This window comes from Chiloscyllium plagiosum, unplaced genomic scaffold (assembly GCF_037043375.1).
Source record: "Chiloscyllium plagiosum isolate Xiang-an unplaced genomic scaffold, Cpla_swu_hap1 HiC_scaffold_12, whole genome shotgun sequence".
Lineage (NCBI taxonomy): Eukaryota > Metazoa > Chordata > Chondrichthyes > Orectolobiformes > Hemiscylliidae > Chiloscyllium > Chiloscyllium plagiosum.
This window is the reverse complement of record NW_028270150.1, coordinates 101304597-101376685: the sequence shown is the minus strand read 5'-3', so window position 1 is coordinate 101376685 and position 72089 is coordinate 101304597. Positions and strand designations below refer to the sequence as shown.

General features: G+C 51.4%; 2 protein-coding genes across 4 annotated transcripts in view; one reads left to right on the top strand and one right to left on the bottom strand.

The window, feature by feature from the left end:
• Positions 1 to 21538: 21538 nt before the first annotated feature.
• Positions 21539 to 57672, bottom strand: plcxd2 (phosphatidylinositol-specific phospholipase C, X domain containing 2). Its single transcript, XM_043700267.2, has 4 exons — positions 57340 to 57672; positions 33094 to 33557; positions 26495 to 26736; positions 21539 to 23860 (listed from the first exon to the last, which is right to left on the bottom strand). The coding sequence occupies exons 1-4, from the start codon at positions 57527 to 57529 to the stop codon at positions 23698 to 23700; spliced, it is 1059 nt and encodes a 352-aa protein (XP_043556202.2). The 5' UTR covers positions 57530 to 57672; the 3' UTR covers positions 21539 to 23697.
• Positions 57673 to 65993: 8321 nt separating this feature from the next.
• The window catches only part of apooa (apolipoprotein O, a), a 92923-nt gene continuing 86827 nt past the window's right edge, over positions 65994 to 72089 (top strand). For 2 of the 3 annotated variants that reach the window (XM_087993094.1, XM_087993093.1), the window contains exon 1: positions 69946 to 69986. In XM_087993094.1, coding sequence (XP_087849220.1) covers positions 69972 to 69986 — 15 coding nt within the window. In that variant the 5' untranslated portion in view covers positions 69946 to 69971. Of the gene's footprint in view, positions 66015 to 69945; positions 69987 to 72089 lie in introns of those variants that run through there. The other variant, XM_087993095.1, reaches the window with a different exon arrangement.

Sequence of the window (72089 nt, the reverse complement as noted above, 5' to 3'; positions counted from 1 at the left end):
CTGAACACTGACCTCCCTGAACACTGACCTCGTGAACACTGACCTCCTGGACACTGACCTCCCTGAACACTGACCTCCTGGACACTGATCTCCTGGACACTGACCTCCGTGAGCATTGACCTCCTGGACACTGACCTCCCTGGACACTGACCTCCCAGAACACTGACCACCTAAACTGTGACCTCCCTGATCACTGACCTCCCTGAACACTGACCTCCTGAACACTGACCTCCGTGAACACTGACCTCCTGGACACTGACCTCCTGAACACTGATCTGCCTGAACAATGACCTCCCTGGACACTGACGTCCTGAACACTGCCCTCTCTGAACACTGACATCCTGGACACTGACCTCCTAGACACTGACCTCCCTGAACACTGAACTCCTGAACACTGACCGCCCTGAGCACTGACCACCCTGAACACTGACCTCCTGGACACTGACCTCCAGGACACTGACCTCTGTGAACACTGACCTCCTGGACACTGACCTCCCTGAACACTGACCTCCCCGAACACTGACCTCCCTGAACACTGACCTCCCTGAACACTGACCTCCTTAACACTGACCTCCCTGAACACTGACCTCCTGGACACTGACCTTTGTGAGCACTGACCTCCTGAACACTGACCTCCCTGGACACTGACCTCCTGGACACTGACCTTCTGGAACACTGACCTCCTGGACACTGACCTCCTGAACACCGACCTCCTGAACACTGACCTCCTGAACACTGACCTCCCTGAACACTGACCTCCCTGAAAACTGAACTCCCTGGACACTGAACTCCTGGACACTGACCTCCCTGAACAGTGACCTCCCTGAACACTGACCTCCCTAAACACTGACCTCCCAAAACACTGACCTCCCTGAGCACTGACCTCCTGAACACTGACCTCCCTAAACAATGACCTCCCTGAACACTGACCTCCTGGACACAGACCTTCTGAACACTGACCTCCCTGAACACTAACCTCCCTGGACACTGACCTCCCTGGACACTTCCCTCCCTGAACACTGACCACCCTGAGCACTGACATCCTGAACACTGACCTCCCTGAACACTGACCTCCCTGAGCACTGACCTCCCTGAACACTGACCTCCTGAACACTGACATCCCTGAACACTGACCCCTGGACACTGACCTCTGTGAGCACTGACCTCCTGAACACTGACCTCCCTGAACACTGACCTCCTGGACATTGACCTCCCTGAACACTGACCTCCCTGAACACTGACCTCCCTGAAAACTGACCTCCCTGGACACTGACCTCTGGACACTGACCTCCCTGAACAGTGACCTCCCTGAACACTGACCTCCCTGAACACTGACCTCCCTAAACACTGACCTCCCAAAACACTGACCTCCCTGGACACTGATCTCCTGGACACTGACCTCATGGACACTGACCTCCTGAACACTGACCTCCTGAACACTGACCTCCCTGAACACTGACCTCCCTGAACACTGACCTCCTGGACACTCACCTCCTGGACACTGACCTCCCTGAACACTGACCTCCTGAACACTGACCTCCCTGAACACTGACCTCCCTGGACACTGATCTCCTGGACACTGACCTCATGGACACTGACCTCCTGAACACTGACCTCCTGAACACTGACCTCCCTGAACACTGACCTCCCTGAACACTGACCTCCTGGACACTCACCTCCTGGACACTGACCTCCCTGAACACTGACCTCCTTAACACTGACCTCCCTGAACATTGACCTCCTGGATACTGACCTCCTGAACACTGACCTGCTGGAACACTGATCTCCCTGAAAACTGACCTCCCTGGACACTGACCTCCTGCACACTGACCTCCCTGAACAGTGACCTCCCTGAGCACTGACCTCCTGAACACTGACCTCCCTGAACACTGACCTCCCTGAACAATGACCTCCCTGAACACTGACCTCCTGGACACTGACCTCCTGAACACTGACCTCCCTGAAAACTGACCTCCCTGGACACTGACCTCCTGGACACTGACCTCCCTGAACAGTGACCTCCCTGAACACTGACCTCCCTGAGCACTGACCTCCCTAAACACTGACCTCCTGGACACTGACCACCCTGAACATTGACCTCCTGGATACTGACCTCCTGAACACTGACCTGCTGGAACACTGATCTCCCTGAAAACTGACCTCCCTGGACACTGACCTCCCTGGACACTGACCTCCTGGACACTGACCTCATGGACACTGACCTTCTGGAACACTGACCTCCTGGACACTGACCTCCTGAACACCGACCTTCTGAACACTGACCTCCTGGACACTGACCTCCTGAACACTGACCTCCCTGAAAACTGACCTCCCTGGACACTGACCTCCTGGACACTGACCTCCCTGAACAGTGACCTCCCTGAACACTGACCTCCCTGAACACTGACCTCCCTGAACACTGACCTCCTGGACACTCACCTCCTGGACACTGACCTCCCTGAACACTGACCTCCCTGAACACTGACCTCCTGGACACTCACCTCCTGGACACTGACCTCCCTGAACACTGACCTCCTTAACACTGACCTCCCTGAACATTGACCTCCTGGATACTGACCTCCTGAACACTGACCTGCTGGAACACTGACCTCTCTGAACACTGACCTCCCTGAAAACTGAACTCCCTGGACACTGACCTCCTGGACACTGACCTCCCTGAACAGTGACCTCCCTGAACACTGACCTCCTGAACACTGACCTCCCTAAACACTGACCTCCCTAAACACTGACCTCCCTGAGCACTGACCTCCTGAACACTGACCTCCCTAAACAATGACCTCCCTGAACACTGACCTCCTGGACACTGACCTTCTGAACACTGACCTCCCTGAACACTAACCTCCCTGGACACTGACCTCCCTGGACACTTCCATCCCTGAACACTGACCTCCTGGATACTGACCTCCTGAACACTGACCTGCTGTAACACTGACCTCCCTGAACACTGACCTCCCTGAAAACTGAACTCCCTGGACACTGACCTCCTGGACACTGACCTCCTGGACACTGACCTCCCTGAACAGTGACCTCCCTGAACACTGACCTCCTGAACACTGACCTCCCTAAACACTGACCTCCCTAAACACTGACCTCCCTGAGCACTGACCTCCTGAACACTGACCTCCCTAAACAATGACCTCCCTGAACACTGACCTCCTGGACACTGACCTTCTGAACACTGACCTCCCTGAACACTAACCTCCCTGGACACTGACCTCCCTGGACACTTCCCTCCCTGGACACTGACCTCTGTGAGCACTGACCTCCTGAACACTGACCTCCTGGACACTGATCTCCTGAACACTGACCTCCTGAACACTGACCTTCTGAACACTGACATCCCTGAACACTGACCCCTGGACACTGACCTCTGTGAGCACTGACCACCTGAACAGTGACCTCCCCGAACACTGACCTCCCTGAACACTGACCTCCCTGAACACTGACCTCCTGGACACTGATCTCCTGAACACTGACCTCCTGAACACTGACCGCCTGGACACTGACATCCCTGAACACTGACCTCCCTGGACACTGACCTCCCTGAACACTGACCTCCCTGAACACAGACCTCCTGGACACTGATCTCCTGGACACTGACCTCCCTGAACACTGACCTCCTGGCCACTGACCTCCATGAACAGTGACCTCCCTGGACACTGACCTCCTGGACACTGACCTCCCTGAACAGTGACCTCCCTGAGCACTGACCTCCTGAACACTGACCTCCCTGAACACTGACCTCCCTGAACAATGACCTCCCTGAACACTGACCTCCTGGACACTGACCTCCTGAACACTGACCTCCCTGAACACTAACCTCCCTGGACACTGACCTCCTGGACACTGACCTCATGGACACTGACCTTCTGGAACACTGACCTCCTGGACACTGACCTCCTGAACACCGACCTTCTGAACACTGACCTCCTGAACAATGACCTCCCTGAACACTGACCTCCCTGAAAACTGACCTCCCTGGACACTGACCTCCTGGACACTGACCTCCCTGAACAGTGACCTCCCTGAACACTGACCTCCTGAACACTGACCTCCCTAAACACTGACCTCCCTGAGCACTGACCTCCTGAACACTGACCTCCCTGAACAATGACCTCCCTGAACACTGACCTCCTGGACACTGACCTCCTGAACACTGACCTCCCTGAACACTGACCTCCCTGGACACTGACCTCCCTGGACACTTCCCTCCCTGAGCACTGACATCCTGAACACTGACCTCCCTGAACACTGACCTCCCTGAGCACTGACCTCCCTGAGCACTGACCTCCTGAACACTGACATCCCTGAACACTGACCCCTGGACACTGACCTCTGTGAGCACTGACCTCCTGAACACTGACCTCCCTGAACACTGACCTCCCTGAACACTGATCTCCTGGACACTGACCTCCTGAACACTGACCTCCCTGAACACTGACCTCCCTGAACACTGACCTCCCTGAACACTGACCTCCCTAAACACTGACCTCCCTGAGCACTGACCTCCTGAATACTGAACTCCCTGAACAATGACCTCCCTGAACACTGACCTCCTGGACACTGACCTCCTGGACACTGACCTCCTGAACACTGACCTCCCTGAACACTAACCTCCCTGGACACTGACCTCCCTGGACACTGACCTGCCTGGACACTGCCCTCCCTGAACACTGACCTCCCTGAGCACTGACCTCCTGAACACTGACCTCCCTGAGCACTGACCTCCCTGAGCACGGACCTCCCTGAGCACTGACCTCCCTGAACACTGACCTCCTAAACAGTGACATCCCTGGACACTGACCTCCCTGAACACTGACCTCCCTGAACACTGACCCCCCTGTATACTGACCTCCCTGAACACTGACCTCCCTGAACACTGACCTCCCTGAAAACTGACCTCCCTGGACACTGACCTCCTGGACACTGACCTCCCTGAACAGTGACCTCCCTGAACACTGACCTCCCTGAACACTGACCTCCCTAAACACTGATCTCCCTGAGCACTGACCTCCTGAACACTGACCTCCCTAAACACTGACCTCCCTGGACACTCACCTCCTGGACACTCACCTCATGGACACTGACCTCCTGAACACTGACCTCCTGAACACTGACATCCCTGAACACTGACCCCTGGACACTGACCTCTGTGAGCACTGACCTCCTGAACACTGACCTCCCTGAACACTGACCTCCCTGAACACTGATCTCCTGGACACTGACCTCCTGAACACTGACCTCCCTGAACACTGACCTCCCTGAACACTGACCTCCCTGAACACTGACCTCCCTAAACACTGACCTCCCTGAGCACTGACCTCCTGAATACTGAACTCCCTGAACAATGACCTCCCTGAACACTGACCTCCTGGACACTGACCTCCTGGACACTGACCTCCTGAACACTGACCTCCCTGAACACTAACCTCCCTGGACACTGACCTCCCTGGACACTGACCTCCCTGGACACTGCCCTCCCTGAACACTGACCTCCCTGAGCACTGACCTCCTGAACACTGACCTCCCTGAGCACTGACCTCCCTGAGCACTGACCTCCCTGAGCACTGACCTCCCTGAACACTGACCTCCTAAACAGTGACATCCCTGGACACTGACCTCCCTGAACACTGACCTCCCTGAACACTGACCCCCCTGTATACTGACCTCCCTGAACACTGACCTCCCTGAACACTGACCTCCCTGAAAACTGACCTCCCTGGACACTGACCTCCTGGACACTGACCTCCCTGAACAGTGACCTCCCTGAACACTGACCTCCCTGAACACTGACCTCCCTAAACACTGATCTCCCTGAGCACTGACCTCCTGAACACTGACCTCCCTAAACACTGACCTCCCTGGACACTCACCTCCTGGACACTCACCTCATGGACACTGACCTCCTGAACACTGACCTCCTGAACACTGACCTCCCTGAAAACTGACCTCCCTGGACACTGACCTCCTGATCACTGACCTCCCTGAACAGTGACCTCCCTGAACAGTGACCTCCCTGAACACTGACCTCCCTGAACACTGACGTCCCTGAGCACTGACCTCCTGAACACTGACCTCCCTGAACAATGACCTCCCTGAACACTGACCTCCTGGACACTGACCTCCTGGACACTGACCTCCTGAACACTGACCTCCCTGAACAATGACCTCCCTGGACACTGACCTCCCTGGACACTGACCTCCTAAACTGTGACCTCCCTGATCACTGACCTCCCTGAACACTGACCTCCCTGGACACTGACCTCCTGGACACTGATCGCCTGAACACTGACCTCCCTGAACACTGACCTCGTGAACACTGACCTCCTGGACACTGACCTCCCTGAACACTGACCTCCTGGACACTGATCTCCTGGACACTGACCTCCGTGAGCATTGACCTCCTGGACACTGACCTCCCTGGACACTGACCTCCCAGAACACTGACCACCTAAACTGTGACCTCCCTGATCACTGACCTCCCTGAACACTGACCTCCTGAACACTGACCTCCGTGAACACTGACCTCCTGGACACTGACCTCCTGAACACTGATCTGCCTGAACAATGACCTCCCTGGACACTGACCTCCTGAACACTGTCCTCTCTGAACACTGACATCCTGGACACTGACCTCCTAGACACTGACCTCCCTGAACACTGAACTCCTGAACACTGACCGCCCTGAGCACTGACCACCCTGAACACTGACCTCCTGGACACTGACCTCCAGGACACTGACCTCTGTGAACACTGACCTCCTGGACACTGACCTCCCTGAACACTGACCTCCCCGAACACTGACCTCCCTGAACACTGACCTCCCTGAACACTGACCTCCTTAACACTGACCTCCCTGAACACTGACCTCCTGGACACTGACCTTTGTGAGCACTGACCTCCTGAACACTGACCTCCCTGGACACTGACCTCCTGGACACTGACCTTCTGGAACACTGACCTCCTGGACACTGACCTCCTGAACACCGACCTCCTGAACACTGACCTCCTGAACACTGACCTCCCTGAACACTGACCTCCCTGAAAACTGAACTCCCTGGACACTGACCTCCTGGACACTGACCTCCCTGAACAGTGACCTCCCTGAACACTGACCTCCCTAAACACTGACCTCCCAAAACACTGACCTCCCTGAGCACTGACCTCCTGAACACTGACCTTCCTAAACAATGACCTCCCTGAACACTGACCTCCTGGACACAGACCTTCTGAACACTGACCTCCCTGAACACTAACCTCCCTGGACACTGACCTCCCTGGACACTTCCCTCCCTGAACACTGACCACCCTGAGCACTGACATCCTGAACACTGACCTCCCTGAACACTGACCTCCCTGAGCACTGACCTCCCTGAACACTGACCTCCTGAACACTGACATCCCTGAACACTGACCCCTGGACACTGACCTCTGTGAGCACTGACCTCCTGAACACTGACCTCCCTGAACACTGACCTCCTGGACATTGACCTCCCTGAACACTGACCTCCCTGAACACTGACCTCCCTGAAAACTGACCTCCCTGGACACTGACCTCTGGACACTGACCTCCCTGAACAGTGACCTCCCTGAACACTGACCTCCCTGAACACTGACCTCCCTAAACACTGACCTCCCAAAACACTGACCTCCCTGGACACTGATCTCCTGGACACTGACCTCATGGACACTGACCTCCTGAACACTGACCTCCCTGAACACTGACCTCCCTGAACACTGACCTCCTGGACACTCACCTCCTGGACACTGACCTCCCTGAACACTGACCTCCTTAACACTGACCACCCTGAACATTGACCTCCTGGATACTGACCTCCTGAACACTGACCTGCTGGAACACTGATCTCCCTGAAAACTGACCTCCCTGGACACTGACCTCCTGCACACTGACCTCCCTGAACAGTGACCTCCCTGAGCACTGACCTCCTGAACACTGACCTCCCTGAACACTGACCTCCCTGAACAATGACCTCCCTGAACACTGACCTCCTGGACACTGACCTCCTGAACACTGACCTCCCTGAAAACTGACCTCCCTGGACACTGACCTCCTGGACACTGACCTCCCTGAACAGTGACCTCCCTGAACACTGACCTCCCTGAGCACTGACCTCCCTAAACACTGACCTCCTGGACACTGACCACCCTGAACATTGACCTCCTGGATACTGACCTCCTGAACACTGACCTGCTGGAACACTGATCTCCCTGAAAACTGACCTCCCTGGACACTGACCTCCTGCACACTGACCTCCCTGAACAGTGACCTCCCTGAGCACTGACCTCCTGAACACTGACCTCCCTGAACACTGACCTCCCTGAACAATGACCTCCCTGAACACTGACCTCCTGGACACTGACCTCCTGAACACTGACCTCCCTGAAAACTGACCTCCCTGGACACTGACCTCCTGGACACTGACCTCCCTGAACAGTGACCTCCCTGAACACTGACCTCCCTGAACACTGACCTCCCTGAACACTGACCTCCTGGACACTCACCTCCTGGACACTGACCTCCCTGAACACTGACCTCCCTGAACACTGACCTCCTGGACACTCACCTCCTGGACACTGACCTCCCTGAACACTGACCTCCTTAACACTGACCTCCCTGAACATTGACCTCCTGGATACTGACCTCCTGAACACTGACCTGCTGGAACACTGACCTCCCTGAACACTGACCTCCCTGAAAACTGAACTCCCTGGACACTGACCTCCTGGACACTGACCTCCCTGAACAGTGACCTCCCTGAACACTGACCTCCTGAACACTGACCTCCCTAAACACTGACCTCCCTAAACACTGACCTCCCTGAGCACTGACCTCCTGAACACTGACCTCCCTAAACAATGACCTCCCTGAACACTGACCTCCTGGACACTGACCTTCTGAACACTGACCTCCCTGAACACTAACCTCCCTGGACACTGACCTCCCTGGACACTTCCATCCCTGAACACTGACCTCCTGGATACTGACCTCCTGAACACTGACCTGCTGGAACACTGACCTCCCTGAACACTGACCTCCCTGAAAACTGAACTCCCTGGACACTGACCTCCTGGACACTGACCTCCCTGAACAGTGACCTCCCTGAACACTGACCTCCTGAACACTGACCTCCCTAAACACTGACCTCCCTAAACACTGACCTCCCTGAGCACTGACCTCCTGAACACTGACCTCCCTAAACAATGACCTCCCTGAACACTGACCTCCTGGACACTGACCTTCTGAACACTGACCTCCCTGAACACTAACCTCCCTGGACACTGACCTCCCTGGACACTTCCCTCCCTGGACACTGACCTCTGTGAGCACTGACCTCCTGAACACTGACCTCCTGGACACTGATCTCCTGAACACTGACCTCCTGAACACTGACCTTCTGAACACTGACATCCCTGAACACTGACCCCTGGACACTGACCTCTGTGAGCACTGACCACCTGAACAGTGACCTCCCCGAACACTGACCTCCCTGAACACTGACCTCCCTGAACACTGACCTCCTGGACACTGATCTCCTGAACACTGACCTCCTGAACACTGACCGCCTGGACACTGACATCCCTGAACACTGACCTCCCTGGACACTGACCTCCCTGAACACTGACCTCCCTGAACACAGACCTCCTGGACACTGATCTCCTGGACACTGACCTCCCTGAACACTGACCTCCTGGCCACTGACCTCCATGAACAGTGACCTCCCTGGACACTGACCTCCTGGACACTGACCTCCCTGAACAGTGACCTCCCTGAGCACTGACCTCCTGAACACTGACCTCCCTGAACACTGACCTCCCTGAACAATGACCTCCCTGAACACTGACCTCCTGGACACTGACCTCCTGAACACTGACCTCCCTGAACACTAACCTCCCTGGACACTGACCTCCTGGACACTGACCTCATGGACACTGACCTTCTGGAACACTGACCTCCTGGACACTGACCTCCTGAACACCGACCTTCTGAACACTGACCTCCTGAACAATGACCTCCCTGAACACTGACCTCCCTGAAAACTGACCTCCCTGGACACTGACATCCTGAACACTGACCTCCCTGAACACTGACCTCCCTGAGCACTGACCTCCCTGAGCACTGACCTCCTGAACACTGACATCCCTGAACACTGACCCCTGGACACTGACCTCTGTGAGCACTGACCTCCTGAACACTGACCTCCCTGAACACTGACCTCCCTGAACACTGATCTCCTGGACACTGACCTCCTGAACACTGACCTCCCTGAACACTGACCTCCCTGAACACTGACCTCCCTGAACACTGACCTCCCTAAACACTGACCTCCCTGAGCACTGACCTCCTGAATACTGAACTCCCTGAACAATGACCTCCCTGAACACTGACCTCCTGGACACTGACCTCCTGGACACTGACCTCCTGAACACTGACCTCCCTGAACACTAACCTCCCTGGACACTGACCTCCCTGGACACTGACCTCCCTGGACACTGCCCTCCCTGAACACTGACCTCCCTGAGCATTGACCTCCTGAACACTGACCTCCCTGAGCACTGACCTCCCTGAGCACTGACCTCCCTGAGCACTGACCTCCCTGAACACTGACCTCCTAAACAGTGACATCCCTGGACACTGACCTCCCTGAACACTGACCTCCCTGAATACTGACCCCCCTGTATACTGACCTCCCTGAACACTGACCTCCCTGAACACTGACCTCCCTGAAAACTGACCTCCCTGGACACTGACCTCCTGGACACTGACCTCCCTGAACAGTGACCTCCCTGAACACTGACCTCCCTGAACACTGACCTCCCTAAACACTGATCTCCCTGAGCACTGACCTCCTGAACACTGACCTCCCTAAACACTGACCTCCCTGGACACTCACCTCCTGGACACTCACCTCATGGACACTGACCTCCTGAACACTGACCTCCTGAACACTGACCTCCCTGAAAACTGACCTCCCTGGACACTGACCTCTGTGAGCACTGACCTCCTGAACACTGACCTCCTGGACACTGATCTCCTGAACACTGACCTCCTGAACACTGACCTTCTGAACACTGACATCCCTGAACACTGACCCCTGGACACTGACCTCTGTGAGCACTGACCACCTGAACAGTGACCTCCCCGAACACTGACCTCCCTGAACACTGACCTCCCTGAACACTGACCTCCTGGACACTGATCTCCTGAACACTGACCTCCTGAACACTGACCGCCTGGACACTGACATCCCTGAACATTGACCTCCCTGGACACTGACCTCCCTGAACACTGACCTCCCTGAACACAGACCTCCTGGACACTGATCTCCTGGACACTGACCTCCCTGAACACTGACCTCCTGGCCACTGACCTCCCTGAACAGTGACCTCCCTGGACACTGACCTCCTGGACACTGACCTCCCTGAACAGTGACCTCCCTGAGCACTGACCTCCTGAACACTGACCTCCCTGAACACTGACCTCCCTGAACAATGACCTCCCTGAACACTGACCTCCTGGACACTGACCTCCTGAACACTGACCTCCCTGAACACTAACCTCCCTGGACACTGACCTCCTGGACACTGACCTCATGGACACTGACCTTCTGGAACACTGACCTCCTGGACACTGACCTCCTGAACACCGACCTTCTGAACACTGACCTCCTGAACAATGACCTCCCTGAACACTGACCTCCCTGAAAACTGACCTCCCTGGACACTGACCTCCTGGACACTGACCTCCCTGAACAGTGACCTCCCTGAACACTGACCTCCTGAACACTGACCTCCCTAAACACTGACCTCCCTGAGCACTGACCTCCTGAACACTGACCTCCCTGAACAATGACCTCCCTGAACACTGACCTCCTGGACACTGACCTCCTGAACACTGACCTCCCTGAACACTGACCTCCCTGGACACTGACCTCCCTGGACACTTCCCTCCCTGAGCACTGACATCCTGAACACTGACCTCCCTGAACACTGACCTCCCTGAGCACTGACCTCCCTGAGCACTGACCTCCTGAACACTGACATCCCTGAACACTGACCCCTGGACACTGACCTCTGTGAGCACTGACCTCCTGAACACTGACCTCCCTGAACACTGACCTCCCTGAACACTGATCTCCTGGACACTGACCTCCTGAACACTGACCTCCCTGAACACTGACCTCCTTAACACTGACCTCCCTGAACACTGACCTCCTGGACACTGACATCCTGGACACTGACCTCACTGAACACTGACCTCCCTGAACACTGACCTCCCTGAACACTGACCTCCCTAAACACTGACCTCCCTGAGCACTGACCTCCTGAATACTGAACTCCCTGAACAATGACCTCCCTGAACACTGACCTCCTGGACACTGACCTCCTGGACACTGACCTCCTGAACACTGACCTCCCTGAACACTAACCTCCCTGGACACTGACCTCCCTGGACACTGACCTCCCTGGACACTGCCCTCCCTGAACACTGACCTCCCTGAGCACTGACCTCCTGAACACTGACCTCCCTGAGCACTGACCTCCCTGAGCACTGACCTCCCTGAGCACTGACCTCCCTGAACACTGACCTCCTAAACAGTGACATCCCTGGACACTGACCTCCCTGAACACTGACCTCCCTGAACACTGACGCCCCTGTATACTGACCTCCCTGAACACTGACCTCCCTGAACACTGACCTCCCTGAAAACTGACCTCCCTGGACACTGACCTCCTGGACACTGACCTCCCTGAACAGTGACCTCCCTGAACACTGACCTCCCTGAACACTGACCTCCCTAAACACTGATCTCCCTGAGCACTGACCTCCTGAACACTGACCTCCCTAAACACTGACCTCCCTGGACACTCACCTCCTGGACACTCACCTCATGTACACTGACCTCCTGAACACTGACCTCCTGAACACTGACCTCCCTGAAAACTGACCTCCCTGGACACTGACCTCCTGGACACTGACCTCCCTGAAAAGTGACCTCCCTGAACACTGACCTCCCTGAACACTGACCTCCCTGAATACTGACGTCCCTGAGCACTGACCTCCTGAACACTGACCTCCCTGAACAATGACCTCCCTGAACACTGACCTCCTGGACACTGACCTCCTGAACACTGACCTCCCTGAACACTGACCTCCCTGGACACTGACCTCCCTGGACACTTCCCTCCCTGAGCACTGACATCCTGAACACTGACCTCCCTGAACACTGACCTCCCTGAGCACTGACCTCCCTGAGCACTGACCTCCTGAACACTGACATCCCTGAACACTGACCCCTGGACACTGACCTCTGTGAGCACTGACCTCCTGAACACTGACCTCCCTGAACACTGACCTCCCTGAACACTGATCTCCTGGACACTGACCTCCTGAACACTGACCTCCCTGAACACTGACCTCCTTAACACTGACCTCCCTGAACACTGACCTCCTGGACACTGACCTCCTGGACACTGACCTCCCTGAACACTGACCTCCCTGAACACTGACCTCCCTGAACACTGACCTCCCTAAACACTGACCTCCCTGAGCACTGACCTCCTGAATACTGAACTCCCTGAACAATGACCTCCCTGAACACTGACCTCCTGGACACTGACCTCCTGGACACTGACCTCCTGAACACTGACCTCCCTGAACACTAACCTCCCTGGACACTGACCTCCCTGGACACTGACCTCCCTGGACACTGCCCTCCCTGAACACTGACCTCCCTGAGCACTGACCTCCTGAACACTGACCTCCCTGAGCACTGACCTCCCTGAGCACTGACCTCCCTGAGCACTGACCTCCCTGAACACTGACCTCCTAAACAGTGACATCCCTGGACACTGACCTCCCTGAACACTGACCTCCCTGTATACTGACCTCCCTGAACACTGACCTCCCTGAACACTGACCTCCCTGAAAACTGACCTCCCTGGACACTGACCTCCTGGACACTGACCTCCCTGAACAGTGACCTCCCTGAACACTGACCTCCCTGAACACTGACCTCCCTAAACACTGATCTCCCTGAGCACTGACCTCCTGAACACTGACCTCCCTAAACACTGACCTCCCTGGACACTCACCTCCTGGACACTCACCTCACGGACACTGACCTCCTGAACACTGACCTCCTGAACACTGACCTCCCTGAAAACTGACCTCCCTGGACACTGACCTCCTGGACACTGACCTCCCTGAACACTGACCTCCCTGAACAGTGACCTCCCTGAACACTGACCTCCCTGAACACTGACGTCCCTGAGCACTGACCTCCTGAACACTGACCTCCCTGAACAATGACCTCCCTGAACACTGACCTCCTGGACACTGACCTCCTGGACACTGACCTCCTGAACACTGACCTCCCTGAACAATGACCTCCCTGGACACTGACCTCCCTGGACACTGACCTCCTAAACTGTGACCTCCCTGATCACTGACCTCCCTGAACACTGACCTCCCTGGACACTGACCTCCTGGACACTGATCGCCTGAACACTGACCTCCCTGAACACTGACCTCGTGAACACTGACCTCCTGGACACTGACCTCCCTGAACACTGACCTCCTGGACACTGATCTCCTGGACACTGACCTCCGTGAGCATTGACCTCCTGGACACTGACCTCCCTGGACACTGACCTCCCAGAACACTGACCACCTAAACTGTGACCTCCCTGATCACTGACCTCCCTGAACACTGACCTCCTGAACACTGACCTCCGTGAACACTGACCTCCTGGACACTGACCTCCTGAACACTGATCTGCCTGAACAATGACCTCCCTGAACACTGACCTCCCTGAGCACTGACCTCCCTAAACACTGACCTCCTGGACACTGACCTCCTGCACACTGACCTCCCTGAACAGTGACCTCCCTGAGCACTGACCTCCTGAACACTGACCTCCCTGAACACTGACCTCCCTGAACACTGACCTCCCTGAACACTGACCTCCTGGACACTGACCTCCTGAACACTGACCTCCCTGAAAACTGACCTCCCTGGACACTGACCTCCTGGACACTGACCTCCCTGAACAGTGACCTCCCTGAACACTGACCTCCCTGAGCACTGACCTCCCTAAACACTGACCTCCTGGACACTGACCACCCTGAACATTGACCTCCTGGATACTGACCTCCTGAACACTGACCTGCTGGAACACTGATCTCCCTGAAAACTGACCTCCCTGGACACTGACCTCCTGCACACTGACCTCCCTGAACAGTGACCTCCCTGAGCACTGACCTCCTGAACACTGACCTCCCTGAACACTGACCTCCCTGAACAATGACCTCCCTGAACACTGACCTCCTGGACACTGACCTCCTGAACACTGACCTCCCTGAAAACTGACCTCCCTGGACACTGACCTCCTGGACACTGACCTCCCTGAACAGTGACCTCCCTGAACACTGACCTCCCTGAACACTGACCTCCCTGAACGCTGACCTCCTGGACACTCACCTCCTGGACACTGACCTCCCTGAACACTGACCTCCCTGAACACTGACCTCCTGGACACTCACCTCCTGGACACTGACCTCCCTGAACACTGACCTCCTTAACACTGACCTCCCTGAACATTGACCTCCTGGATACTGACCTCCTGAACACTGACCTGCTGGAACACTGACCTCCCTGAACACTGACCTCCCTGAAAACTGAACTCCCTGGACACTGACCTCCTGGACACTGACCTCCCTGAACAGTGACCTCCCTGAACACTGACCTCCTGAACACTGACCTCCCTAAACACTGACCTCCCTAAACACTGACCTCCCTGAGCACTGACCTCCTGAACACTGACCTCCCTAAACAATGACCTCCCTGAACACTGACCTCCTGGACACTGACCTTCTGAACACTGACCTCCCTGAACACTAACCTCCCTGGACACTGACCTCCCTGGACACTTCCCTCCCTGAACACTGACCTCCTGGATACTGACCTCCTGAACACTGACCTGCTGGAACACTGACCTCCCTGAACACTGACCTCCCTGAAAACTGAACTCCCTGGACAGTGACCTCCTGGACACTGACCTCCCTGAACAGTGACCTCCCTGAACACTGACCTCCTGAACACTGACCTCCCTAAACACTGACCTCCCTAAACACTGACCTCCCTGAGCACTGACCTCCTGAACACTGACCTCCCTAAACAATGACCTCCCTGAACACTGACCTCCTGGACACTGACCTTCTGAACACTGACCTCCCTGAACACTAACCTCCCTGGACACTGACCTCCCTGGACACTTCCCTCCCTGGACACTGACCTCTGTGAGCACTGACCTCCTGAACACTGACCTCCTGGACACTGATCTCCTGAACACTGACCTCCTGAACACTGACCTTCTGAACACTGACATCCCTGAACACTGACCCCTGGACACTGACCTCTGTGAGCACTGACCACCTGAACAGTGACCTCCCCGAACACTGACCTCCCTGAACACTGACCTCCCTGAACACTGACCTCCTGGACACTGATCTCCTGAACACTGACCTCCTGAACACTGACCGCCTGGACACTGACATCCCTGAACACTGACCTCCCTGGACACTGACCTCCCTGAACACTGACCTCCCTGAACACAGACCTCCTGGACACTGATCTCCTGGACACTGACCTCCCTGAACACTGACCTCCTGGCCACTGACCTCCCTGAACAGTGACCTCCCTGGACACTGACCTCCTGGACACTGACCTCCCTGAACAGTGACCTCCCTGAGCACTGACCTCCTGAACACTGACCTCCCTGAACACTGACCTCCCTGAACAATGACCTCCCTGAACACTGACCTCCTGGACACTGACCTCCTGAACACTGACCTCCCTGAACACTAACCTCCCTGGACACTGACCTCCTGGACACTGACCTCATGGACACTGACCTTCTGGAACACTGACCTCCTGGACACTGACCTCCTGAACACCGACCTTCTGAACACTGACCTCCTGAACAATGACCTCCCTGAACACTGACCTCCCTGAAAACTGACCTCCCTGGACACTGACCTCCTGGACACTGACCTCCCTGAACAGTGACCTCCCTGCACACTGACCTCCTGAACACTGACCTCCCTAAACACTGACCTCCCTGAGCACTGACCTCCTGAACACTGACCTCCCTGAACAATGACCTCCCTGAACACTGACCTCCTGGACACTGACCTCCTGAACACTGACCTCCCTGAACACTGACCTCCCTGAACACTGACCTCCCTGAACACTGACCTCCCTGAGCACTGACCTCCTGAACACTGACATCCCTGAACACTGACCCCTGGACACTGACCTCTGTGAGCACTGACCTCCTGAACACTGACCTCCCTGAACACTGACCTCCCTGAACACTGATCTCCTGGACACTGACCTCCTGAACACTGACCTCCCTGAACACTGACCTCCTTAACACTGACCTCCCTGAACACTGACCTCCTGGACACTGACCTCCTGGACACTGACCTCCCTGAACACTGACCTCCCTGAACACTGACCTCCCTGAACACTGACCTCCCTAAACACTGACCTCCCTGAGCACTGACCTCCTGAATACTGAACTCCCTGAACAATGACCTCCCTGAACACTGACCTCCTGGACACTGACCTCCTGGACACTGACCTCCTGAACACTGACCTCCCTGAACACTAACCTCCCTGGACACTGACCTCCCTGGACACTGACCTCCCTGGACACTGCCCTCCCTGAACACTGACCTCCCTGAGCACTGACCTCCTGAACACTGACCTCCCTGAGCACTGACCTCCCTGAGCACTGACCTCCTAAACAGTGACATCCCTGGACACTGACCTCCCTGAACACTGACCCCCCTGTATACTGACCTCCCTGAACAATGACCTCCCTGAGCACTGACCTCCTTGAGCACTGACCTCCTTGAGCACTGACCTCCTGAGCACTGACCTCCCTGAAAACTGACCTCCCTGAACACTGGCCTCCTTGAACACTGACCTCCTGAAACACTGACCTCCTGGACACTGACCTCCCTGAACACTGACCTCCCTGAGCACTGACCACCCTGAACACTGATGTCCCTGAACACTGACCTCCTGAACACTGACATCCATGAACACTGACCTCCTGAACGCTGACCTCCTGGACACTGACCTCCCTGAGCACTGACCACCCTGAACACTGACCACCCTGAACACTGACCTCCCTGAACACTGACCTTCTGAACACTGACATCCCTGAACACTGACCCCTGGACACTGACCTCTGTGAGCACTGACCACCTGAACACTGACCTCCCCGAACACTGACCTCCCTGAACACTGACCTCCTGGACACTCACCTCCTGGACACTGACCTCCCTGAACACTGACCTCCTTAACACTGACCTCCCTGAACATTGACCTCCTGGACACTGACCTCCTGGACACTGACCTGCTGGAACACTGACCTCCCTGAAAACTGACCTCCCTGGACACTGACCTCCTGGACACTGACCTCCCTGAACACTGACCTCCCTGAGCACTGACCTCCTGAACACTGACCTCCCTGAACACTGACCTCCCTGAACAATGACCTCCCTGAACACTGACCTCCTGAACACTGACCTCCCTGAACACTAACCTCCCTGGACACTGACCTCCTGGACACTGACCTCATGGACACTGACCTTCTGGAACACTGACCTCCTGGACACTGACCTCCTGAACACCGACCTCCTGAACACTGATCTCCTGAACAATGACCTCCCTGAACACTGACCTCCCTGAAAACTGACCTCCCTGGACACTGACCTCCTGGACACTGACGTCCCTGAACAGTGACCTCCCTGAACACTGATCTCCTGAACACTGACCTCCCTAAACACTGACCTCCCTGAGCACTGACCTCCTGAACACTGACCTCCCTGAACAATGACCTCCCTGAACACTGACCTCCTGGACACTGACCTCCTGAACACTGACCTCCCTGAACACTGACCTCCCTGGACACTGACCTCCCTGGACACTTCCCTCCCTGAACACTGACCTCCCCGAGCACTGACATCCTGAACACTGACCTCCCTGAACACTGACCTCCCTGAGCACTGACCTCCCTGAACACTGACCTCCTGAACACTGACATCCCTGAACACTGACCCCTGGACACTGACCTCTGTGAGCACTGACCTCCTGAACACTGACCTCCCCGAACACTGACCTCCTGGACACTGACCTCCTGGACACTGACCTCCCTGAACACTGACCTCCTTTACACTGACCTCCCTGAACACAGACCTCCTGAACACTGACCTCCCTGAACACTGACCTCCCAGGACACTGATCTCCTGGACACTGACCTCATGGACACTGACCTTCTGGAACACTGACCTCCTGAACACTGACCTCCTGAACACTGACCTCCCTGAACACTGACCTCCCTGAAAACTGACCTCCCTGGACACTGACCTCCTGGACACTGACCTCCCTGAACAGTGACCTCCCTGAACATTGGCCTCCTGAACACTGACCTCCCTAAACACTGACCTCCCTGAGCACTGACCTCCTGAACACTGACCTCCCTGAACAATGACCTCCCTGAACACTGACCTCCTGGACACTGACCTCCTGAACACTGACCTCCCTGAACACTAACCTCCCTGGACACTGACCTCCCTGGACACTGACCTCCCTGGACACTGCCCTCCCTGAACACTGACCTCCCTGAACACTGACCTCCCTGAGCACTGAGCTCCCTGAGCACTGACCTCCCTGAACACTGACCTCCTGAACAGTGACATCCCTGAACACTGACCTCCTGGACACTGACCTCCCTGAACACTGACCTCGCTGAACAGTGACCACGCTGAACAGTGACCTCCCTGGACACTGACCTCCCTGAACACTGACCTCCCTGAACACTGACCCCTCTGTATACTGACCTCCCTGTATACTGACCTCCCTGAACACTGACCTCCTGAACACTGACCTCCTGAACACTGACCTCCTGAACACTGACCTCCCTGAGCACTGACTTCACTGAACACTGACCTCCTGAACAGTGACATCCCTGAACACTGACCTCCTGGACACTGACCTCCCTGAACACTGACCTCGCTGAACAGTGACCTCCTGGACACTGACCTCCCTGAACACTGACCTCCCTGAACACTGACCTCCCTGAACACTGACCCCCCTGGACACTGACCTCCTGGACTCTGACCTCCCTGAACACTGACCTCCCTGAACACTGACCCCCCTGGATACTGCCCTCCCTGAACACTGACCTCCCTGAGCACTGACCTCCTTCAGCACTGACCTCCTGAGCACTGACCTCCCTGAACACTGGCCTCCCTGAACACTGGCCTCCCTGAACACTGACCTCCTGAACACTGACCTCCCTGAACACTGACCACCCTGAACACTGACCTCCCTGAACACTGACCTCCCTGAACACTGACTTCCCTGAGCACTGACCTCCTGAACACTGACCTCCCTCAACACAGACCTCCTGATAAGTGACCTCCTGATCACTGACCTCCCTGAACACTGACCTCCCTGAGCACTGACCTCCCTGAACACTGACCTCCCTGAGCACTTAGCTCCTGGACACTGACCCCCCCGAACACTGACCTCCTGGACACTGACCTCCCTGAACACTGACCTCCCTGAAAACTGACCTCCTGGACACTGACCTCCCTGAACACTGACCTCCCTGAACACTGACCTGCCTGAACACTGACCTCCCTGAGCTCTGACCTCCCTGAGCACTGACCTCCCTGAACACTGACCTCCTGGACACTGACCTCCCTGAACACTGACCTCCCTGAACACTGACCTCCCTGGACACTGACCTCCCTGAACACTGACCTCCCTGAACACTGACCTCCCTAAACACTGACCCCCCTGGACACTGACCTCCTGAACACTGACCTCCTGAACACTGACCTCCCTGAGCACTGACCTCCCTGAGCACTGACCTCCTGAACACTGACCTCCCTGGACACTGACCTTCCTGAGCACTGACCTCCCTGAGCACTGACCTCCTGGACACTGTCCTCCCTGTACACTGACCTCCTGGACACTGACCTCCCTGGACACTGACCTCCCTGAACACTGACCTCCTGGACACTGTCCTCCCTGAGCACTGACCTCCCTGGAGACTGACCGCCCTGAACACTGACCTCCTGGACACTGACCTCCCTGGACACTACCCTGATTATTAATTGCTCCACCATCAGTGTGTCCGTTTAGCTGGCTGGGCGCTTCAGGTTACTCCATAATGCTCCCATCAAGCATCTGTGGGGCTTTTTAATCAAATAAAGGTGCTTTACAAATACACATCGTTCTTGTTGTTGCTTTAGGGTATCACAGTCTTCCAGAATAAAGCGTTTAAAAATAAGTCCATGTGGGAAACACTTGTGTGATAAAACGCTGATTGGAAAGCTGGCTGCATTCCAACAGCTGAGTTGTAACAGTGAACGATGGACTAAAAGACAAATGAATTTGACAACTTCTTCCGCTGCCCTTTAAAACATTTATTGGACTGACACAGAAAGCAACTTGCTGCACGTGGAAGTCTAAAAGTTTGTTTCACATTCACAGAAGTCACAATCAACAAAACTCTTGAAAAATACTTACTCTTGGCAACTATCACACTGATCGGAAGGTCCCCACAGTGATGAGTTTGTGGAGGACTGACCTCCGCTTCCAGAGCTCACTGCCACTCACAGAGCTGGGCAGGTTCACATTGCGCCAAGAATAAAATAGGGGGAATTTAAGAGGGGCGCCCATCTTTCTCACACTCAGAGGTACATCCAATCATTTCTCTCGCTGCTGGAATGTGATTCCCCAGAGAAGAAGCATTAAAACATCATTTCAGACAGACCTGTATAACCGACATCTTATGGGTTAAAGGTTAGGACTGAATATTCCAAGCACAACCGGATAAAATAGAGAGTAAAAGTAACTAAGTGGACTGACTTGCCTCTCATCACCTCCTATGCAACCCTGAGTAACATTCAAGAAAGCTGCTCCTCAGGGGCGGCACAGTGACTCACTGGTTAACCGCACGGTGGCTCAGTGGTTAGCACTGCTGCCTCACAGCACCAAGGTCCCAGGTTCAATTCCAGCCTTGGCTGACTCTCTGTGTGGAGTTTGCACATTCTCCCCGTGTCTGCGTGGGTTTCCTCCGGGTGCTCCGGTTTCCTCCCACAGTCCAAAGATGTGCGGGTCAGGTGAACTGGCCAGGCTAAGTTGCCCAGAGTGTTAGATGCATAAGTCAGAGGGAAATGGGTCTGGGTGGGTTGCTCTTCGGAGGGTCGGTGTGGACTGGTTGGGCCGACGGGCCTGTTTCCACACTGTAGGGAATCTCATCACTGTTGCCTCACAGCACCAGGGCCCCGGGTTTGAATCCAGATGACTGTCTGTGTGGAGTTTCCACGTTCTCCCCTGTGTCTGTGTGGGTTTACTCTGGCGACTCCGGTTTCCTCCCACCATCCATAAACGTGCAAGTTCGGTGAATTGGCCAATGTGGCCAGGGATGTGTAGGTTAGGTGCATTAGTCAGGGGTAAATGTAAATAGGGTAGGGGAATGAGTCTGGGCAGGTTTACTCTTCGGAGGGTCGGTGTGGACTTGTTGGGCCGAAGGGCCTGTTTCCACACTGTAGGGATTCTATGAAATTCCTTCCTGGAACGTGGGCACCATTAACAAGTCCAGCTTTTGTTGCTTGTTCCTAATATTTAATTTTGGATTTCAAAGTTCACCACCTGCTGTGTAGCTCTGGATTATAAGGTCAGTGCTAACTGTACTGCAGCACAGGCTCCCTCAATCTGCACCACAGTATAGACTTTGGCTCGCAGTGCACTGAGAATATAGACAAACAACAGAAACATTCTGATCTTCCGGCACTGGCCAATCTCCGTCCTGCTGAAGCTAATTTTACTGCTCTGCGCCACACCAAGCTGACAATCCCTTTTGCCTGTACGTCTCCAAATTAAATTTCCTGTGTAACAGTAGCTGAGGTGAGGCGTTCAGCCATATCATTATTCCCTGTTCGGTTCATTAGCCTTTAACTCTTGACTGTTAAAATCAAAATTTTTTAGCAACATGTTTGGACCTGTCATAACACACCTCAGTGGCAGGCAGGATTTAAATAGAATTTGAACGAGGTAGGGATTTTATCACTACCCTGCCAGAAACTCATAACGTGGCTGCAATTGTTAGAAATTATAGTTAATTAGAGACAATTTTAGATTAGTTTTCACTGTGATCACAAAATACAATTTCTTTATAATGCTCATTTTCCAAAGCACCTTTTAAAAGCACCCTATGGCTTTAATAGTTAATAATTGTAACTATAAACATATATTAAAATCATTACATCTGCAGCCTTTTCTATAATACATTTCTACTGCAGGCAGTGGGCCTTGTCTGTATAAAGTTGACACATTGTAAGTGCCTCCCCCTTCTGTTGGAATGTAATTATGACATGACTTGTCATTCTCGTAGAAAGTCGAGATTTTGGATTTGTTTCTACCTATACTGTATTATAAAAATAAAGACAGGCGCCAAGTGGACTTTGGAGTGGACCGAATGAGTCTAATTTTGATGCACATGGCAACTACACTCCGTCTTGAGCAATTACACAAAATAATACCCTGCCCAGGATAGGAAAGTGCACTAAATTTGTTCGTGTTTGCTCCTATCATGCAGCAGCAAGTTGTTTAACTTGATCACAGTCGTAGCAAAGTCCACAAGCTCCACAAAGTCTGAGGTAATGATGTTGACACCGTTCACACCGGGCTTCTGAGACTTCACCCAGTTCATTATCGTTGGGAGGTTTCTAGCGGAGAAATTAAATAGGACAGATGGAAGTTTATCATTATTGACAAACAATGAATACACACATCTACATGTCTGAATCATATTGTCCTTGCCAACTAGGGGTGTTTCGCATCTGATTTTTCTTCGCTCCCTGCTCAGAATATTTCCTGAACTTGCCTCTGTGTTCAGCTACATCCTGAAAATAACCATCCCAAGAAACAGAGGAGGACATTCGGATCTGAGACAGTAACGTTGATTTTAATTGGAAATAGCTGTCATGGAGAATTGAGATTTGAGTTCGTTTTTGGGATTCAAGAAGGGAGTGGTTTCGAAACTTGAGACGGCCGCTTTATTTCGGGATTTCAGACAATCGGGATTTTTGGGGGGGATTTGAGATGGTCATTTTCTGGGCTCTGTTGCTTGGATTGTGATATTTGTTTTCCTTCTCTTATTCGTACTTTGTTTTATTAACAAACAGCAGCCCCATGTGGACAGGCTCACAACTGACAGGCTGGGATTAAAAGGTTCGATGCTGAAGTGCACTAAAGATACCATCCTCTCTCTCAAGGAGTATACAGTATCACCATATGGCTCCTGCTCATTGTATTCCTTCACTCGAGCACTGTCTGAATCAAGGGTACACTATTATTTTGTTTTCATGATGTAAAGTGGGAACTTCATTGTGGTGCTCAGTCTGGTGTTGACTCTGTATCAGATCCAGCTGTTATGGATTCCCCCAAGTATAGAAAGGAGATAGCCTAGACCCTAATTTTTATATTTATTTAAAGCTAAATGTGAAATGCTGTGTTCCAGATGTAATTCATCTGTTAGTCCACCACTAGGCTTTAAGCAAAGCACATTTTATTTTTACCTCACGGTTAAAATACAAACAGAAAGAGAAACAAGCATAACTTTAACTCTATTGAAATACTTACAAGATAATATATGATTGAACCACTAGTTCTCAACCTTTCCAATATAGGCAACACCCCATAACCACATCCTTGGCAAAGGCAAGTTAGCAAAACTGTTTAATTCTCATGTGCTGTCTTTCTCTACTCCAGCTGAAAGAAATACTGGAAAAATGTCTGCTTCTTTTGTGGGCGGCATGGTGGTACAGTGGTTAGTACTGCTGCCTTGCAATGCCAGAGACCCAGGTTCAATTCCCGCCGCAGGCGACTGTCTGTGTGGAGTTTGCACGTTCTCCCCCTGTCTGCGTGGGTTTCCTCCGGGTGCTCCGGTTTCCTCCCACAGTCCAAAGATGTGCAGGCCAGGTGAATTGGCCATGCTAAATTGCCCGTAGTGTTAGGTAAGGGGTAAATGTAGGGGCATGGGTGGGTTACGCTTCGGTGGGGCGGTGTGGACTTGTTGGGCCAAAGGGCCTGTTTCCACACTGTAAGCAATCTAATCTTCTTTTATTTCTAATAGGAAAGACATTCTAAGTCTTCACCAGCAGCAGTAGAGAGAGAGCTCAGCCTGTTAACTCCAGTAGCCAGCATATTCAAAATCAATATGAAAGCAAAATCCAAAGCCCCTTGGTTCAGTGAGAGCCTGGTCCCACCCATCATGCTTCTTTTGTCTACTTTTTAAAAAAAACAAAGCTATTTGCACAGCTTGCCTGGAGCTGAGACTTAGCACCAGGGTCCCAACACCCCTCTGCAAGAGAAACAGGGCAGCACACATTCTCTTAAAGGGGCAGTCTTGTTGAGTTTATCCATGTTGAGTTTATCCTGCAGTCCTGGCTGATGTTACACACTGAACCTTCAGAAATTTGAGGTCAGCCGTACTGGCAACCATGAGTGCCTCCTCTGGTCTTTTGTTCTGAGCAGTCTCACTGCCCATTCCACTTGCGCTCCCCCCCCCCTTGGTCAACAGCATTATTTCCCATCCCCCTTCAGTTCTGGAGAAGAGGCAGATTGGACTCGAAACGTTAATTCTTGTTTCTCTTTCCACCGATGCTGCCAGACTGGCTGAGTTTCTCCGACATACTCTGTTTTTGATTTTGTTCCTGGTTGTCTTCAGCTGTCAACTCCTGGGCTGCAAGTAAGGCCACTCCTCAAATTCACCGCTCTCACCTCTCCCAACCTCTGTCATCTCCTCCAGTCCCTCGACCCTCTCAGCTCACTCTTACTCAACCTGAGCATCCCTCCGATTCCCATCGCTCATAGTGGGCCCTGTCGTCAGCTACCTGGCAGTGTGTTAAATACAGAATTCCCTCCCTACACCTCTCCTTCTTGCTTTAAAATCAACTAGTTGAACCAATCTTTGGAGTCGTCTGACTTCATGTACCTCATGAGGCACAGTGTTGAAATTTAGTTAATGGGACTTTTCTCATGTCAAAAGGCGCTAGATGAAAGTAAGTTGTTGCTGTGGTCAGAGATCTAATCCTATGTTTGTCCAGCAGTCACCCACCTTCATCGTTCTGAGTAAAATGCCACCCCGTAGCGAAGTTTAATAACTAAATAACAAATGGACACCAGATTCTAACTCCTTTAAGTATTTTTTGGCAAATCACAGGGAGCATGTATTCTGATCTCCATCTGTGTATGATGCCCATCTTTGGAAAATAAAACAAAAGCTTGCTTTCCGAACTAAGACAGTTCGGAGCAGGATGAGGGCAAGCACTCAGAATGGAAGCAGATTGCAAGCTAACCTGGCAACGAGAGAATCACGTAGTCCGACGATGAGTCCTCGAATGACCGTCTTGGTCTGAGGGGTGAGGATGGCCTGGGACACGTGAAAAGTCCCCCTCTTTGCCCGCTCGTTCAGGGTGGTCTCCAGGAATTGTACCAACTTGCGCGCGTCGGTGGTGTTTGCCCAGGGCGCTGGCATCTGATTCCCTGGCCGCAGAAAGGGAAAGTCATGGGCCATAGGGTGGTGATAGAACACAAGCACCTGGTTTTGTTGCAAACAAAGTGAACAAAGAGAGTTAGCAAAACAGAGTCCCTGGCGACCACGAGCATCAAACTGGCCAGGGCATAATTCAGCTGGACTAACCATACCACAGCAGTAAAACACCACTCTCAGTCTGAATCTGGAAGACCAGTTGATAAAGGTTGAGGTGTGGGCCAATTTTAAGTCTTCTTACATTTTTGCACATAATTCAACATAATGGGCATTCAGCCAAGCCTGTTTTTCACTGATTGTGGAGCAAGCTGATAAAGATCTCTTGTGGGCCGTTGTGTACAGGCACCCTAACAGTAAGTCCAGGGTAGGACAGTTTACCAAGGAAAAAAGAATGGGAGTTTGTCAAAAGCAACTTCTCATTAAACCTATATCGAGTCATAGAGTCGTACAGCAAGGAAACAGACTCTTCGGTCCAACCCGTCCACGTCGAGAATGTTCTTAATTAAACTAGTCCCACTTGCTTGTATTTGGCCCATATCCCTCCAAATGTTTCCTATTCATGCACTTATCCAAATGCCTTTTAAATGTTGTAACTTCATTCACCACTTGCTCTGGAAGTTCTTTTCACACATGAATGATTCGCTGTGTAAAACAATTGCCCTCATGTCCTTTTTAAATATTTCTCCTCTCATCTAGTTTTCCCTCTCCCACCTAAGGGAAAAGACCTTTGCTACTCATCTTATCTATGTCCCCTTGTGATTATATAAACCTCAATCATGTCAACCCTCAAAAAAGTTCCAGCCTTTCCAGTCCATTTTCATATCACAAACCCTCCATTCTCACCAACTTCCTGCTAAATCATTTCTGAACCCTCTCCAGCTCAATAATATACTTCATATAACAGGGTGACCAGAACAGCAGAGTACTCCCGAAGAGGCCTCACTAATGTCTTATACAACCTCAACGTGAAGTCCCAACCTTTGTACTGAAACATCTGAGCAAGGAAGCCAAATGTGCTAAACGCCTTCTTAACCACGCTGTTATGCAAATCTCAAAGAATTATTTACCCAAAACCCTAGGTCGCTCGGCTCTACAACGCTACCCAAAGCCCTACCATTAATTGTATAAGTCCTGCCCTTATCTGTTTTGCCAAAATGTAACACCTCACTTTTATCCAAATTAAACTCCATCTGCCACTCCTCAGTCCATTGACCCGAATGATCAGATGGGATGAAATAGTCTAGACGAGGAACTTATGAAATGTTTGCATGACAATTTCTTAGACCAGCATGTTATGGCACCAACCAGAGAACAGGCTGTATTAGATCTGGTTTTGATCAACAAGACAGGATTAGTTACAAACCTCATAGCGAAAATGCCCCTCAGTAGCAGTAACCTCATATTGTTGAATTTACACAGTTTATGGGACAGTAGGTCCAAAAAGACTTTAAATTTAAACAAGGCATGAAAGAAGAGATGGCAAAAGTGAACTGGCAATTTAGGTTAAGGAATAGGTTAGTCGAGATGCAGTGGGAAACGTTTAAGGAGATATTCCAGACAGCACAGAACAGACATGTTCCAACAAATAAGAACAATTCCAAGGGATGGGATCTGACATCTGTGATTAACTCAGAATCTCAACGATAGTATCAGATGGAAAAGAAAAGACTTACAGTTGCACAAAGGTAGGTGACAGATCAGAAGATTGCACAGAATATAAAATACCAGCAAGAAAAATTACTGCAAGATTGAAATGAAGGGAAAATTAGAGTGCAAGAGGAAGTCAGCTAAAAATATGAAATCAAGACAGGAAAAATTTCTTCAGGAATTTAAAAAAGCAAAGTTTAACAAAGCATAGAAAATGGATCCGGGGAAATATTGATGATAAAAAATAAGGAGCTGGCAGACGAACTGAACAGATAATATGCCTCGATCTTCACTAAACCAAATACAAGTAACATCCGGAAATAGCTGTAAGTCAGGAATTGAAAGGGAGGGAGGAAATAGTAAATTACTAGAACTGAGAGTTGATGAGTTCCCAGCCCGTGATGGATTTTGTCCTAGGGTTTTAAAATGTAATAGCTAGTGAGATAGTTGATGCATTAATTTTAATTTTCCAAAACTCAGTAAGTTTGGGTAAGGTTCCTTTAGATTGGAAAATAACTAATTAACTTCTTTATTCAAAAAGGGGGAGACACAGGAAGCAGGAAACTACAGGCCAGGTGTAGCTTATCATCCATCATAGTGAAAATGTTTGAAGTTTTTATTTCAGTCATTATAACAGGGATACGTCAGAGGTCATCAGACAGAGCCAGCGTGGTTTTGTTAAAAGAAAATTAAAATTTAGAATTCCTACAGTGGGGAAACAGGCCCTTCGGCTCAACCAGTCCACACCGATCCTCCGAAGAGTAACCCACCCAGTCCCATTCCCCGACCCTATATTTACCTCTGATTAATAACCTACACTCCGGGGAATTTAGCATGGCCAATTCACCTAACCTGCACATCTTTGGATTGTGGGAGGAAACCCACACAGATACGGGGAGAATGTGCAAACTCCACACAGACAGTCACCTGAGGCTGGTCATTGGCGTTGTAAGACAGAAGAGCTAGCCACTGAGTCATTTAAGTTCTTTGAAGAAGTAACTTGTGTTGTAGATAAAGGGGAACCAGTGGATGGATTATACTTAGATTTTAAAAAGGCATTTGATAAGGTGCCACATCAGAGGTTAGTGCACAAAATAAAAGCTCATGGTGTTGGGGGTAACAGTGACCTAGATAAAAGACTGGCTGGTGAACAGGAAGTAGAGTGTAGGAATAAGTGAGTGTTTTTCAGCCTGTCAGGATGTGACAACAGTATGTCACAGAGGTCAGTGCTGGGCTCTCTTTACAATTTACAGAAATGATTTAGTTGGAGGGATTGAAGGTATGGAGCTAAATTGACTGATGGCACAGAGATAGGTAGGAAAGTGAATTGTGAAGAGGATATAAGGGGCCTACAAAAGTCTGGCAAATGGAATAAAATGTGGAAAAGTGTGTAATCGTCCATTTTAGCAGAAAGAATAAAAAAAGAAGCATATTATCCAAATGGTGAGCAGTTGCAGAGCTCAGAGACGCAGAGGGATCTGGGTAACTGAATACATGAATCGCTCCAAGTTAGTGTGCAGGAAAACTAATAGACAGTTACAAAACGAAGAACTGTGGGTGCTGGAGACCTGAAACAAACTAAGACAGAGATCGCTAGAGAAATTCAGCAGGCCTTGCAGCTTCTGAAGTGGGGTCACAAGACTCGAAACATTACCTCTGCTTCTCTCTTCGCAGAGGCTGCCAGACCTGCTGAGTTTCTCAGAATCTGCAATGTTTTGCTTTTATTCGAGTTGTAAAGCCGTTAGACCAGGCCTGCAGCAGGTGGTGAGGGGAAAAAACACACACTTGACCTCACTCTTACCATTCTGCCACTACAGGCGCATCAGTCTGTGATAGTATCAGTAAGAGTGACCATTGCACTGTCCTTGTGGAGACGAAGCCCCACCTTCACATTGAGAATACCCTTCATTGTGTTGTGTGGCACTATCACCGTGCTAAATGGGACAGACTTCAGACAGATCTAGCAACTGAAGACTGGGCATCCATGAGGCGCTGTGGGCCACCAACAGCAGCAGAATTATACTCCAGTACAATCTGCAACCTTAAGGCCTGGTATGTCCCCCACTCAGCCATTACCATCAGGATCAATCGTGGTTCAATAGAGAGTGCAGGAGGGCACGCCAGAAGCAACACCAGCATGAAGTGTCAAGCTGGTGAAGCCACCAAACAGGACTACTTGCGGCGGCAAAAGTGAGGACTGCAGATGCTGGAAATCAGATTAGCTTGGTGCTGGAAAAGCACAGCCAGTCAGGCAGCATCCGAGGAGCAGGAAAATCAATGTTTCGGGAAAAAGCCCTTCATCAGGACTGAAGGCAGGGAGCCTCCAGGGTGGAGAGATAAATGGGAGGGGGGTGTGGGGCTGGGGAGAAGGCAGCAAAGAGTACAATAGGTGGATGAGGGTGGGGATGGAGGTGATAGGTCAGAGAGGAGGGTGGGTTGAAGGTAGCGAAGAGTAAAATGGGTGGATGGGGGTGGGGATGAAGGCGATAGGGCAGAGAGGAGGGTGGAGCAGATAGGTGGGAAGGGTGATTGGCAGGTAGGGCAGGTCATGAGGATGGTGCTGAGCTGGAAGGTTGGAGCTGGGGTGAGGTGGGGGAAGGGGAAATGAGGAAACTGGTGAAGTCCACATTGATGCCCTGGGGTTGGAGAGTCCCGAGGTGGAAGATGAGGCGTTCTTCCTCCAGGTGTCGGATGGTGAGGGAGTGGCGGTGAAGGAGGCCCAGGACCTGCATATCCTCAGGAGAGTGGGAGGGGGAGTTGAAATGTTGGGCCACAGGGCGGTGTGGTTGATTGGTGCGGGTGTCTCGGAGATGTTCCCTAAAGCACTCTGCTAGGAGGACTACTTGTGTGTCAAGCAGCACGAGCAGCAAGTGATGAACAGATCTAAGCGATTCCACAACCATGGAGAAGACTTGATCAGGGGGTGCAGTCCTGCCCTCTAACAGTCAATATGAGAACCACTGCTTCTTTTGATAAATGTTTATACCTTGTGTTGGAGGACAATTACTTGGTTGAAACAGACACAGATCAAAGTTTGTGCGAAGATTTGTAGCTCGGGTGCTCGTTGTTGTGGTTCTGTTCGCCGAGCTGGAAGTTTTTGTTGCAAACGTTTTGTCCCCTGGCTAGGCGACATCATCAGTGCTTGGGAGCCTCCTGCGAAGCGCTTCTTTGATGTTTCCTCCGGTGTTTATAGTGGTCTGTCCCTGCCGCTTCCGGTTGTCAGTTTCAGCTGTCTGCTGTAGTGGTTGGTATATTGGGTCCAACATTCATCCACAAACTCCATCAACAAACACGTCGACCTGGACCCAATATACCAACCACTACAGCGGACAGCTGAAACTGACAACCGGAAGCGGCAGGGACAGACCACTATAAACACCGGAGGAAACATCAAAGAAGCGCTTTGCAGGAGGCTCCCAAGCACTGATGATGTTGCCTAGCCAGGGGATGAAACGTTTGCAACAAAAACTTCCAGCTCGGTGAACAGAACCACAACAGACACAGATTTCAGAAGTGGAATAAATAATGAGAATACCAGTCATTAGGAGGCCATTACTGGATTGGTGAACCCGGGTTGATCTCCTGGCTTGATGGTAATGGTTGAGTGGGGGATATACCGAGCCATGAGGTTACAGATTGCGCTGGAGAACAATTCTGCTGCTGTTGATGGCCCACAGCACCTCATGGATGCCCAGTCTTGAGCTGCTAGATCTATTTGAAGCCTATCCCATTTAGCGTGGAGATAGTGCCACACAACACAATGGAGTTTATTCTCAATGTGAAGTCAGGACTTTGATACCACAAGGACTGTGCGGTGGTTGCTCTTACAAATACTGTCACGGGCAGACGCAACTGCAGCCAGCAGATTGATAAGCATGAGGTCAAGTATGTTTTGCCCTCTTGTTGGTTCCCTCACTATCTGCCACAGACCCAGCCTAGCAGCTACCTCCTTTAGGAGCTGACCAGCTCAATCAGCGATGCTGCTACCGAGCCCCCCCCTTGGAAAACCCCCACCCAGAGTACATTTTGCACCCTTGCCACCCTCCATACTTCCAGAGTCTAGATTAAAGCGGTGCTGGAAAAGCACAGCAGGTCAGGCAGCATCCGAGGAGCAGGAAAATTGACCTTTCAGGCAAAAGCCCTTCATCAGGAAGGGAGGCAGGGAGCCTGCAGGGTGGAGAGCCCTCCATGTGCTGTTTAACCAATCCATCAGCCAAAGGAGGATAGTACGTGGTAATCAGCAGGAGGTTTCCTTGCCAATATTTAACCAGAAGCCAATGAGACTTCATGGGGTCCGGAGTGACTGTTAATGACCCCTCTCAGCTGTGCCACCATGTTTGATGGGCCTGTACTTAATAAGACCATAACACCAGAAGAAATAGCAACAGGACACTCAATAGGATCCTGATTGACCTGACCAATACCACGGTTGAGCCCACCGTTTACGGATTTGATACAATATTAGTATTGAAATAGGAACTGTTATGGAAGAATTACTCAATAGAGTGTTCTATAAAAAAAATTACCAGGAGATGCAGAAATTCCCTCACGAAGTTAAAAATCACTCAACACCAGGTTATAGTCCAACAGGTTTAATTGGAAGCTCACTAGCTTTCGGAGCGACGCTCCTTCATCAGGTGGTAGTGTCGCTCCGAAAGCTAGTGTGATTCCAATTAAACCTGTTGGACTATAACCTGGTGTTGTGTGATTTTTTAACATTACTGCCATAATAACTTCCAGAGAACTTGGAGCACTAACCTGATACTTGTGTTCCCATAAATACTGCAGCGTTATTTCCTCCACTAGGTTAGCTCGGCAGAGTTTGGGTCCGAAGGTGTTTCTAAGCATCCGGATAAGGTATTCGTGGTTTGAGTCGTCCATTTCATAGTAGTGGTTGAAGTCGAGGAAGACCACCTCTTTGGTGTGAGCTGTCAAGAAGCTGTCAATCTCGATCAGACCGTCGTGAACCTTACTGCCGAACAAACCATGAATAAAATAAAGTTCCTCGCTGTCCCCGGGTTTGGTAGAAACGCGGAGGTCAAAATAACGGATGCCGGCCTCCAGCTGCTCCCGAAATGTCAAGCTTTGTGTCACAGACCACCTCTTCATCATCTTCTTCCAGAAGGACCGGAAAATCCCAGCCATGTGCCTGACCACGACTGGCTGGTCCGGCCCCACGGGGGATTTTTCATCAATCCAAAAGCTAAAGGAATCGTGAGATCCTGCAGAAAGGGAAGCGGAAACGGGAAGTGGTGAGAGGACAGTTCTTAAAAGACCCTTCTCTCACTCTCAATCTCAACGCCACCCTGTGCATTCGTATTTAGCAGAAGTCCCAGCAACCTGACAGGGACACAGGGTCTGGGGCGTGCACCATGGCATCACTCCGGTGGTCAGAACGTTGTCACGGTTACCACAGGAAAAACGAATGGGAAAATTTTGACATTGCAGTGAACAACGGCAGGAACTGACAGAAATGTGCGGCCAAGATTTGGTGCCAGATTCCATGTCACATTTGCCCTGCTCTGTCCTTGACAGTTCAGCAAGCTGACCCCTGACCTTGCGAGGTCCATGCAACGTTAACAGTAGCAGAGGAGATCGCTCAGCCCATTAGCATGTCTGCTGTATCCATGGAGACCAAAAGCCAGAAAAACAGTTAAGTGCGTGGGGGACAGGTAGAGAGGAACGCTGTCTCCCACCACCCCTCCAAAGCTGATTCTCTGAGCTGCCCTCCCAGTGAGAATATTCCGGAAGCTGGAGGGTTTCTGACTGTGCTCTGTGCAATGTATTCCTTCACTTGGGAGGTCTGGCCCAGCTGCTGTAAAGAGCTGTATCCAGCTACAAGCTAAAGTGCAAGTTAATCCCAAAATGGAAGATTGATCAGCAGTATAACTGCCATCCACTCCACAATCAACTTCAAAGGGAGAGTACATTCAATTGGAAAGTCGGAATGACTTTGAAAATATGGTCCTCACGCTAAATTAGAAGCATCATTAGTAAGGATTGGTTCATTCACGTTTCACATCAGTAGATTCAGAATGGAAGCACAGAGAGCAGCCACTTTAATTCACACACGTACGGAATCATTCAGTACATATCTGGCCCTTCAGCCCATCAAATCTGTACTACCAAAAGTAAACTACTACCTAGGATCTCACTTTCCTACACCTTGACTGTTATGACATTTCAAGTGCTCATCCATGTACTTTTGAAAGATTGTGAGGTTTCCCACCTCAACATCCCCCCCCACTCCCAGGCAGGATATTCCAAACACCCACCAAGCTCTGGGTGAACCCGTTTTTGCTGAAATCCCCTACTGCCGTTCCCATTAAAATTCTCCTCTTTGTCACTGACAATGTCACAATAACTCAGAAACAGGCCATTCAGCCCAATGTGATCACCAAATGAGTATCTCACTCCCTGTCATTTCACAATAGCCCACAAACTTCTCCTTTTCAGATGAAGGTCGAATTGCATTTTGATAGCTCAGTGATCCTCCCTCCCCCCACACTCTCAGACAGTACATCCCAGACACTAACCCCTCGAGTGAACCTGCCTCCCCCACACTCTCAGACAATACACCCCAGACCCTAGCCCCTCGAGTGAACCTGCCTCCCCCACACTCTCAGACAATACACCCCAGACCCTAACCCCTCAAGTGAACCTGCCTCCCCCCACACTCTCAGACAGTACATCCCAGATCCTAACCCCTTGAGTGAACGTGCCTCCCCCCACACTCGCAGACATTACACCCAAGACCCTAACCCCTCGAGTGAGCCTGCATCTCCCCTCACTCTCAGACTGTACATCCCAGACCGTAATCCCTCGAGTGAACCTCCCTTCCCCCTCACTCTCAGACTGTACATCTCAGACCCTAACCCCTCAAGTGAACCTCCCTTCCCCCCACACTCTCAGACAGTTCATTCCAGACCCTAACCCCTCGAGTGAACCTGCCACTCTCAAACTCTCAGACAGTACATCCCAGATCCTTACCCCTCGAGTGCACTTCCCTTCCCCCCGACTCACAGACAGTACACCACAGACACTAACCCCTCGAGTGAATCTGCCTCCCCACACACTCTCAGACAGTACACCCCAGACCCTAACCCCTCGAGTGAACCTCCCACCCCCCACACTGTCAGACAGTACACCCCAGACCCTAACCCCTCGAGTGAACCTCCCTCCCCCCACACTCTCAGACAGTACACCCCAGACCCTAACCCCTCGAGTGAACCTCCCTCCCCCCACACTCTCAGACAGTACATCCCAGACCCTAATCCCTCGAGTGAACCTCCCTCCCCCCCACACTCTCAGACAGTACATTCCAGACCATAACCCCTCGAGTGAACCTCCCTCCCCCCCACACTCTCAGACAGTACATCCCAGACCCTAACCCCTCGAGTGAACCTCCCTCCCCCCCACACTCTCAGACAGTACATCCCAGACCCTAATCCCTCGAGTGAACCTCCCTCCCCCCACACTCTCAGACAGTACATCCCAGACCCTAACCCCTCGAGTGAACCTCCCTCCCCCCCACACTCTCAGACAGTACATCCCAGACCCTAACCCCTCGAGTGAACCTGCCTCCCCCACACTCTCAGACAGTACATCCCAGACCCTAACCCCTCGAGTGAACCTGCCTCCCCCACACTCACAGACAGTACATGCCAGACCCTAACCCCTCGAGTGAACCTCCCTCCCCCCACACTCACAGACAGTACATGCCAGACCCTAACCCCTCGAGTGAACCTGCCTCCCCCACACTCTCAGACAGTACACCCCAGACCCTAACCCCTCAAGTGAACCTCCCTCCCCCACACTCTCAGACAGTACACCCCAGACCCTAACCCCTCGAGTAATCCTACCTCCCCCACACTGTCACACAGTACATCCCAAACCTAACCCCTTGGGTGAACCTGCCTCCCCCACACTCTCAGACAGTACATCCCAGACCCTAACCCCTTGAGTTAACCTCCCTTCCCCCACACTCTCAGACAGTACATCCCAGACCCTAACCCCTTGAGTTAACCTCCCTTCCCCCACACTCTCAGACAGTACATCCCAGACCCTAACCCCTCGAGTGAGCCTGCATCCCCCTCACTCTCAGACAGTACATCCCAGACCCTAACCCCTCGAGTGAACCTGCCTCCCCCACACTCTCAGACAATACACCCCAGACCCTAGCCCCTCGAGTGAACCTGCCTCCCCCACACTCTCAGACAATACACCCCAGACCCTAAACCCTCAAGTGAACCTGCCTCCCCCCACACTCTCAGACAGTACATCCCAGATCCTAACCCCTTGAGTGAACGTGCCTCCCCCCACACTCGCAGACATTACACCCAAGACCCTAACCCCTCGAGTGAGCCTGCATCTCCCCTCACTCTCAGACTGTACATCCCAGACCGTAATCCCTCGAGTGAACCTCCCTTCCCCCTCACTCTCAGACTGTACATCTCAGACCCTAACCCCTCAAGTGAACCTCCCTTCCCCCCACACTCTCAGACAGTTCATTCCAGACCCTAACCCCTCGAGTGAACCTGCCACTCTCAAACTCTCAGACAGTACATCCCAGATCCTTACCCCTCGAGTGCACTTCCCTCCCCCCCGACTCACAGACAGTACACCACAGACACTAACCCCTCGAGTGAATCTGCCTCCCCACACACTCTCAGACAGTACACCCCAGACCCTAACCCCTCGAGTGAACCTCCCTCCCCCCACACTCTCAGACAGTACACCCCAGACCCTAACCCCTCGAGTGAACCTCCCTCCCCCCACACTCTCAGACAGTACACCCCAGACCCTAACCCCTCGAGTGAACCTCCCTCCCCCCACACTCTCAGACAGTACATCCCAGACCCTAATCCCTCGAGTGAACCTCCCTCCCCCCCACACTCTCAGACAGTACATTCCAGACCATAACCCCTCGAGTGAACCTCCCTCCCCCCCACACTCTCAGACAGTACATCCCAGACCCTAACCCCTCGAGTGAACCTCCCTCCCCCCACACTCTCAGACAGTACATCCCAGACCCTAACCCCTCGAGTGAACCTGCCTCCCCCACACTCTCAGACAGTACATGCCAGACCCTAACCCCTCGAGTGAACCTCCCTCCCCCCCACACTCACAGACAGTACATGCCAGACCCTAACCCCTCAAGTGAACCTCCCTCCCCCACACTCTCAGACAGTACATGCCAGACCCTAACCCCTCGAGTGAACCTGCCTCCCCCACACTCTCAGACAGTACACCCCAGACCCTAACCCCTCGAGTGAACCTCCCTCCCCCCACACTCTCAGACAGTACACCCCAGACCCTAACCCCTCAAGTGAACCTCCCTCCCCCACACTCTCAGACAGTACATGCCAGACCCTAACCCCTCGAGTGAACCTCCCTCCCCCCACACTCTCAGACAGTACACCCCAGACCGTAACCCCTCAAGTGAACCTCCCTCCCCCACACTCTCAGACAGTACATGCCAGACCCTAACCCCTCGAGTGAACCTGCCTCCCCCCTCACTCTCAGACAGTACATGCCAGACCCTAACCCCTCGAGTAAACCTCCCTCCCCCACACTCTCAGACAGTACATGCCAGACCCTTACCCCTCGAGTGAACCTGCCTCCCCCACACTCTCAGACAGTACATCCCAGACCCTAACCCCTCGAGTGAACCTGCCTCCCCCACACTCTCAGACAGTACATGCCAGACCCTAACCCCTCAAGTGAACCTCCCTCCCCCACACTCTCAGACAGTACATCCCAGACCCTAGCCCCTCAAGTGAACCTCCCTCCCCCACACTCTCAGACAGTACATCCCAAACCTAACCCCTTGGGTGAACCTGCCTCCCCCACACTCTCAGACAGTATATCCCAGATCCTAACCCCTCGAGTGAGCCTGCATCCCCCTCACTCTCAGACAGTACACCCCAGACCCTAACCCCTCGAGTGAACCTGCCTCCCCCACACTCACAGACAGTACACCCCAGACCCTAACCCCTCGAGTGAACCTGCCTCCCCCACACTCTCAGACAGTACATCACAGATCCTAACCCCTCGAGTGAGCCTGCATCCCCCTCACTCTCAGACTGTACATCCCAGACCCTAACCCCTCGAGTGAACCTCCCTCCCCCCACACTCTCAGACACTACATCCCAGACCCTAACCCCTCGAGTGAACCTGCCTCCCACAACACTCTCAGACAGTACATTCCAGACCCTAACCCCTCGTGAACCTCCCTCCCCCCACACTCTCAGACAGTACATTCCAGACCCTAACCCCTTGAGTGAACCTGCCTCCCACCACACTCTCAGACAGTACATTCCAGACCCTAACCCCTCGTGAACCTGCCTCCTCCACACTCTCAGACAGTTCACCCAAGACCCTAACCCCTCGAGTGAGCCTGCATCCCCCTCACGCTCAGACTGTACATCCCAGACCGTAATCCCTCGAGTGAACCTCCCTTCCCCCTCACTCTCAGACTGTACATTCCAGACCATAACGCCTCGAGTGAACCTCCCTTCCCCCACACTCTCAGACACTACATCCCAGACCCTAACCCCTCGAGTGCACTTCCCTCCCCCACACTCTCAGACAGTACATCCCAGACCCTAACCCCTCGAGTGAAACTCCCTTCCCCCACACTCTCAGACAGTACATCTCAGACCCTAACCCCTCGTGAACCTCCCTCCCCCCACACTCTCAGACAGTACATCCCAGACCCTAACCCCTCGGGTGAACCTGCCTCCTCCACACACTCAGACAGTACACCCCAGACCCTAACCCCTCGAATGAACCTCCCACCCCCGACACTCTCAGACAGTACATTCCAGACACTAACCCCTCGAGTGAACCTCCCTCCCCCCCACACTCTCAGACAGTACACCCCAGATCCTAACCCCTCAAGTGAACCTGCCTCCCCCACACTCTCAGACAGTACATCCCAGACCCTAACCCCTTTAGTGAACCTGCCTCCCCCACACTCTCAGACAGTACATCCCAGACCCTAACCCCTCAAGTGAACCTGCCTCCCCCACACTCTCAGACAGTACATCCCAGACCCTAACCCCTCAAGTGAACCTCCCTCCCCCCACACTCTCAGACAGTACATCCCAGACCTAACCCCTCGGGTGAACCTGCCTCCTCCACACTCTCAGACAGTACATCCCAGACCTAACCCCTCGAGTGAACCTGCCTCCCTCCCACACTCTCAGACAGTACATCCCAGACCCTAACCCTTGGTGTGAACCTGCCTCCCCCCACACTCTCAGACAGTACATCCCAGACCCTAACCCCTCGTGAACCTCCCTCCCCCCACACTCTCAGACAGTACATTCCAGACCCTAACCCCTTGAGTGAACCTGCCTCCCCCCACACTCTCAGACAGTACATCCCAGACCCTAACCCCTCGAATGAACCTCCCTCCCCCGACACTCTCAGACAGTACATCCCAGACCCTAACCCTTCGAGTGAACCTGCCTCCACCATAGGCTTCGACAGTACAGACCTAACCACGTGCTGTGTGAAGGGGATTTTCTTACATCTCTTTTTCTTCGTTTACCAATTATTTCAAATCTGTTCCATTTCATGCCTATGACATTTCCAGAGCTCAGCAGATGCCCTGTTAGAGTCTGCAGCACCTTCCCTGAACAACAGACACCATTCAACATCCTGTGGGCCACAGGGGAAACACAGCAAGTCTCAAACAAGTTCCCTGTGATTGACCCTATTTGGTGAATGGCACATTTTGAGCCCCTTACAGTGTGATGGTGGTCCGTGTTAAACAGGTTCAGGACCAGCCAGGGCCTTTGTGCAGGGGCCTGACCTCAACCAGGGACCCAGTACAAACCCTATATTCACTTGTGGAGTGACCCAAAACAATGCTGCAAATGCCCTCGACAGACTGAGGGGACGTGCAGCAAATCACCTTCAACTCAGCAACTGGGGAGGCAGTAACTTGGCTCCACTCTTTAGGTAATTAAATAACTGACAGTTTGTTGTGAATCTGATGATAAACTATAATGCTGCAGAAATATTAGTGTACTGCTACTTTGTAGAATCTCATATACTTCAAATAGAGCCATAGAATCAGAGAGCGTGGAAACAGACCCTTCCATCCAGCTCATCTGTTCCGATCAGATATCCTAAATTAATCTAGTCCCACTTGCCAGCATTTAGCCCTCACTCTTCGAAACCCTTCCTATTCATGTATCTATCCAGATGCCTTTTAAATGTTATCATTGTACCAGCCTCCATCACTTCCACTGGCAGCTTGTTCCATACACACACCGCCCTCTATGTCAAAAAAGTTGCTCCCTGGGTCTCTTTTAAATCTTTCCCCTCTCACCTTAAACCTATGCCCTCTAATTTTGGACTCACCCACCCTGGGGAAAAGAACTTGGCTATTAATGCCCCTTCACGATTTTATAAACCTTTGTAAGGTCACCCCTCAGCCTCTGACGCTCCAGGGAAAACAGCCCCAGCCTATTCAGCCTCTCCCTGTAGCTCAAACCCTCCAACCTTTGCAATATCCTTGCAAACCTTTTCTAAACCCTTTCAAGTTTTCTGTTTAGTATATGAGCTGCGTTATTGTGGGGTCCACAAGTAGACCTGGTGGGAGGAAGAGGTCGAGCTGTTTGGAATCCTTCAGGAAAGATTCAAAATAAGCTTGAAGAAAAACGACTTAGAATCTTAATATTAGTCTGATAAAACATTTGACTATTGCGAAACAAAGTTTTTAACCAGCATTCAGTGAATCCTGTGCTTGCATCTATACCTGCAGAGCTGCATAGCCTCTGGTCTGCAAGTTCTCTTCCAAGTGACTCACCATCCTGACTTGGAAATATATCTCCATTCGTTCAGTGTTGCTGGGTCGAAGTCCTGGAATTCCCTCCCTAACAGCATTGCATGTCTCTCTATAGCTCGTGGACTGCAGTGGGTCAATAAGTTAGCTCACTACCACCTTCTCCCAGACTTCATCAGTGACACGCATATCCCGTGGATGAATAAAAATACTCTTTGGAGCTATCACTCTACAGACCAATGATAAAATGCCTGCGACACTCAGCTAAGTTTATTGACATAGAACATAGAAAAATACAGCGCAGTACAGGCCCTTTGGCCCTCGATGTTGCGCCGATCCAAGCCCACCTAACCTACACTAGCCCACTATCCTCCATATGCCTATCCAATGCCCGTTTAAATGCCCATAAAGAGGGAGAGTCCATCACTGCTATTGGTAGGGCATTCCATGAACTCACGACTCGCTGAGTAAAGAATCTACCCCGAACATCTGTCCTATACCTACCACCCCTTAATTTAAAGCTATGCCCCCTCGTAATAGCTGACTCCATACATGGAAAAAGGTTCTCATGGTCAACCCTATCTAAACCCCTAATCATCTTGTACACCTCTATCAAGTCACCCCTAAACCTTCTTTTCTCCAATGAAAACAGCCCCAAGTGCCTCAGCCTTTCCTCATACGATCTTCCTACCATACCAGGCAACATCCTGGTAAACCTCCTCTGCACCCGTTCCAGTGCCTCCACATCCTTCCTATAGTATGGCGACCAAAACTGCACACAATACTCCAGATGAGGCCGCACCAGAGTCTTATACAACTGCAACATGACCTCAGTACTCCGGAACTCAATTCCTCTACCAATAAAAGCCAGTACGCCATATGCCTTCTTCACTGCACTATTTACCTGGGTGGCAACTTTCAGAGATCTGTGTACATGGACACCAAGATCCCTCTGCTCATCCACACTACCAAGTATCCAACCAATAGCTCAGTACCCCATCTTTTTGTTGCTCTTACCAAAGTGAATCACTTCAGACTTTACCTACATTGAACTCCATTTGCCACCTTTCTGCCCAGCTCTGCAGCTTATCTATATCCCGCTGTAACCTGACACATCCTTCCTCACTGTCAACAACTCCACCGACTTTCGTATCATCCGCAAACTTGCTCACCCAACCTTCTAGCCCCTCCTCCAGTCATTTATAAAAATGACAAACAGCAATGGTCCCAAAACAGATCCTTGCGGAACACCGCTAGTGACGGCACTCCAAGATGAAACTTTGCCATCAACTACTACCCTCTGTCTTCTTCCATCCAGCCAATTCCTAATCCAAACCTCCAACTCACCCTCAATGCCATACCTCCGTAATTCTTGCAGTAGCCTACCATGGGGAACCTTATCAAATGCCTTACTAAAATCCATATACACCACATCTACCGCTTTCCCCTCGTCCACCTCCTTAGTCACCTTCTCAAAGAATTCAATAAGGTTTGTGAGGCACGACCTTCCCTTCACAAAACCATGCTGACTATCCTTAATCACATTATTCCTATCCAGATGTTCATAAATCCTATCCCTTACACTTCTCTCTAAGATTTTGCCCACAACAGAAGTGAGACTCACCGGCCTATAGTTACTAGGGTTATCCGTACTCCCCTTCTTGAACAAGGGAACCACATTTGCTAGCCTCCAATCTTCTGGCACTACTCCTGTAGACAACGAGGACATAAAAATCAAGGCCAATGGCTCTGCAATCTCCTCCCTTGCTTCCCAGAGAATCCTAGGATAAATGCCATCAGGCCCAGGGGACTTACCTATTTCCACCCTTTCCAGAATTTCCAACACCTCTTCCCTACATACCTCAAAGCCGTCCATTCTAATTAATTGTGACTCAGTACTCACATTGACAATAATGTCCTGTTCCTGAGTGAATACTAACGAAAAGTATTCATTCAGTGTCTCCCCAATCTCTTCAGCCTCCACACACAACTTCCCACTACTATCCTTGACTGGACCTATTCCTACCCTAGTCATTAACTACCCTAGTTAAGGCGAAAGAAGTGGGAGGTGATACCTAGATGGGGGTGGCACGGTGGCTTGCACTGCTACCTCACAGAACCAGGGTCCCAGGTTCAATTCCAGCCTCGGGTGACTGTCTGTGTGGAGTTTGCACGTTCTCCCTGTGTCTGCGTGGGTTTCCTCCCATAGTCCAAAAATGTGTAGGCCAGGTGAATTGGCCATGCGAAATTGTCCGTAGTTGTTAGGAGCATTAGTCGGGGGGGTAACTTTTTCGAGGGTCGGTGTGGACTTGTTGGGCCGAAGTCAGGACTCAAATCTAATCTAATAATGGTCTTCTTGAAGCAGGTGGGAACCTCACCTCAAAGTAAGGAGAGGTTAAAGGTGTCAGTAAATACTCCTGCCTGCTGGTCCACGCAGGATCTGACTGCACAGCCAGAGATTCCATCCAGGCCAGTCGCTTTTCGTGGGTTCACCCATCTGACATCTGTGGTGGTGACCCCAGGGGCACCTGAGGCTTGGCAGGGGGGGGCAGGCGACATCATTTCACTGACCTTCTGTTCAAAACCTGCAGGGAACGCAGCGAGCTCATCGAAGAGGGTTGCATTGTATTCCGTGATTCTCCTCAGCTTCACTCTGTAGCCTTGCCACATTCGACGTGTGGTTAGTCTGGGATTCAAGAACAGTTTCTTCCCCGTTGTTACCAGACTCAAATATAAAAGTCGACCTTTCTCTGCGCTTTCTCAGTAGCTGTAACACTACATTCTGTTCTCTGAGCCTGGTGTACTCATGTAGGGTGTGATTTGTCTGGATAACATGCAAAACAATACTTTTCACTATCTCAGTGCACGTGACAATAAAATAAAACTGAATCAAAATGAAGGTTAGAGAGAAAGGAGTTCTCAACGAATGCAAGGGCTGCACACTGGGAGGGACTCAGTAACGGTCAGCATGACAGAGGGATGTCCTGAAATCCCCACTGACCTGTGGGAGCCTGTGGCCTGTGTGACTGACCCAACAGGAGAAAACCTCCTCAGAAACACACCCATCAAACTGAGGGATTTCATCAGGCATGTAGAGAGGTGCAGTTGAGGCACTGGAGGGAGCAGGAGACTCCGACTGGAAGACGATGTCGGTGAACCAGCACAGAGAGTCCTGGGTGAACTGCAGTCAGTGCAGTCCAGGAACCGGAGTAGCACGGATTTGCTAGGTTCGTGGAGACCACTCTGGACAGCAGTGGAAAATACCATCGAAATGTTTTCGGTTAGTATAGCACGTACAAACCTTCATCCGAAATACCTCCCATCGTCCCGCATGGGGACGGCGAATTCACGCATTGGTGAAAAGGTGCGTGTTTTGAGAAGAATAAATATGTAAATGAGCTGTACAAATGAAGAGTCTAATACAAGATTGGGATTATTTTTCCTCGTTAATTCATTCATGGGATGTGGACATCACTGCCAATACCATCTGAAATTACCCTTGAGAGGGCATTAAAGTTGATGTAGATCTGGAGTCACATGTGGGCCAGCCTGGGAGGGGCTTCCTTCCCTTAAAGGTCAGTATCTAAGGGGGCGAAGGAGCTGGGGTAGACCCCTCGAGCCTGCGGTACCGTTCAATAAGATCATGAAACGATGTGATTACTCCACATTCCTGGTTTCCCCTCAGTATACGTTCTCCTAATGGTTATCAACAATCTATTTCACTCTGTCTGAAAAAGATTCAAATGCTCTGCTTCCACCACCTTTTGAGGAACAAAAGGTCGAAAGACTCGACCCTCTGTGAGAAACATTTTCACCTCACCCGTGCCTTAAACGAGCAACCCCGTAATTTTAAATGATGATCCCTAGTTCAGGATTCTCCCACAAGAGGAAACGTCCTTTCCACACCCACTGGGTCAAACCCCTTCAGGATCCTAAATGTTTCAATTAAGTCACTCTTCTCAACACCAGAGGATACCGGCCTGGACTGTCTAGCTATTCTTCATAAGGCAACCTGTTCATTCTAATTCAAGAGAGTGAGGGGGCAGAGCTGAGTGTGGAGGCCATCACTAAGGAGAAGATGCTAGAAAAATGGCCTGCAGGTGGATAAATCACCTGAACCAGATGGACTACACCTCAGAGTTCTAAAGGAGATAGCTGAAGAGATAGGGGAGGTGTTAGATTAGATTACTTACAGTGTGGAAACAGGCCCTTGGCCACCGACCCGCCAAAGCGTAACCCACCCAGACCCATTCCCCTACATTTACCCCTTCACCTAACACTACGGGCAATTTAGCATGGCCAATTTGCCTAACCTGCACATTTTTTGGATTGTGGGAGGAAACCGGAGCACCCGGAGGAAACCCACGCAGACACGGGGAGAACGTGCAAACTCCACACAGTCAGTCGCCTGAGGCGGGAATTGAACCCGGCTCTCTGGCGGTGTGAGGTAACAGTGCTAACCACTGTGCCACCGTGCCACCTGATCTTCCAGGAATTGCTAGAGTCAGAGAGGGTTTCAGAAGACTGGAAAATCACTAATGTGACCCCCCTGTTTAAAAATGGAGTAAGGCAAAAGACGGAAAATTATAGACCAATTAACCTAACTCCTATGGTGGGTAAGATCCTGGGATCCATTGTGAAGGATGAGATTTCTGAATACCTGGAAATGTATGGCAAAATAGGGCAAAGTCAATGGTTTCATCATTGTCTGACAAATTTGCTGGAATTCTTTGAGGAAGTAATGAGCAGGTTAGACCAAGGAGAGCCAATGAATGTTATCCAGCTGGACTTGAAGAAGGCCTTTGCCAAGATGCTACACAGGAGGCTACTGAGTAAGATAAGGGCCCATGGTGTCAGAGACAAGGTACTAGCATGGATACAAACCTGGCTGTCTGGCAGGAAGCAGAGAGTGGGGATAAAAGGGTCCTTCTCAGGATGGCAGCTGGTGACAAGTGGTGTTCCGCAAGGCTCAGTGTTGGGACAACCTTTTACTTTAAACAGTAACAATCTAGATGAAGGAACTGAGGGCATTCTGACTAGGTTTGCAGACAATACAAAGATAGGTAGAGGGACAGGTAGCATTGAGGAGGTGGGGAGGCTGCAGAAGGATTTGGAGAAGTTAGGAGAGTGGGTAAAGAAGTGGCAGATGGAGTACCATGGGAAAGTGTGAGGTCATGCACTTTGGGAGGAAGAATAGAGGATGGACTATTTTCTCAATGAGGGGAAAACTCAGAAGCCTGAAATGCAAAGAGACTCTAGTCCAGGATTCTCTCAAGATAAACTTGCAGGTTGAGTCAGTAGTTAGGAAGGCAAACGCAATGATGGCATTTATTATGAGGTGACTTGAATATAAGATCAAGGATGTATTTCTGAGGCTGTATAAGTCTCTGGTCAGACCACATTTGGAGTACTGTGTGCAGTTTTAGGCACCATATCTCAGAAAGGATGTACTGACCCTGGAGCGTGTTCAGAGGAGGTTAATGAGAATGGGCCCAGGAATAAAAGCTTAACATATGAGGAACATTTGAGGACTCAGGGTTTAAATTTCTGGGGGTAGCACGGTGGCTCAGTGGTTAGCACTGCTGCCTCACAGCGCCAGGGGTCCGGGTTCGATTCTAGCCTTGGGCGACTGTCTGTGTGGAGTTTGCACGTTCTCTCCGTGTCTGCATGGGTTTCCTCCGGGTGCTCCGGTTTCCTCCCACATTCCAAAGATGTGCAGGTCAGGTGAATTGGCCATGCTAAATTGCCCGTAGTGTCAGGGATGTGTAGGTTAGATGCATTAATCAGGGGTAAATATAGGATAAGGGTAGGGGAATGGATCTGGGTAGGTTATTCTTCAGAGGCGGGTGTGGATTCTATGATTCTAAATTCGTTGGAGTTTAGAAGGATGAAGGGGGATCTAATTGAAACATATAGAATACTGAATGGCCTGGACAGAGTAGATGTTGGGAAGATGTTTCCATTGGTAGAAGAGACAGGACCCGAGGGCATAGGCTTAGAATAAAAGGGAGACCTTTTAGAACGGAGATAAGGAGAAACCTCTTCAGCCAGAGAGTGGGGAATCTATGGAATTCATTGCCACTGAAGGCTGTGGAGGACAGGTCAGTGAGTATATGTAAGACTGAGATAGATAGGTTCTTGAGTATCAAGGGTTACAGGGAGAGAGTGGGAGAATGGGGTTGAGAAACTTATCAGCCAGGATTGAATGGCAGAGATTCGAAGGACTGAATGGCCTAAATTCTGCTCCTATGCCTTAAGGCCTTAAATATTAGCCTGGTAAAGTCTCTCTACCTGCAATGCATTAACATCCTTCTTGAGTGAACCAGCTTTTATTTTTAACAATGATATCAGAGTCATAAATGAGACTGACTTTAAAAAGACAGATTTTAAATTTGTGAAATTTGGAATTAAGAGTCTAATGATGACCATGAATCGATTGTTGAAAAAAAGCCATCTGGTTCACTAATGTCCTTTAAGGAAGGAAATTGCCAACCTTACCTGGTCTGGCCTACATGTGACTCCAGACCCACAGTAATGTGGTTGACTCTTAACTGCCCTCTGGGCAATTAGTGATGGGCAATAAAAGATGAGCTAGCCAGAGATACCCCCATCCTGTGGAGACAAGAAAAGAAACTGTGAAGGTGCTTGAGCAGTACCAGCACCTGCACACAATGTATGGCTTTGACAAAGGGTTAAGGGAAGAGGCACTCACTCAGTCTCATTAGTCTACAAGGAAAAACTAGGGTCAATGGAAGATAAGACAGGTATCACACCAACATCACACTTTTTAATCATTCGTCTTACCAGCCCACAGCAACACATGGGACTGTATGTTTAATTGCCAGTGGTGAAGAGGGAGAAGATTTGAAAATTGCATCTTTAATCTATGGCTGACAATGATCCTCAGGACAGTTTGTGGTTTTTCCAAAGGGCCTTGGGGCTGTCCATGGTCAACTGAGGGCCCCTGAGGTTTCTGAAGCAGTTATGAGTAATGTCCAGAAAGGAAGCCTCGACAGGCCAAATATCCTGCTGACTCATGGGTAGCCCTGCCATGTGACCGGCCAAACTGGATTGATTTGGTTGATTTAGGAATGCACTAGACACAGAAGCACCCACAAGCGGGGTAAGGAGTGGCACTTAAACCTCCAAACATCTCATCAACTTGACCCATCAAGCACCAGCGATCCAAAAAATGGCAGAATCTGCGGACTGTAGGATGCATCGAACTGGAGTGAAAACAATTCATCTTCAGTTCTGAAGTCAAAGAAGGGACCTATCTGCTACAGAACAGCACTTTCAATCCAATTTTTTCTAGCTGTAGCCAAACAATCTGGTGCAGTGTGCTGCAAAGCTATGGGGGTCGATGTAGGACAGTTCTCTTCCATCTCTGTATTTTGGTCAAATTTGAGGTATTATATAACGCTGGGCCTAGCACTGCACCTTGACGAGTTGTCCATGGAAACTTTCATTATCATCACTGGTGCTCCCTTGCAGACAAGGATGACTCTCTTCCACTCTCAGGGTGAGTCTGTAGGTGGCTGTACAGACCAATGTGGTTTCCACAGGCTCTGTTACTCTTGGAACAGAATGTGGTTGCTGTGGTTCTGTTTGCCGAGCTGGGAATTTGTGTTGCAGACGTTTTGTCCCCTGTCTAGGTGACATCCTCAGTGATTGGGAGCCTCCTGTGAAGCGCTTCTGTGATGTTTCCTCCGGCATTTGTAGTGGTTTGAATCTGTCGCTTCCGGTTGTCAGTTCCAGCTGTCCGCTGCAGTGGTCGGTATATTGGGTCCAGGTCGATGTGCTTATTGTTTGAATCTGTGGATGAGTGCCATGCCTCTAGGAATTCCCTGGCCGTTTTCTGTTTGGCTTGTCCTATAATAGTAGTGTTGTCCCAGTCGAATTCATGTTGCTTGTCATCTGCGTTTGTGGCTACTAAGGATAGCTGGTCGTGTCGTTTCGTGGCTACCTGGTGTTGTGGTCACGGGAAAGGGTGGCATTGAGCGCCTTACGCTATTTTCGCTTGGATTCTGCTTGACGAGGTGCTTGATGCCTTCCCAGGTGCTCCACTTCCCCTTTGGACGGTCTTGGGCCAGTGATTCCCAGGTGCCTGTGGGAATGCCACACTTTGCCAGTGAGGCCTTGTGGGTATCACTGAAACGCCTCCTCTGTCCCCCTGGGGCTCACCTGTCATTTCGGAGCTGGGAGTAAAGCACCGGCTTGGGAATCTCGTGTTGGTCATGCAGACAACATGCCCAGCCCATCGCAGCTGACCAAGGGTGGTCAGTGATGGAAATTTTATGCTGTCTTTCTCCCCCAGTCCTTCCAAGAAGCTGCCTGCTCCCTTCAGCAAGGCAACCGCAGACTCCAACATGGCTGCCGCCTGCCATTTGGAACAAGCGCCAATCAGCCAGCGCATGCCTCCATGGCGCAGAGGGTAGCTGACTGCACAGTTCGTCTCTTGACTAATCAGGACACTGACTATTCAATTTATCAGCCTTTTTTGTATTCTTTCAACCACACGAAACACATCTCAGTTCACACCATGTTGTGTGATTGAATAAAAGCAGTTCCCACTAAATTCTTTTGAATGTATTACAGCAGATGGTGAGTGCCTCTCAATGACATGACTCAATGTAGGATCGAGCTAATCTCATTCCTAATCAGCTCTGACAACAACAAATCTCCCCGTTGCCAAAAGTAGTTTCAACTTGACAGTCAATGACCAGGGCAATTAGGAAGTACGTCTGAAAACATTTCTCTTGGTGGGAGCAACTCTATCCCACATCGCACGAAAAAACTAATACATGTCACATCACTTTTAGATCTTTCATTATCGAGGCTGGGTCATGAGGAATATGCAAGGCAGAGATTGACTATATTTAATCAGTAAAGGGAATGAGGGTGATAGGGAAAAGGCAGGAAAGTGGACTTGAGGATGATCAAATCAGCCATGATCTCACTGAGTGGCAGAGCAGGCTCAAAGGGCCAAATAATCTACTCCTGCTCCTACATCTCATGGTCTTAGAGAAACACAGAAGGCACAGGGTCACTCTGTACAGAGACACACAGGGTCACTCTGTACAGAGACACACAGGGTCACACTGTACAGAGACACACAGGGTCACTCTGTACAGAGACACACAGGGTCACACTGTACAGAGACACTCAGGGTCACTGTACAGAGACACACAGGGTCACTCTGTACAGAGACACACAGGGTCACACTGTACAGAGACACACAGGGTCACTCTGTACAGAGACACACAGGGTCACACTGTACAGAGACACACAGGGTCACACTGTACAGAGACACACAGGATCACTCTGTACAGAGACACTCAGGGTCACTCTGTACAGAGACACACAGGATCACTCTGTACAGAGACACTCAGGGTCACTCTGTACAGAGACACACAGGATCACTCTGTACAGAGACACACAGGGTCACTCTGTACAGAGACACACAGGATCACTCTGTACAGAGACACTCAGGGTCACTCTGTACAGAGACACACAGAGTAACTCTGTACAGAAACACTCAGGGTCACACTGTACAGAGACACACAGGGTCACTCTGTACAGAGACATACAAGGTCACACTGTACAGAGACACAGAGTGTCACACTGTACAGAGACACACAGGGTCACTCTGTACAGAGACACACAGGGTCACTCTGTACAGAGACACTCAGGGTCACACTGTACAGAGACACACAGGGTCACTCTGTACAGAGACACTCAGGGTCACTCTGTACAGAGATACTCAGGGTCACTCTGTACAGAGACACTCAGGATCACACTGTACAGAGACACACAGAGTCACTCTGTACAGTGACACACAGGGTCATACTGTACAGAGACACTCAGGATCACACTGTACAGAGACACTCAGCATCACACTGTACAGAGACACACAGGGTCACTCTATACAGAGACACTCAGGATTACACTGTACAGAGACACTCAGGATCACACTGTACAGAGACACACAGGATCACACTGTACAGAGACACACAGGATCACACTGTACAGAGATACACAGGGTCACACGTACAGAGACACTCAGGATCACACTGTACAGAGACACTCAGGGTCACACTGTACAGAGACACACAGGATCACACTGTGCAGAGACACACAGGGTCACACTGTACAGAAACACACAGGGTCACACTGTACAGAGACACTCAGGGTCACACTGTACAGAGACACACAGGGTCACTGTACAGAGACACTCAGGGTCACTGTACAGAGACACTCAGGGTCACTCTGTACAGAGACACACAGGGTCACACTGTACAGAGACACTCAGGGTCACTCTGTACAGAGACACACAGGGTCACACTGTACAGAGACACTCAGGGTCACACTGTACAGAGACACACAGGATCACTCTGTACAGAGACACACAGGGTCACACTGTACAGAAACACACAGGGTCACACTGTACAGAGACACTCAGGGTCACACTGTACAGAGACACACAGGGTCACTGTACAGAGACACTCAGGGTCACTGTACAGAGACACTCAGGGTCACTCTGTACAGAGACACACAGGGTCACACTGTACAGAGACACTCAGGGTCACTCTGTACAGAGACACACAGGGTCACACTGTACAGAGACACACAGGGTCACACTGTACAGAGACACTCAGGATCACACTGTACAGAGACACACAGGATCACACTGTACAGAGACACTCAGGGTCACACTGTACAGAGACACTCAGGGTCACTCTGTACAGAGACACACAGGGTCACACTGTACAGAGACAGAGACACTGTACAGAGACATACAGGGTCACACTGTACAGAGACACTCAGGATCACACTGTACAGAGACACACAGGGTCACACTGTACAGAGACACTCCGGGTCACTCTTTACAGAGACACTCAGGATCACACTGTACAGAGACACACAGGGTGACTCTATACAGAGACATACAGGGTCACACTGTACAGAGACACTCAGGATCACACTATACAGAGACACACAGGGTCACACTGTACAGAGACACTCAGGGTCACACTGTACAGAGACACACAGGGTCACACTGTACAGAGACACTCAGGGTCACACTGTACAGAGACTCTCAGGATCACACTGTACAGAGACACACAGGGTCACACTGTACAGAGACACTCAGGATCACACTGTACAGAGACAGAGACACTGTACAGAGACACACAAGGTCAGACTGTACAGAGAGAGACTGGGTTACACTGTACACAGACACAAAGGGTCATACTGTACACAGACACACTGTACAGATACACAGGGGGACACTGTACAGAGACAGAGATACTGTACAGAGACACAAAGGGTCATACTGTACACAGACACATTGTACAGATACACATGGGGACACTGTACACAGACATACAGGGTCACACTGTACACAAACACACAGGGTTACACTGTACACAGACACATAGAGACACGCTGTACAGAAACAGACAGGGTGCCCCTGTACAGAGACACACAGGGAGACATGGGGTCACACTGCACAGAAAGATACTGAGTTATACTGTACAGAGACATGGGGTCATATAGAGACACAGGATATCAAATAACCATGAGTCAGAATACAGGAAGGAGATAAGAGTGCTTGGTGTCACAGTGCAATGGTAACAATCTCTCTCACAATGTTAGCAAAACAAGGAACTGATCATTGACTTCAGGGAGAAAGGAGGAGGACACCCCCCTGTCAAGATCAACCGAGCTCAGGTGGAGATGGTTGACAGTGTCAAGTTCCGAGGAGTGATGATAACCGACACTCTGTCCTGGCCCTCCCAATGTAAATGCAATGGTCAGGAAGGCACAACAACGCCTCTTCTTCCTCAGGTGGCCTAGGAAATACAGCGTGTCCTCATGGACTCTCACCACCTTTACAGATGCACTATAGAAAGCATACTGTCCGGCTGCATAACAGCCTGGTACAGCAACTGCTCTGCCCAGGACTGTAAGAAACTACAGAAAGGGATGTGTGTACAGCCCAGCCCATCCCAGAAGGCAACCTCCTATCCACTGACTCCATTTACACATCCATTGCCATGAAAGGCTGCTAACATCATCAATGACCCTCCCATCCCAGTAATGCTCTTTTCTAACCTCGTCCATCAGGCAGAAGGCACAGAAGCTTGAACACACGCACCAACAGGTTCAGGAACAGCTTCTTCCCTGCCATTATTAAACTGATGAATGGACTCTGCAACTGCAAATAATGTTGATCTTGTTTTGCCCACCTCCTGTGAATCTTTCTGTACTGCTCACAAAACAAAGCTTCTCCCTGTACCGTACTTAGGTACATGTGACTACAATAAATCAAATCTAATTAAAAGGGTCACACTGTTTAGAGACACACAGGGTCACTCTGTACAGAGATACAGTGTCACACTGTGCAGATGCACACAGACACACAGGGTCACTGTACAGAGATACAGTGTCACACTGTGCAGATGCACACAGACACACAGGGTCACTCTGTACAGAGATACAGTGTCACACTGTGCAGATACACAGTGTCACACTGTGCAGATACACAGACACACAGGGTCACTCTGTACAGAGATACAGTGTCACACTGTGCAGATACACAGTGTCACACTGTGCAGATACACAGACACACAGGGTCACTCTGTACAGAGATACAGTGTCACACTGTGCAGATACACACAGGGTCACTCTGTACAGAGATACAGTGTCACACTGTGCAGATGCACACAGACACACAGGGTCACTCTGTACAGAGATACAGTGTCACACTGTGCAGATACACACAGGGTCACTCTGTACAGAGATACAGTGTCACACTGTGCAGATACACAGACACACAGGGTCACTCTGTACAGAGATACAGTGTCACACTGTGCAGATGCACACAGACACACAGGGTCACTCTGTACAGAGATACAGTGTCACACTGTGCAGATACACACAGGGTCACTCTGTACAGAGATACAGTGTCACACTGTGCAGATACACAGACACACAGGGTCACTCTGTACAGAGATACAGTGTCACACTGTGCAGATGCACACAGACACACAGGGTCACTCTGTACAGAGATACAGTGTCACACTGTGCAGATGCACACAGACACACAGGGTCACTCTGTACAGAGATACAGTGTCACACTGTGCAGATACACACAGGGTCACTCTGTACAGAGATACAGTGTCACACTGTGCAGATGCACACAGACACACAGGGTCACTCTGTACAGAGATACAGTGTCACACTGTGCAGATACACAGACACACAGGGTCACTCTGTACAGAGATACAGTGTCACACTGTGCAGATACACAGACACACAGGGTCACTCTGTACAGAGATACAGTGTCACACTGTGCAGATACACAGTGTCACACTGTGCAGATACACAGACACACAGGGTCACTTTGTACAGAGATACAGTGTCACACTGTGCAGATGCACACAGACACACAGGGTCACTCTGTACAGAGATACAGTGTCACACTGTGCAGATACACAGACACACAGGGTCACTCTGTACAGAGATACAGTGTCACACTGTGCAGATACACAGACACACAGGGTCACTCTGTACAGAGATACAGTGTCACACTGTGCAGATACACAGTGTCACACTGTGCAGATACACAGACACACAGGGTCACTTTGTACAGAGATACAGTGTCACACTGTGCAGATACACACAGGATCACACTGTAGAGATACACAGGGTGATACTATACAGGCACACTCAGGGTGACAGTGCATAGAGACACACAGGGTCACACTGTCAGAGACACATAAAGCCACACAGGGTCTCACAGTCACAGAACACAGCGATCACTAATGACAGATACAGAGAGGGGTCACATGATACAGATAGAGCCAAAATTCACTGAGTCGAGAAAAAAACTCATCGGATGAAGTGAAATTGTTTGAATTGCCCTGTCATACAAAAAGGTCCTGAGGCTAGTTATTGAAAAGCAGAAAAGCAAGGTTGTGTCCAATTGTGGACAGGGGCTGCACGGTGGCTCAGTGGTTAGCGCTGCTGCCTCACAGCGCCAGGGACCCGGGTTCAATTCCAGCCTCGGGTGACTCCCTGTGTCTGTGTGGGTTTCCTCCGGGTGCTCCGGTTTCCTCCCACAGTCCAAAGATGTGCAGGTTAGGTGAATTGCCCGGAGTGTTAGGTGCATTAGTCAGGGGAAAATATGGGAAATGGGTCTGGATGGGTTACTCTTTGGAGGTTCGGTGTGGACTAGTTGTGCTGAAGGGCCTGTTTCCACACTGTCAGGAATCTAATCTACTTCAATTGCTTGCTGGGAGTGATATTTGAGGCCAGAACCAACAATATGCAGCCTCAGTGAGAATTTTGGAAACTGCACACAGACTCGGAGAGCTGGAGAGTGAATCACAGTCATATGGGAATCATACCCGTGTGATGCCAGGCAGGATGGCAAAGGATGGTGCAGGAATTGGACATTTCTATGGCATGCCAAGGCGGTACCTCAATGCAGTAGCTGTCCTGTAATACCTGGATCCAGCATTAGGAGGCAGATGGATCAGAACACACTGCACTCACACATGTTCAGTGAATGCATGGGACACACACACATGTTCAGTAAAAATGCCAAGCGCTTACATTCACATCATCAGTGAACATCTGAGGCACTCACACTCACATGTTCAGTGAATATGTACGACACATGTGTTCAGTGAACATGTGGGACACTCAGTGTTCAGTGAATATATGGCCCACTCATGTATTCAGTGAATATGCGGGACACTAACTCGCGTGTTCAGTGAATATGTGGGACACTCACGTGTTGAGTGAATATGCAGGACATGCACACTCATGTCTTCAGCACATACAAAGTGCTCACACTCATCTGTTCACTGATCACACAGCACTCCCAATCAATGAACAACGCGGTTCCCACACTCCATGTTCACTCACATGGCGAATGAACACGCGGCGCTCACACGCCCGTGTTCTGTAGCGAGTAACTCCCCTCCTGACTCGCCTGTCCACCACCTGGCACAAGGCACAGGTCAGGAGTGTGATGGAATATTCCCCACTTGCCCTGGTTGGGGGGGGGGGGGGGTCGCAGCTCCAGCAAGAGGCTTGCCATCATCCAGGACAAAGCAGCCCACTTGACTGGCACCACGTCCACCAACATCCACCAGCTACTGGCACATTGTGGGAGCATGGTGGGCTACACCCTTCAATTTACAGACACCTCCCCCACCTCACCAGGTGAGAGATTCCCTACCTCCCCCCTGCCATGACAGTACTGCACACAGGCGGATCCCAGAGCCAGATCTCCCCAAACCCCCTCCCCACCACCTCAAGATCTAAGACACCCCTAAACCTCACCCACCCATCCCCAGGAGTGCACAGGAGGATCCCAGAGCCGGATCTGCCCACCCCTCTCCAGATCTAAGACACCCCTAAACCTCACCCACCCATCCCCAGGGGTGCACAGGAGGATCCCAGAGCCGGATCTGCCCACCCCTCTCCAGATCTAAGACACCCCAAAAACCTCACCCACCCAACCCCAGGGGTGCACAGGAGGATCCCAGAGCCGGATCTCCCCACTCCCCCCCCCCACCTCAAGATCTAAGACACCCCTAAAACCTCAAACCCCTCCAAGAGGTGCATAGGAGGATCCCAGTGGCGGATCTCCCCACTGCACCCTCAAGAACTAAGACACCCCTAAAACCTCACCCACCCACCCTCCTTACCCCCAGGGGTGCACAGGAGGATCCCACAGCCAGATCTATTCACTCCCCCCCCCAAGATCTAAGATACCCCTAGACCTCACAGCCCCACCCCCAGGAGTGCACAGGAGGATCCCAGAGCTGGGTCTCCCCACCCCTCTCAAGATCTAAGACACCCCTAAACCTCCCCGACCCCCACCCGCAGGGGTGCACAGGAGGATCCCAGAGCCGGATCTCCCCACCCCCCCCAAGATCTAAGACACCCCTAATCCTCCCGGACCCCCACCCGCAGGGGTGCACAGGAGGATCCCAGAGCCGGGTCTCCCCACCCCTCTCAAGATCTAAGACACCCCTAAACCTCCCGGACCCCCACCCGCAGGGGTGCACAGGAGGATCCCAGAGCCGGGTCTCCGCACCCCTCTCAAGATCTAAGACACCCCTAAACCTCCCGGACCCCCACCCGCAGGGGTGCACAGGAGGATCCCAGAGCCGGGTCTCCCTTACCTGGCACGGCCAGATTGGCGAGGGGCAGGGCGCTGAGAGCCGGCGGCAGGTTGCCCATCCAGTCGGCGTGTGGAGAGGCCGGTGCCCGGCGCTGGGATCGCGGCTCGGGCTCCCGGGCAGGAGGAGGCTGCGAGGCTCCGAGCTGGCGAAGCGCCTGGAGCAGCCGGGCAGCCCAGCCGGCTGCAGACATCCAGCCCCCGGGGGGGAAGGGGGGTGGGAGGGAGACGGGCAGCAGGAAAGCGGAGCCCCGGGGAGAGGACAGCACCGAGTTGGCACCACTCCCTGTCCCTCCTCCCTCCCTCAGCTCACGGCCGATCCTCTCATCCAGCCGGGCTCCGCAAACAGCGTCCGGAAGGATTACACCAACTCACGCCCAGTCCAGTACAGCCACCTCTCTGCAAAGGTTTCACCTCCGAAAGGGGGCTGCTCTGTCCCCCCTCACCAGGAGAGTCACCATCCCCTCACCGTCTCACCAGGGAGAGCCACCATCCCCTCACCGTCTCACCAGGAGAGTCACCATCCCCTCACCGTCTCACCAGGAGAGTCACCATCCCCTCACCGTCTCACCAGGAGAGCCACCATCCCCTCACCGTCTCACCAGGAGAGTCACCATCCCCTCACCGTCTCACCAGGAGAGCCACCATCCCCTCACCGTCTCACCAGGAGAGCCACCGTCCCCTCACCGTCTCACCAGGAGAGCCACCGTCCCCTCACCGTCTCACCAGGGAGAGCCACCATCCCCTCACCGTCTCACCAGGAGAGTCACCATCCCCTCACCGTCTCACCAGGAGAGTCACCATCCCCTCACCGTCTCACCAGGAGAGTCACCATCCCCTCACCGTCTCACCAGGAGAGCCACCATCCCCTCACCGTCTCACCAGGAGAGCCACCATCCCCTCACCGTCTCACCAGGAGAGCCACCATCCCCTCACCGTCTCACCAGAGAGAGTCACCATCCCCTCATCGTCTCACCAGAGAGAGTCACCATCCCCTCACCGTCTCACCAGGAGAGCCACCATCCCCTCACCGTCTCACCAGGAGAGTCACCACTTCATCACCGTCTCACCAGGAGAGTCACCATCCCCTCACCGTCTCACCAGGAGAGTCACCATCCCCTCACCGTCCCACCAGGAGAGCCACCACTTCATCACCGTCCCACCAGGAGAGCCACCATCCCCTCACCGTCTCACCAGGAGAGACACCATCCCCTCACCGTCTCACCAGGAGAGCCACCATCCCCTCACCGTCTCACCAGGAGAGCCACCATCCCCTCACCGTCTCACCAGGAGAGTCACCATCCCCTCACCGTCTCACCAGGAGAGTCACCATCCCCTCACCGTCTCACCAGGAGAGCCACCATCCCCTCACCGTCTCACCAGGAGAGCCACCATCCCCTCACCGTCTCACCAGGAGAGCCACCATCCCCTCACCGTCTCACCAGGAGAGCCACCATCCCCTTACCGTCTCACCAGGAGAGTCACCATCCCCTCACCGTCTCACCAGGAGAGTCACCACTTCATCACCGTCTCACCAGGAGAGTCACCATCCCCTCACCGTCTCACCAGGAGAGACACCATCCCCTCACCGTCTCACCAGGAGAGCCACCATCCCCTCACCGTCTCACCAGGAGAGCCACCATCCCCTCACCGTCTCACCAGGAGAGCCACCATCCCCTCACCGTCTCACCAGGAGAGCCACCATCCCCTCACCGTCTCACCAGGAGAGCCACCATCCCCTCACCGTCTCACCAGGAGAGCCACCATCCCCTCACCGTCTCACCAGGGAGAGTCACCATCCCCTCACCGTCTCACCAGGAGAGTCACCATCCCCTCACCGTCTCACCAGGGAGAGTCACCATCCCCTCACCGTCTCACCAGAGAGAGTCACCATCCCCTCACCGTCTCACCAGGAGAGTCACCATCCCCTCACCGTCTCACCAGGGAGAGTCACCATCCCCTCACCGTCTCACCAGGAGAGCCACCATCCCCTCACCGTCTCACCAGGAGAGCCACCATCCCCTTACCATCTCACCAGGACAGTCACCATCCCCTCACCGTCTCACCAGGAGAGTCACCACTTCATCACCGTCTCACCAGGAGAGTCACCATCCCCTCACCGTCTCACCAGGAGAGACACCATCCCCTCACCGTCTCACCAGGAGAGCCACCATCCCCTCACCGTCTCACCAGGAGAGCCACCATCCCCTCACCGTCTCACCAGGGAGAGCCACCATCCCCTCACCGTCTCACCAGGAGAGTCACCATCCCCTCACCGTCTCACCAGGAGAGTCACCATCCCCTCACCGTCTCACCAGGAGAGTAACCATCCCCTCACCGTCTCACCAGGAGAGTCACCATCCCCTCACCGTCTCACCAGGAGAGCCACCATCCCCTCACCGTCTCACCAGGAGAGCCACCATCCCCTTACCGTCTCACCAGGACAGTCACCATCCCCTCACCGTCTCACCAGGAGAGTCACCACTTCATCACCGTCTCACCAGGAGAGTCACCATCCCCTCACCGTCTCACCAGGAGAGACACCATCCCCTCACCGTCTCACCAGGAGAGCCACCATCCCCTCACCGTCTCACCAGGAGAGCCACCATCCCCTCACCGTCTCACCAGGAGAGTCACCATCCCCTCACCGTCTCACCAGGAGAGTCACCATCCCCTCACCGTCTCACCAGGAGAGCCACCATCCCCTCACCGTCTCACCAGGAGAGCCACCACTTCATCACCGTCTCACCAGGAGAGCCACCATCCCCTCACCGTCTCACCAGGAGAGTCACCATCCCCTCACCGTCTCACCAGGAGAGTCACCATCCCCTCACCGTCTCACCAGGAGAGCCACCACTTCATCACCGTCTCACCAGGAGAGTCACCACTTCATCACCGTCTCACCAGGAGAGCCACCATCCCCTCACCGTCTCACCAGGAGAGCCACCATCCCCTCACCGTCTCACCAGGAGAGCCACCATCCCCTCACCGTCTCACCAGGAGAGCCACCGTCCCCTCACCGTCTCACCAGGAGAGCCACCACTTCATCACCGTCTCACCAGGAGAGCCACCATCCCCTCACCGTCTCACCAGGAGAGCCACCATCCCCTCACCGTCTCACCAGGAGAGCCACCATCCCCTCACCGTCTCACCAGGGAGAGTCACCATCCCCTCACCGTCTCACCAGGAGAGTCACCATCCCCTCACCGTCTCACCAGGGAGAGTCACCATCCCCTCACCGTCTCACCAGAGAGAGTCACCATCCCCTCACCGTCTCACCAGGAGAGTCACCATCCCCTCACCGTCTCACCAGGGAGAGTCACCATCCCCTCACCGTCTCACCAGGAGAGCCACCATCCCCTCACCGTCTCACCAGGAGAGCCACCATCCCCTTACCATCTCACCAGGACAGTCACCATCCCCTCACCGTCTCACCAGGAGAGTCACCACTTCATCACCGTCTCACCAGGAGAGTCACCATCCCCTCACCGTCTCACCAGGAGAGACACCATCCCCTCACCATCTCACCAGGAGAGCCACCATCCCCTCACCGTCTCACCAGGAGAGCCACCATCCCCTCACCGTCTCACCAGGAGAGCCACCATCCCCTCACCGTCTCACCAGGAGAGTCACCATCCCCTCACCGTCTCACCAGGAGAGTCACCATCCCCTCACCGTCTCACCAGGAGAGCCACCATCCCCTCACCGTCTCACCAGGAGAGCCACCACTTCATCACCGTCTCACCAGGAGAGCCACCATCCCCTCACCGTCTCACCAGGAGAGTCACCATCCCCTCACCGTCTCACCAGGAGAGTCACCATCCCCTCACCGTCTCACCAGGAGAGCCACCACTTCATCACCGTCTCACCAGGAGAGTCACCACTTCATCACCGTCTCACCAGGAGAGCCACCATCCCCTCACCGTCTCACCAGGAGAGCCACCATCCCCTCACCGTCTCACCAGGAGAGCCACCATCCCCTCACCGTCTCACCAGGAGAGCCACCGTCCCCTCACCGTCTCACCAGGAGAGCCACCACTTCATCACCGTCTCACCAGGAGAGCCACCATCCCCTCACCGTCTCACCAGGGAGAGCCACCATCCCCTCACCGTCTCACCAGGAGAGTCACCATCCCCTCACCGTCTCACCAGGAGAGCCACCATCCCCTCACCGTCTCACCAGGAGAGCCACCATCCCCTCACCGTCTCACCAGGAAAGCCACCATCCCCTCACCGTCTCACCAGGAGAGCCACCATCCCCTCACCGTCTCACCAGGAGAGTCACCATCCCCTCACCGTCTCACCAGGAGAGTCACCATCCCCTCACCGTCTCACCAGGAGAGCCACCATCCCCTCACCGTCTCACCAGGAGAGTCACCATCCCCTCACCGTCTCACCAGGAGAGTCACCATCCCGTCACCGTCTCACCAGGAGAGCCACCATCCCCTCACCGTCTCACCAGGAGAGCCACCGTCCCCTCACCGTCTCACCAGGGAGAGCCACCATCCCCTCACCGTCTCACCAGGGAGAGTCACCATCCCCTCACCATCTCACCAGGAGAGCCACCATCCCCTCACCGTCTCACCAGGAGAGCCACCATCCCCTCACTGTCTCACCAGGAGAGCCACCACTTCATCACCGTCTCACCAGGGAGAGTCACCATCCCCTCACCGTCTCACCAGGGAGAGCCACCATCCCCTCACCGTCTCACCAGGGAGAGCCACCATCCCCTCACCGTCTCACCAGGAGAGCCACCATCCCCTCACCGTCTCACCAGGGAGAGCCACCATCCCCTCACCGTCTCACCAGGAGAGCCACCATCCCCTCACCGTCTCACCAGGAGAGCCACCATCCCCTCACCATCTCACCAGGGAGAGCCACCATCCCCTCACCGTCTCACCAGGAGAGTCACCATCCCCTCACCGTCTCACCAGGAGAGCCACCATCCCCTCACCGTCTCACCAGGAGAGCCACCATCCCCTCACCGTCTCACCAGGAGAGCCACCATCCCCTCACCGTCTCACCAGGGAGAGCCACCATCCCCTCACCGTCTCACCAGGAGAGCCACCATCCCCTCACCGTCTCACCAGGAGAGCCACCATCCCCTCACCGTCTCACCAGGTAGAGCCACCATCCCCTCACCGTCTCACCAGGAGAGTCACCATCCCCTCACCGTCTCACCAGGGAGAGTCACCATCCCCTCACCGTCTCACCAGAGAGAGCCACCATCCCCTCACCGTCTCACCAGGAGAGCCACCATCCCCTCACCGTCTCACCAGGGAGAGCCACCATCCCCTCACCGTCTCACCAGGGAGAGCCACCATCCCCTCACCGTCTCACCAGGGAGAGCCACCATCCCCTCACCGTCTCACCAGAAGAGCCACGTCTCATCACTTCCCTCCCCATCCCATGATCTTCACTCTATCTTCACCTCCCAGTCTCTCTTTCACCTCCTACATCTCTCCTTCACCCCACTGGTCTCTCTCTCTTCGCCTCCCAGTCTTTCTCATCATCCACCTCCCCCCCCCCCCAAACGACAGCAGTCTCTCTTCACCTCCCCATCCCTTTTTCACCCCCATCTCTCTCTTCACCTCACCGTCTCTCTCCTCACATCTCCATCTCTCCACCACACCACCTCCCTTTACCTCACCATCTGTCTTTACCTCACCATCTCTCTTTCATCTCCCCACCTCCCCTTCACCCATCCCCCCGTCTTTCTCTTCACCTCCCTGACTCTTATCACTTGCCCACCGCTCCTTCACATCCCCATCCCACCTTCACCTCCCGTCTCTCTCTCTCTCTCTCCTCACCCCCCATATCTCTCCTTCACCTCCCGATTTTCCTGTTCTCCCCCGAATATAACTCTTGCTCTGTATCTTAGCCCCTCCCGTTCATTTGCCAGTTTTTCTCTCTCTGGGAACGCTGCCAGACCGGCCGCATGTTTGTTTTAAGGTCCCCAGCACCCGATAGGATTTTCCTACATTAGGCCAGCATCCGCCCAGATCAACCCTGTCAGGTTGCTGCCTGGCACAACGACCTCAAGGAGGTTGAGTCTGAGGTAGTGCAATCAGCACAGTTTGCGATGAGCCCACACCCTGCGACTGTACACACAGGAACATACCCAGTCTGGCACTGCCACTTCATTGCGACTGTTGTGAACAGGGGTAGCCCTGTTTAAATAACCACAAGGCAGGGAGGAATCGGGATATTGAGCATCAGCTCGATACTCCAGCTACTCGAGGATGGGTCACTGGATAAAATCCAGCAGATTGTCCAGTCACCCCTCATTGTACACAGAATATTAGCGGAGACACCTCCAAAAAAATATAATCAACCAAAGTGCAACCAAGACCCATTAACGTCTTTCACCCAGGAAGCCACGCTCTCCAAAATGAGAGTGACACTTTGATGAGTGCAGAGATTGTGCATGTCTCATTCTCTGGCGTAGGGCCCTCAAAGGGTCATTTTGTTTTTATTAATGTGGCCTGGCTGGATCTGTCACTAATTGTCCAGAGGACAGTTATAAGTCAACCACATCACTGTGGGTCTGGTGTCCCGTGTGGACCAGACCAAGGTAAGGATGGCAGATTTCCTTCCCTAAATCTGATGGGTTTTTTTCCCGGAAGTTTCATGGTTATCATTAGACCAGATTTTATATTGAATTCATATTCCACCATCTGCCATTTGGATTTGAATTAAGGACATTATCTGAGCCTCTGGATGAATAGTCCAGCAATAATACTATGAGGAGGAAGGTGTTAGGTTACTTGAGGATATATGAAGTCATTGTCTCCCCAAGAACAGGCACCATATCAAAGAGATCTCCAGGTGTCCAGCTGCAATTATGACATTATTGTAGGACAAGGAGCTGAATGTATCTAAGAATTTCCACAGTCAGTGAACCAGGAAGTAGGAAGCAGGAGTCAATTCTTATAAATGCTGCAAAAATAAAAATTGGGACATGCACATTAGACGTTCAAATATCATAAATCAATGTTGTGACAGGAGCAGTGATGTTGCACAGAGATCAGTGCTGGGTCCCTTATTGTTTGTGATATTCATAAATGATGTGGAATAGAATGCAGAAGGAGTGATAAATAATTTGTGGATGATACTAAGATTAGCTGGGTAGCTGAAAGCGAGGAGGAAGGTGTTAGGTTACTTGAGGATATAAACAGATTGGTCAGATAAGCAGATTAGTGACAGATGGAATTTAACCTGAGAAGTGTGAGGAAAGACACTTTGGAAGATGGAAAAACACAAGGGAGTAATCAATGAATGGCAAGACATTAGGAAGGTCAGAGGATTTGATTTTTGATTTTGATTTAATATTGTCACAAGTACAAGGTAGAGTGAAAAATTTTGTGAGAGAAAGGAAACCTCGCAACCTTTTAAAAAGTACTTGGATGAGCACTTGAAATGTCATAACATTCAAGTCTGTGGGTCAAATGGCTTAGGGGTTAGCACTGCTGCCTCACAGCACCAGAGTCGATTCTAGCCTCGGGCGACTGTCTGTGTGGTGTTTGCACATTCTCCCCGTGTCTGCGTGGGTTTCCTCTGGGTGCTCCGGTTTCCTCAGAGTCCAAAGATGTGCAGTAAGGTGAATTGGAGGTGCTAAATTGCCCACAGTGTGAGGTGCATTAATCAGAGGGAAATGGGTCTGGGTGGGTTACTCTTTGGAGGGTCGGTGTGGACTTGTTGGGCTGAAGGGCCCGTTTCCACACTGTAGGAAATCTAATCTAAATGTTGGAAAATTGAACTGGGGTAGGTATTGGTATGATTTTGGCGACACATGGATGAAGCAACCCCACCATCATGTGGCTGAACCCTTTAAGGCCCCTTCCCACTCCCCCAAGGACCTGCAGGTCCTGGGCCTCCTCAAGCACCAAACCCTTACCGCCTGGAGGAAGAACACCTCATCTTCCACTTTTGCACCCTCCAACCACATGGGATCAATGTGGATTTCATCAATTTCCTCATTTCCCTTCCCTCCACCTTATCCCAGATCCAACCTTCCAACTTGGCACCACCCTCTTCCTACCTGTCCAGCCTCCTCTCCGCCCTATCACCTTCACCCCCGCCTTCATCTACCTATTGCACCCTCAGCTAACTTCCCCCAGCCCCATCCCTCCTCCCATTTATCTCTCAGCCCCCTTAGCCCACAAGCCTCATTCCTGATGAAGGGCTTATGCCCAAAACGTCGATTCTCCTGCTCCTCGGATGCTGCCTGTCTGGCTGTGTGTTTCCAGCAACACACTCTCAACTCTGATCTTCAGCATCTGCCGTCCACACTTTCTCCTCGTATATTTTTGGCAGGACAAGCTTAATGGCCCAAAGAGGCTCTTTTGTACTGTATGACCCCATGATTATGATAATCTTAAAAATCAATTGCTTCCTGTTCCCTGGATGCTGCCTGACCTGCTGCGCTTTTCCAGCAACACATTTCCATCTCTGATCTCCAGCATCTGCAGACCTCACTTTCTCCTGTTAGTACAGAATCTCAAGTATTGCAAAAAAGAAATGTTACTGAAAACTTGCCTCTTGTACTCAACAGGACACATACAAGAAGGCAAAATTTCAAACAACCCAGCTAACACACATTGCCATGAAGAAAGTAACCGGAAACTCTAGATTCCCATATTACTTTTGTTCATAGAGAACGGATCCTTGCATATGAAAGTAAGTTGAAGTGAATCATGTTCCAACTTTGCCTAATTATCTTAAATCGACTGTTATTGTAGCTCTTGGTACACCATCTATGACTATCAAGTCAGGAGATAGATTGAATACTCACCACTCCCAACTTTGTGCCGTTTTTTTATTTTGCTGGAATAACTGACAGTACAGACATATAAAATTATTTTTCTTGAGCTTGAGAGGATCTTTAGTTGGAATAATATCTCAGTAGGAGAAAGTGAGGGCTGCAGATGCTGGAGATCTGAGCTGAAAATGTGTTGCTGGAAAAACGCAGCAGGTCAGGAGCATCCAAGGAGCAGGAGAATCGACGTTTTGGGCATAAGCCTTTCTTCAGGAAGGGCTTCCTGAAGAAGGGCTTATGCCCGAAACGTCGATTCTCCTGTTCCTTGGATGCTGCCTGACCTGCTGCGCTTTTCCAGCAACACATTTTCAGCGATAATATCTCAGTACCCCGGGTAGAACAATAGCAAATGAAACCTGAACAGTGTGAGGTGAATGCATAATAGGAAGACTAACAAGGCAAGGGAGTACGTATGGATGCTAGGACCCTGGCAAGTACAGAGGATCAGAGTGACCTGGGTGTGCATGTCCACAGATTCTTAAAGGTCAGGTAGATAAGTAGGCATCTGGGATACTTACCTTTAATACTTAGGGCATTGAATACCAGAGCAAAGAGAGTTTGATAGAACTGTACGTAACATTATAATTTGGCTAGAGCAGAAATACGGTGTGTCATTCTAGTCCCTGTGGCACGGTGGCTCCCTCAGTGGTTAGCACTGCTGCCTCACAACGCCAGGGACCACGGTTCGATTCCAGCCTCGGGTGACTGTCTGTGTAGAGTTTGCACGTTCTCCCTGTGTCTGCGTGAGTTTCCTCCGGGTGCTCCGGTTTCCTCCCACAGTCCAAAGATGTGTAGGTTAGGTGAATTGGCCATGCTAAATTGCCCGTAGTGTTAGGTGAAGGGGTAAATGTAGGGGAATGGGTCTGGGTGGGTTGCGCTTCGGAGGGTCGGTGTGGACTTGTTGGGCCAAAGGGCCTGTTTCCACACTGTAAGTAATCTAATCTAATAGGAAGAATGTGATTGCAGTGGAGAGGGTGCAGAGAGGATTCACCAGGACGTTGCATAGCTGGACTGACTGAGCAATGTAGAGAGATTAGACAGACTAGGTTTGTTTTCCTTTGAGGAGAAAGTGAGGTCTGCAGATGCTGGAGATCAGAGCTGAAAATGTGTTGCTGGAAAAGCGCAGCAGGTCAGGCAGCATCCAAGGAGCAGGAGAATCGACGTTTCGGACATAAGCCCTTCTTCAGGAATGAGGAAAGTGTGTCCAGCAGGCTAAGATAAAAGGTAGGGAGGAGGGACTTGGGGGAGGGGCGTCAGAAATGTGATAGGTGGAAGGAGGTCAAGGTGAGGGTGATAGGCCGGAGAGGTCGGGAAGAAGATAGCAGGTTAGGAAGGCGGTGCTGAGTTCGAGGGATTTGACTGAGACAAGGTGGGGGGAGTGGAAATGAGGAAACTGGTGAAATCCGAGTTCATCCCTTGTGGTTGGAGGGTTCCCAGGCGGAAGATGAGGAGTTCTTCCTCGAACCGTCGTGTTGTTGTGGTCTGGCGATGGAGGAGTCCAAAGACCTGCATATCCTTGGTGGAGTGGGAGGGGGAGTTGAAGTGTTGAGCCACAGGGTGGTTGGGTTGGTTGGTCCAGGTGTCCCAGAGGTGTTCTCTGAAACGCTCCGCAAGTAGGCGGCCTGTCTCCCCAATATAGAGGAGGCCACATCGGGTGCAGAGGATGCAATAGATGATGTGTGTGGAGGTGCAGGTCCTTGGACTCCTCCATCACCAGACCACAACAATACGATGGTTGGAGGAAGAGCGCCTCATCTTCTGGGAGAAAGTGAGATCTGTAGATGCTGGAGATCAGAGCTGAAAATGTGTTGCTGGAAAAGCGCAGCATTTCCTGAAGAAGGGCTTATGCCCGAAACGTCGATTCTCCTGTTCCCTGGATGCTGCCTGACCTGCTGCGCTTTTCCAGCAACACATTTTCAGCGCCTCATCTTCTGCCTGGGAACCCTCCAAACACAAGGGATGAACTCTGATTTCACCAGTTTCCTCATTTCCCCTCCCCCCACCTTGTCTCAGTCAAATCCCTCGAACTCAGCACAACCTTCCTAACCTGCAATCTTCTTCCTGACCTCTCCGCCCCCACCCCAGTCTGACCTATCACCCTCACCTTGACCTCTTTCCACCTATCACATTTCCGACGCCCCTCCCCCAAGTCCCTCCTCCCTACCTTTTATCTTAGCCTGCTGGACACACTTTCCACATTCCTGAAGAAGGGCTTATGCCCGAAACGTCGATTCTCCTGTTCCCTGGATGCTGCCTGACCTGCTGTGCTTTTCCAGCAACACATTTTCAGCTCTTGTTTTCCTTTGAGTACAGAAGGCCATGAGGGATCTGATTGAGATGTCCTAAGTTCGAAACTGCATAGACAGGCGAGATAGGGAGAAACTTCTCCCCTCAGTCGAGGGGTTAATAACCAGGGGAACATGTTTAAGGTAAGGAATAGGAGGTTTACAGAGGAATTGAAGAAACATTTTTTTCACCCAGAGGGTGGTGTGTATCTGGAACTCCCTGCCTGAAAGGGTGGTGGAGGCCGGAACCCTCAGGACATTTAAAAATATTTAGATGAGCGCTTGAAACACAATAGCATTCAAGGCTTTGGGCCAAATGCTGGAAACTGAGGTTAGAATAAATGGATACTTGATGACGAGTGTGGACATGATGGGCCAAAGGGCCTCTTTACGTGCTGTAAAATGCTATGACATTCCCTTATCCTTGCTTCCTCTCTCCCTGAATCGATCATCCCACAGACTCTTCCTATTTCACATTAGATTACATTCTCTCTATACCCTACTCTGTCTATGCCATACTCCCTTATTCCACCCCTCCCCCAATGTCTCTGTTCCTCACTCTCTCAATCCCACATTCTCTTTATATCAGTCTTTCTATCCTCACTCACTCTGCTGCTCTCCGTTTCCCTCCTTCACTAATTCTCTCCTTCATCCACTCCCTCTGCTTCTCTGCCTCATTTGCTCCCTTTACTCATTCCCCTATCCCTCACAAACCGCCCGCCCTCCCTCACGATGCGTCTCTCCCTCACACTCCGTCCCTCACTCTCACCCGATCCTTCTCTCCCTGACTCTCGCTCTTTCCATATTCCTTTCTCCCTTATTCAACTGGTCCCTCACTCTCTCCCTCAGTCACTCTTCCCCACACTCAATAAGCCTCCCTGCCCCCTCTCTCTCAGTCTATCACTCTCTCCCTTATTCTCTATCTCTCTCTCCCTCTCACATTTCTTTTAAACACTCACTAGGTGGGGACGCCTCTGGCTACTCTCTGCCAATCTCTAATTACCCAGAGGACAGTCGAGAGTCAACCATGCTGCTGAAGGTCTGAAATCACAGAGACCACACCAGGTTAGGACAGCAATGTCCTTCCCTACAGGACATTAATAAACCAGATGGGGTTGTCTCTAATAATCAAATCACGATCATTATTAGACCCTTAATTCCAGATTTTTATTGAATTTAAATTCCATTGTCTGCCATGGAATGGGACAGGAACCCAGATCCCCAAATCATTTACTAACTGGTGTAGTGATAATATCACTAGGCCATCACTCCCCCACCCTCACTGTCTCCCCCCCCACCTCAGTGTTCCAGCTCTCCCCCCGGAAGTGTCTCTCCTCTCCCCCGGAAGTGTCTCTCCTCTCCCCCGGAAGTGTCTCTCCTCTCCCCCGGAAGTGTCCCTCCTCTCCCCCGGAAGTGGTGTCGATATTTTGACGTTATCGTTTCCGGGTGTTTGTGTTGTGGGCGGACACCATACGTCACTCCCAGAATTCCCCAGGCCCCAGGTCACATTGTCCGCGCCCCGAGGGCCACAACATGGTCAGAGCCTGTGTGTGTGTTAGTGTAAATATATCACAGTGTGTGTGTTAGTGTAAATATATCACAGTGTGTGTTAGTGTAAATATATCACAGTGTGTGTGTCAGTGTAAATATATCACAGTGTGTGTGTTAGTGTAAATATATCACAGTGTGTGTTAGTGTAAATATATCACAGTGTGTGTGTCAGTGTAAATATATCACAGTGTGTGTGTCAGTGTAAATATATCACAGTGTGTGTTAGTGTAAATATATCACAGTGTGTGTGTCAGTGTAAATATATCACAGTGTGTGTGTTAGTGTAAATATATCACAGTGTGTGTGTCAGTGTAAATATATCACAGTGTGTGTTAGTGTAAATATATCACAGTGTGTGTGTCAGTGTAAATATATCACAGTGTGTGTGTTAGTGTAAATATATCACAGTGTGTGTGTCAGTGTAAATATATCACAGTGTGTGTTAGTGTAAATATATCACAGTGTGTGTGTCAGTGTAAATATATCACAGTGTGTGTGTTAGTGTAAATATATCACAGTGTGTGTGTCAGTGTAAATATATCACAGTGTGTGTTAGTGTAAATATATCACAGTGTGTGTGTCAGTGTAAATATATCACAGTGTGTGTCAGTGTAAATATATCACAGTGTGTGTGTCAGTGTAAATATATCACAGTGTGTGTGTTAGTGTAAATATATCACAGTGTGTGTTAGTGTAAATATATCACAGTGTGTGTGTCAGTGTAAATATATCACAGTGTGTGTGTCAGTGTAAATATATCACAGTGTGTGTTAGTGTAAATATATCACAGTGTGTGTGTCAGTGTAAATATATCACAGTGTGTGTCAGTGTAAATATATCACAGTGTGTGTGTCAGTGTAAATATATCACAGTGTGTGTGTTAGTGTAAATATATCACAGTGTGTGTTAGTGTAAATATATCACAGTGTGTGTGTCAGTGTAAATATATCACAGTGTGTGTGTCAGTGTAAATATATCACAGTGTGTGTGTCAGTGTAAATATATCACAGTGTGTGTTAGTGTAAATATATCACAGTGTGTGTGTCAGTGTAAATATATCACAGTGTGTGTGTTAGTGTAAATATATCACAGTGTGTGTTAGTGTAAATATATCACAGTGTGTGTGTCAGTGTAAATATATCACAGTGTGTGTGTTAGTGTAAATATATCACAGTGTGTGTTAGTGTAAATATATCACAGTGTGTGTGTCAGTGTAAATATATCACAGTGTGTGTGTCAGTGTAAATATATCACAGTGTGTGTTAGTGTAAATATATCACAGTGTGTGTTAGTGTAAATATATCACAGTGTGTGTGTCAGTGTAAATATATCACAGTGTGTGTGTTAGTGTAAATATATCACAGTGTGTGTTAGTGTAAATATATCACAGTGTGTGTTAGTGTAAATATATCACAGTGTGTGTGTCAGTGTAAATATATCACAGTGTGTGTGTTAGTGTAAATATATCACAGTGTGTGTGTTAGTGTAAATATATCACAGTGTGTGTGTTAGTGTAAATATATCACAGTGTTAGTGTAAATATATCACAGTGTTAGTGTAAATATATCACAGTGTGTGTGTTAGTGTAAATATATCAGTGTTAGTGTAAATATATCACAGTGTGTGTGTTAGTGTAAATATATCACAGTGTGTGTCAGTGTAAATATATCACAGTGTGTGTGTTAGTGTAAATATATCACAGTGTTAGTGTAAATATATCACAGTGTGTGTCAGTGTAAATATATCACAGTGTGTGTGTTAGTGTAAATATATCACAGTGTGTGTGTTAGTGTAAATATATCACAGTGTGTGTGTAAATATATCACAGTGTTAGTGTAAATATATCACAGTGTGTGTGTTAGTGTAAATATATCACAGTGTGTGTGTTAGTGTAAATATATCACAGTGTTAGTGTAAATATATCACAGTGTGTGTGTTAGTGTAAATATATCACAGTGTGTGTGTTAGTGTAAATATATCACAGTGTGTGTTAGTGTAAATATATCACAGTGTGTGTGTTAGTGTAAATATATCACAGTGTGTGTTAGTGTAAATATATCACAGTGTGTGTGTTAGTGTAAATATATCACAGTGTGTGTT

Excerpts from the sequence above, each read along its gene's own strand:
- plcxd2 (XM_043700267.2), bottom strand. The coding sequence starts at position 57,529 with ATGTCTGCAGCCGGCTGGGCTGCCCGGCTGCTCCAGGCGCTTCGCCAG. Across the intron at positions 26,737-33,093 it reads TATGGGAACACAAGTATCAG|GTGCTTGTGTTCTATCACCA; the intron begins GTTAGTGCTCCA and ends CAACAAAACCAG. Across the intron at positions 23,861-26,494 it reads CGTGATTCTCTCGTTGCCAG|AAACCTCCCAACGATAATGA; the intron begins GTTAGCTTGCAA and ends TTTCTCCGCTAG.